At 38.1% G+C, this 72,089-nt stretch overlaps 3 protein-coding genes and 1 pseudogene across 3 annotated transcripts in view; 2 read left to right on the top strand and 2 right to left on the bottom strand.

The window, feature by feature from the left end:
* Window positions 1-27,762: 27,762 nt before the first annotated feature.
* LOC107792575 (lignin-forming anionic peroxidase-like) lies at window positions 27,763-30,327 on the bottom strand. Its single transcript, XM_016614798.2, has 4 exons — window positions 30,054-30,327; window positions 29,342-29,527; window positions 28,862-29,027; window positions 27,763-28,412 (listed from the first exon to the last, which is right to left on the bottom strand). The coding sequence occupies exons 1-4, from the start codon at window positions 30,258-30,260 to the stop codon at window positions 27,997-27,999; spliced, it is 975 nt and encodes a 324-aa protein (XP_016470284.1). The 5' UTR covers window positions 30,261-30,327; the 3' UTR covers window positions 27,763-27,996.
* Window positions 30,328-34,386: 4,059 nt separating this feature from the next.
* LOC107792574 (peroxidase N-like) lies at window positions 34,387-37,714 on the top strand. Its single transcript, XM_016614797.2, has 4 exons — window positions 34,387-34,651; window positions 35,305-35,493; window positions 35,902-36,067; window positions 37,008-37,714. The coding sequence occupies exons 1-4, from the start codon at window positions 34,436-34,438 to the stop codon at window positions 37,433-37,435; spliced, it is 999 nt and encodes a 332-aa protein (XP_016470283.1). The 5' UTR covers window positions 34,387-34,435; the 3' UTR covers window positions 37,436-37,714.
* A 71-nt stretch (window positions 37,715-37,785) lies between these two features.
* On the bottom strand, window positions 37,786-58,145 carry LOC107808803 (uncharacterized; annotated as a pseudogene).
* Window positions 58,146-65,555: 7,410 nt separating this feature from the next.
* Window positions 65,556-72,089, top strand: part of LOC107801203 (uncharacterized) — a 13,850-nt gene continuing 7,316 nt past the window's right edge. Inside the window, exon 1 of the mRNA XM_075221319.1 lies at window positions 65,556-66,064. Coding sequence (XP_075077420.1) covers window positions 65,556-66,064 — 509 coding nt within the window. The remainder of the gene's footprint in view (window positions 66,065-72,089) is intronic.

Genomic DNA, 72,089 nt, shown 5'->3' with positions numbered 1-72,089 from the left:
GAGACGCATGTACTTATCTTTGAGAGGCTACATAACTGTTTGGAAATTTCCACTTCTTTCATTCATGTCGTGCAAAATTTATTGATTTTGGAGTTTTTGCCTTTGTACCTCTATTCTCTCACAGATGGTGAGAACACGTGCTACCGGGTTAGCTGAGAAGACACCTGCACATTCTGCTAGGTCCGCAAGAGGTCGAGGTTGAGGTAGAGGATGAGGAAGGGCATGTGTCGCAGCTAGAGCACCTGTTAGAGCAGCAGTTCAGGAGCCGCCAATATCTATGATTGGGGGACAAGTACCAGAAGCACCTGTTATTACCCCCAGACTTCATGAGACTTTAGAACGGTTCTTGAACATGTTTGGTACATTGACTTAGGCGGGATTGATCTCCGTTTCACCAAATATTTCACAGATTAGGGGAGGAGCTCAGACTCCTACAGCCCGTACTCTAGAGCAGCAAGTTCACATTGGTCAGGTTCCGGGTATAGTACCAGTATAGCCTGTTATTCCGGTTCAGCTTGAGGTTAGGCCAGAGGCATCAGGAGAAGAATAAAAGAGACTTGAGTGATTTAAGAGGTATAGTGCACCTACCTTCAGTGGCACAGCTACCGAGGATACCCAGGGATTTCTAGAAAAGTGTCACAGTATTCTCTGCTCCATGGGTATTGTGGAAGTGAGCGGAGTTGTCTTTACTGCATTTCAGCTGTCAGGAGCAGCGTATCAATGGTGACAAGTTTATGAAGAGGGTAGACCAATCGATGCAGTACCACCAACTTGGGCTCAATTTGCACAGATGTTTTTAAAAGAATTTGTTACCCAGACTCTCCGGGATGCGTGGTGCACAGAGTTTGAACGGTTGCGTCAGGGCACCATGACAGTGTTAGAATATGCCATCAGGTTCAGTGAGTTAGCCCGTCATGCACCTGTTTTGGTTCCTACAGTTAGAGAACGAGTCCACAAATTCATTGAAGGGCTTGATTATGATCTTAAAATATGCATGGCTCGAGAATTGCATATTAACACTCCATTTCAACAAGTAGTAGACATTGTCAGGATGTTATAACGTGTTCTAAGTGAAGAAGGAGGCCTAAAGGTCTCGAAATTCTGGAGGATTCAGTGGATTCTACTATGCATCTAGCACTCATCATGGAAGAGGCTCGGGCAATCGGTCAGCCCAGTCCGCAATTCAGAGTACTCATAGTGCTCCAGTTAATACTTTTAGTGCACCACCGACACATGGTTCTTACAGTGGTTATTCCAGTTATCCAACACGGACTCAGTACGAGCAGTCACGACCTCAGAGGGGTTGTTATAAGTGTGGTAATACTAGGAACATAATGAGAGATTGTCCCAGACTTGGGAGAGGCGAATTTCATCAAAACACTCAGGCTACAAGTTTTATTCTAGTTAATACTCCACGTGCACAACCAGTTAAGGGTGGATGATAAGCGGGTAGAGGGCGCCCTAGAGGGGGAGGCCCAGCCCGTTGATGTAATTGCTATGAATTGGTTGAGGCTGATACACCATATGTTGTCGTTACTGGTACGATCTTGATTTGTTATAAAGGAATATTTTTCTTAATTTGATTTGATTCCGATTATCGAGGTGAAAGATTCTTTCATAATCCCTATATGGTGAGTTTGTGAATTTGTACTCCACTCCCGTGTTTATCCCTGTTGGGAGATTTGATGGTGTTAGCTCGTGCCTATCATTTTGTTTTGTACACTATTGTGGGCTATGAGTCCAAAAGTGACTTTCTGTTACTCACTACAGTGGGTTTTGATGTAATTACGGGATAATTGATTACAATTTTATGAATTTATGCCTTACCGGTATGTGGGTTCATTATGTGTTGTGAAATTATTTCACGAAATTTATTAAAAATAATAGAATTTGTTTTTTTGAAAATTTTAGTTGGCACAATGTGCAAAGTACTTGTGATTCAGAATTGAGGATGGGATCCTCGTGGTTTACTGTGATTTGATATGTTTAACTCGGGCTACGTGCCGCGGTGGAAGTTATATTAGGATGACATCCTTGTGGCTAAATTCATGTGTTTTAAATTCTCCCTTTGTGAAATTTAATTTGTACTATAGTACTAATAGGGAGTCATGCATGTTAGGCTTATTTGATAATTCTTTTATGTGTTTCTTTGCATATTTAGTCATATTCGTGCTATAATTATTGAGTTTTAGCCTACAAGGTGAGTGCCAAGATGGCGTTAATTGTGACTCGTTAATTTGGGTAAATTGCTGTCAGTATTGCGAAAATTTGAAACGAGGTGTTTGTTTAATATGAGGTTAATTGAGGATGCTGGAATTAATTATGAACAACTATTATGACCAGAGATGTGGTTATGGTCATACGTATGACATGTGCGTAGGCACGAGTTGCTACAGCCGGTTGAGACTAATACCGTGTGTTGATGTGAAAATCAGATCTTTTGAAAATGTTTAGAGTGTAAGAAATGGATTTTAAATTTTATAAATATGGATAAAAGAAATACTCTCAACTAAGATGGTGTTGTCGGACCCATGTTAAATTTGCGGTGACGTAGAATCACCCACGAGTATGTATGTAAGAATACACTCAGTAATTTAATGTCCACCGAATAATTTTTGGCACGTTCGAGGACGAACGCATATTTTAAGAGGAGGAGAATGTAACGACCTGACTTGTCATTTTGAAAATTAACATTCCGTTCAGTGACTTAAGGTCCTGAGCAATTTCGTAATATGTATTATGACCCGCGTGTATTGTCGAGTTTGAATTTCGGAAGATTCAGAACTTAATTGAAAGAACAATTCTTATTTTTGAAGCTTAAATAAAAAGAGTTGTTCGGAGTTTGACTTTTGAGCAAACGTCTCCAGAATGGGATTTTGATGGCATCAATAGCTTCGTATGGTGATTTCGGACGTAGGCGTATGTCAAAATTTGGATTTGGAAGTCCATAGGATAATTCGACGCATTTTGACGAAAGTTAGAAAATTTTGAGTTTAGAGAGTTGAGAAGTTTGACCGGGGGTTGACTTTATTGATATCGGGGTCAAAATTTGATTTTGAAATTTGGAATAGGTCCATTATGTCATTTATGACTCGTGTGCAAAATTTAAAGTCATTCCGGATTGATTTGATACGTTGCGGCGCAAATTATAGAATTTGGAAATTTCATAAACTCATAGTTTGATTCGATGTGTGATTCGTAGTTTCTTTGTTGTTTGATGTGATTTGAGGCCTCGACTAAGTTCGTATCGTGTTTTAGGACTTGTTGGTATATTTTGTTGGGATCCCGGCGGTCTCGGGTGTGTTTCGGGTGTTATAGGATCATTTTGGGATACTTTGGATGCTAGTTTTCTGATGTCTGGTGTTGTTCTTCGCGCTCGCGAGGTGCCTCCCTCGTTCGCGAAGAAGGATTTGGCTTCTGGGATTTTGTTCTTCACGTTCACGAAGAAGAAATTCATGTTGTCCGTCACCCGACTTCTGAAGCTTATATCTTGCAATCTATAAGGTATTTGGAAATCGCGAAGAAGAAATGTTTGCTGCACAGGGCTGGCTTTGGAAACATATATCTCAAAATCTATAAGGAATTGTGTCACGACCCGAAATTTCCCACCGACGGGACCGTGATGGCGCCTAACATTTCACTTGCTAGGCAAGCCAACGTTAGAGAATCATTAACCAATTCCTTATTTTCATTCAGTAATTAACAATAATTAACTAAGATGAAATATAATAAGTGCGGAATATCAGAAATCTGTATTAACTACTACCACCCGGATCTGAAGTCACAATTCACGAGCATTCTAGAATTTGCTACAAGTAATAGTCAGAAAGAAATACAACTGTCTGAATGAAAGAAACAGTAGAACAGAAAAGATAGACGGGGCTTTCAAGGTCTATGAACGCCAACAGATCTACCTTGAGTCTCTAGACATCGGACCAATAGCAGAATCTCGATCAACCCGAGTGGGTATCAAAATCTGCATAGAAAATGCAGAGTGCAGTATCAGTACAACCGACCCTATGTATTGGTAAGTGACGAGCCTAACCTCGACGAAGTAGTGACGAGGCTAAGGCAAGGCACCTACAAATCAACCTGTACAATTCAACAGTGTATATACAAATAACAGAAATGAAGAACAAAACAGGAAATGTCGGGAGGGGAACATACTGAGGGGAATACAAGATAAAGAACTACAACAGAATGATCATCGGAGCAGTCAATATACCATGAATCAACAGGAATAGTGAATACAGTAAGAAAAAAATGCACGGCATCACCTTTCGTGCTTTTACTCTCAATCTCACCATAAACAAAATCAATAGAAACCACACGGCATCACCCTTCGTGCATTAACTCTCATATCATGGCACAACATCACCCTTCGTACATTAACACTCATAATATGGCATGCCATCACCCTTCGTGCATTAATACTCACAATATGGAACGGCATCACCCTTCGTGCATTAACACTCACAATATGGCACGACATCACCCTTCTTGCATTAATACTCACAATATGGCACGACATCACCATTCATGCATTAACACTCTCCCTTACCATAATGCAATGCATAAGTATCAACAGGGAGATAGAATGGCAAGTACAAACCTTACCTCAACATTTGGCTCCATAACATCAATCTCAACTTTGAAATAAAAACTCAATTATCACCAGAAAATCCGTAAACATGATGAGAACGATAAACTGAACAACACTAGTATAACACATCGCAATTAGGCATAGGATTGAGACAATATAAGAAAAACTGAGAAACATGTAAAACAGGTAAATTGGCGGCGCATAAGTACTCGTCACTTCACATATACGCCGCTCACATGAATTTCACTTAGCAAGTAATCTAAGGTTCCTAATTCCCTCAAGTCAGGATTAGACACAACATTTACCTCTCTCCGAAGGCCACTTAATTCTCAATCACAGTTTTTCCTTTGGAATTCACCTCCAAACCACTCGTATCTATTCAAAAATGACTCAATAATATCAAATACTGCTAAAGGAATCAATTATATTACATAAATTAAATTTCCCTCCAAAAAGTCAAAAATCAACCCCAGGCACGCTTGGTCTCCCGAAGTTCGGACCAAAATCCATTTACCCATTTACCCCTGAGCCCGAATATATAATTGGTTTTGGAATCCGACCTCAAATTGAGGTCTAAATCCCCAAATTTCCAAAATCCCTACTTTCTACCCAAAACCCCTAATTCTACCATGAAAACATTAGATTTTTGGTTGAAATCTTGTAAAATGTAGTGAAAGATTGAAAGAACCCAGTTTAGAATCACTTACCTATGATTTGGGGAAGAGATGGTCTTTGGAAAATCGCCTCTTGTGTTTTAGGTCTTGAAATTTGGGAAATGAATGAAAATTCCAGTCCAAAAGTCATTTTGTTCAGCTGCAGATTCGCATTTGCGACCTGAGCTTCGCAATTGCGAAGGGGTTATCGCGATTGCAAAGCCTTCACAATCCTGCTGCCCTTCGCAAATGTGAGGAAAGTGTCGCAATTGCGATCGCTGACCTCGCAAATGCGGAAAAAATATCGCATTTGCGATCTATACCCCTCCCAGACTCCCTTCGCAAATACGAAGAAAAGTTCGCATTTGCGAACACAGGCTGGCCCAGCTTCTCTTCGCATTTGCAATGAGAAGTTCACAAATGCGACCTCAACAGTGATCACAAATGCCAACCCTAACCTCGCATTTGCGAGGTCTGAGGCCTGCAACACAGCTGAAGCACACCAGTTATTTTTTTCTAAGTCCAAAGCACTCTGTAGCCTATCCGAAACTCACCCGAGCCCTCAAGGCTCCAAACCAAGCATGTACGCAAGTCTAAAAACAACATACAAACTTTCTCGCATGATCAAATCACCAAAATAATACCTAGAACTACGAATTTAGTACCAAATCAAATGAGATTCTCAAGAAGACTTTAAAAATATCTATTTTCTCAACTGGACGTCTGAATCACGTCAAATCAACTCCGTTTCTCACCAAATTTCACAGACAAGTATTAAATATCATAATGCAATTGTACTGGGCTCCGGAACCAAAATACGGACCCGATAATAACAATGCCAAATATCAATCAATTCTTAAAAATAATTAATTTCCAAACTTTTAATTTTCATCAAAAATTCATAACTCAAGTTAGGGACCTCCGAATTCAATTCTGGGCATACGCCTAGGTCCCATAATTCGATACGGATCTACAAAGACCGTCAAAGTATGAATCCGGGCCCGTTTACCAAATATGTTGACCGAAGTCAACTAAAATTAACTTTTAAGGCAAAAATTCTTATTTTCATCAATTTTCAATATAAAAGCTTTCCGAAAACCTACTCGGACTGCAAATTGAAGAGGGTAAAAATGAGATTTTTAAGGCTTAAGATCACATATTCGAGTTCTAAAACATAAGATGACCTTTTGGGTCATCACATTATCTACCTTTAAACAACCGTTCGTCCTCTAACGGACATGGAAAAGTACCTGGGCTGGTGAAAAGGTGGGGATATCTACTTTGCATATCGGATTGGGACTCCCAAGTAGCTGCCTTAATAGGCTGACCTCTCCACTGCACTTGAACTGAAGGGTAACTCTTTGATCTCAACTGGCAAACTTGCCGGGCTAGAATTGCCACCAGCTCCTCCTCGTAAGTCGAATCCTTGTCCAACTGGACAGAACTGAAATCTAATCCATGGGATATATCGCCGTGATACTTTCGAAGCATGGACACATGGAATACCGGATGAACAACTACTTAACTAGGTGGTAACACAAGCCTGTAAGCCATCTCTCCCACTCTCTCCAGAATCTCAAAAGGTCTGATATACCTAGGGTTCAACTTGCCCTTATTTCCGAACCTCATTACACCCTTCATGGGTGATACCCGAAGTAACACTCTCTCTCCGACCATGAATGCAATATCACGAACCCTACGGTCGGCATAACTCTTCTGCCTGGACTGAGCTGTGCGAAGTCGATCCTGAATAATCTTGACCTTATCCAAGGCATCCTGTACTAAGTCTGTGCCCAACAACCGAGCCTCCCCCGGCTCAAACCACCCAACTGGCGACCTACACCATCTACCATATAATGCCTCATAGGGGGCCATCTGAATGCTCGACTGGTAGCTGTAATTGTAGGCAAACTCCGCTAAAGGCAAAAACTAATCCCAAGAACCTCCAAAGTCTATTACACAAGCGCAGAGCATATCTTCCAATATCTGAATAGTGCGCTCTGACTGTCCGTCTCTCCGTGGATGAAATGATGTACTCAAATCCACCCGTGTGCCTAACTCACGCTGTACAGCCCTCCAGAAATGTGAGGTAAACTGCGTACCTCGATTAGAAATGATAGACACAGGCACACCGTGAAGGCGGACAATCTCACAAATGTAAAATTCAGCTAACCTCTCTAAAGAATAGGTAACTGCCAGTGGAATGAAATGTGCTGACTTGGTCAACCTATCCACAATGACCCAAACTGCGTCAAATTTTCTCTGAGTCTGTGGGAGCCCAACAACAAAATCCATAGTATTACGCTCCCACTTCGACTCAGGAATTTCTAACTTCTGAAGCAAACCGCCAGGTCTCTGATGCTCGTACTTAACTTGTTGACAATTCAGACACCGATTTACATATGCAACTATATCCTTTTTCATTCTCCTCCACCAATAATGTTGCCGCAAATCTTGATACATTTTGGCGGTACCTGGATGAATAGAATACCTGGAACTGTGTGCTTCTTCAAGAATTAATTCATGAAGCCCATCCACATTAGGTACACAAATACGATCCTACATTCGCAGAACCTCATCTTCCCCCACAGCAACCTGTTTGGCATCACCGTGTTGCACCGTGTCCTTAAGGACAAGTAAATGAGGATCATCATACTGCCTCTCTCTGATGCGCTCATAGAAAGAAGACCGAGCGACTATGCAAGTTAGAACCCGACTGGGTTCTAAAATATCTAACCTCACGAACTGATTAGTCAAAGTATGAACATCTGTAGTTAATGGGCTCTCACCAACAAGAATATACGCAAGGCTACCCATACTAGCTGATTTTCTACTCAAAGCATCAGCCACCACATTGGCCTTCCTGGGATGATACAATATGGTGATATCATAGTCTTTCAATAGATCCAACCACCTTCTCTGCCTCAAATTGAGTTCCTTCTACTTGAACAAATACTGCAAGCTCTGATGATCAGTAAATACCTCACAGAAGACACCACATAGGTAATGCCTCCAAATCTTCAGCGCATGAACAATGGCTGCCAATTCTAAGTCATGAACAAGATAATTCTTCTCGTGAACTTTCAACTGTCGTGACACATATGCAATTACCTTGCCATTTTGCATTAATACTGCACCAAGCCCAATGTGAGATGCGTCACAATATACCGTATATGATCCTGAACCTGTGGGTAATACCAACACTGGCGCCGTAGTCAAAGCGGTTTTGAGCTTCTGAAAGCTCAACTCACACTCGTCTGACCATCTGAATAGGACACCTTTCTGGGTCAATCTGGTCAATGGGCTTGCTATAGATGAAAACCCTTCCACGAACCGAAGATAATAACCTGCTAAACCTAGAAAACTCCGGATCTCTGTAACTGAAGTAGGTCTAGGCCAGTTCTGAACTGCCTCAATCTTCTTAGGATCCACCTGAATACACTATGTTGATACAACGTGACCCAAGAAAGCAACTGAACTCAACCAAAACTCGTATTTTGAGAACTTAGCATATAATTGGTTGTCTTTCAGAGTCTGAAGAACGATCTGAAGGTGTCGTTCATGCTCCTCTCGACTGTGGGAGTAGATCAAGATATCATAAATAAATACAACCTCAAAGGAATCAAAGTAGGGTTTGAACACCTGGTTCATCAAATCCATGAATGCTGCTGGGGCATTTGTCAGCCCAAATGACATCATTAGAAATTTATAATGCCCATACCGAGTCCGAAAAGATGTCTTACGAACATCGGATGCCCTAATCCTCAACTGATGGTAGCCAGATCTCAAATCAATCTTTGAAAACACCTTGGCACCCTGAAGCCGATCAAATAAATCATCAATCCTTGGCAATGGATACTTGTTCTTAATGGTGACTTTGTTCAATTGCCGATAATCTATACACATCCTCATCGATCCATCTTTCTTCTTCACAAACAACACAGGTGCACCCCAGGGCGAGACACTAGGTCTAATGAAGCCCTTATCAAGCAAATCTTGCAACTGCTCTTTCAATTCTTTCAACTCTGGCGGGGCCATGCGATATGGCAGAATGGAAATAGGTTGAGTGCCCGGAGCCAAATCAATGCAGAAATCAATATCCCTGTCGGGTGGCATCCCCGTCAGGTTTGTAGGAAACACCTCTGGAAACCCACGAACAACCGACACCGAATCTCTGGAAGGAACCTCCGCACTTGAATCGCGGATATAAGCCAAATAAGCTAGACACCTCTTCTCGACCATATGCCGAGCCTTCACATAAGAGATAACCCTGCTGGGAGAATGGCCAAGATTCCCTATCCACTCTAATCGAGGTAACCCCTGCAAGGCTAATGTCACCGTCTTGGCGTGACAATCTAATATAGCATGATATGGTGACAGCCAATCCATACCCAGTATGACATCAAAATCAACCATGTAGAGAAGTAGGAGATCTACACGAGTCTCAAGACTCCCAATAGTGACCACACACAAATGATAAACACGATCTACAACAATAGCATCTCCCACTGGTGTGGACATATACACATGAGCACTTAAAGAATCACGAGGCACAACCAAATAGGAAGCAAAATAGGATGACACATAGGAGTAAGTAGACCCTGGATCAAATAGAATTGAAGCATCTCTAATACAAACTGAAACAGTACCTGTGATTACAGTGTCAGATGACTCAGCCTCAGGCCTGGCTGAGAAAACACTGGGGCTGGGACCCACCACCCTGAACTGCATCCCTGGGATGACCTCTAACTGGCTAGTCTCCACCTTTAACGGCCTGAACTCCACCTCTAACAATTTGGCCTCTACCTCTGGATGCCTGACCCCTGCCTTTGGCTGGTTGAGCAAGTGGTGCAGCCACTGGTGCCGGAACCATGGCACGAGAAATCTGATGTTGTGAGCTGCCCGTTGCTCGAGGGTAAAATCTAGCAGTGTGCCTCGGATCACCATAAGTATAACATAACCTCGGCTGTTGTGACTGCTGACCCTGAAACTGACCATGTCGACCTGAATAACCACCCTGATAACTCTGGAGTGGAGGTGCACTCGTATGGCGACATTATCAACCGCCTGAAAAGAAATCTCACTCCCAGTCTCCTTAGCCATCTGCAATATGATAGGCTGAGCAAGTCCATCAATAAACCTCCTCACTCTTTCTCTCTCGGTGGGAAGCAGAAGAATGGCATGATAGGCCAAATCCATAAAACGGGTCTCATACTGAGTAACAGTCATACTGCCCTGCTAGAGACACTCAAACTGACAGCGACGCTCCTCTCTCAATGTGATAGGCAGAAACTTCTCTATGAAGAGCTGAGAGAACTGGTCCCAAGTAAGAGCAGGTGACCCAGCTGGTCTGGTCAACAAGTAATCTCTCCACCATTTCTTGGCGGAACCAATCATCTGAAATGCAGCAAAATCGACCCCATTGGTCTCCATTATACCCATGTTCCGTAGAACCTCGTAACGGCTGTCAAAATACTCCTGGGGATCCTCTGAAGGAGAACCACTAAAGTGAACAAGAAAGAGCTTGTTAAACCTGTCCAATCTCCATAAAGCCTCAGAAGACATAGATGGCCCATCTCCGACCTGTGCCGCAACAACCGGCTGAACTAATCTGACTGGCTGAGTTGTTGGAGCCTGATACTGGGGATCTATCTGCTCCGGAACGGGAGTGGTAAGAGTCTGGGCTCCTCCTCCAGCCTGAGAGACTGCTGGTGCCATGGGAAATGCGCCAGTCTGGGCCACACTCTCCATAAGGCCCACCAAACGGACCAAAGTGTCCTGAAGTACTAGGGTGGCAATGAACCCTTCCGGAACCTAAGCTGGTCCGGCAGGAACAGTCTAGGCTGGAACCTCCTCGTTAAGCTCTATTTGAGACTCCACTGCTGGGGCTGCAGCTCGGGCCCTAGGCTGAGCCCTGCCCCTGCCTCGGCCACTGGCATGGCCTCGACCTCGACCTCTGCCCCGCGTAGGAGCTGTCACTGGAGGCTTTGGTTGTTGCTCAGCTGAGGAAGCAGTACGTGTTCTCGCTATCTGCGAGAGAATAAGAGTAGAAGAGTTCAATCAGTATTGAGAAAGAAAAATCGCATGACAGAGAAGAAAAGAAGTGAAACTTGTTCCTAAACTTCATAGCCTCTGGAAGATAAGCACAGACGTCTACCTACCGATCCTCCAGACTCTACTAAGCTTGCTCGTGAAACGTGAGACCTAGGCAACCTAGTGCTCTGATACCAACTGTCACGACCCAAAATTTCCCACCGACGGGACGGTGAGGGCGCCTAACATTTTACTTTCTAGGCAAGCCAACGTTAGAGAATCATTAACCAATTCCTTATTTCCATTCAGTAATTAATAATAATTAACTAAGATGAAATATAATAAGTGCGGAATATCATAAATCTGTATTAACTACCACCACCCGGATCTAGAGTCACAATTCACGAGCATTCTAGAATTTTCTACAAGTAATAGTCAGAAAGAAAAACAAATGTCTGAATGAAAGAAACAGTAGAACAGAAAAGATAGACGGGGACTTCAAGGTCTGTGAACGCCTACAGATCTACCTTGAGTCTCCGGATAGCGGACAAATAGCAGAATCTCGATCAACCTGAGCCAGTATCAAAATCTACACAGAAAGTGCAGAGTGCAGTATCAGTACAACCGACCCCATGTACTGGTAAGTGTCGAGCCTAACCTCGATGAATTAGTGATGAAGCTAAGGTAAGGCACCTACAAATCAACCTGTACAATTCAACAGTGTATATACAAATAACAGAAATGAAGAACTAAGCAGGAAATGTCGGGAGGGGAACATACTGAGGGAAATACAAGATAAAGAACTACAACAGAATGATCACCGGAGCAGTCAATATACCATGAATCAACAGGAATAGTGAATACAGTAAGGAAAAATGCACGGCATCACCCTTCGTGCTTTTACTCTCAATCTCACTACAAAAAAATCAATAGAAACGGCATGGCATCACCCTTCGTGCATTAACTCTCATATCATGGCACGACATCACCCTTCGTGCATTAACACTCACAATATGGCACGACATCACCCTTCATGCATTAACACTCACAATATGGCACGACATCACCCTTCGTGCATTAACACTCATAATATGGCACGGCATCACCCTTCGTGCATTAACACTCTCCCTTACCATAATACAATGCATAAATAGCAACATGGAGATAGAATAGCAAGTACAAACCTTACCTCAACATTTGGTTCCATAAAATCAATCTCAACTTTGAAATAAAAACTCAATTATCACCAGAAAATCCGTAAACATGATGAGAACGATAAATTGAACAACACTAGTATAACACATCACAATTAGGCATAGGATTGAGACAATATAAGAAAAACTGAGAAACATGGAAAACAGGTAAATTGGCGGCGCATAAGTACTCGTCACCTCACATATATGCCGCTCACATGAATTTCACTTAGCAAGTAATCTAAGGTTCCTAATTCCCTCAAGTCATGGTTAGACACAACACTTACCTCGCTCTGAAGGCCACTTAATTCTCAGTCACAACTTTTCCTTTGGAATTCACCTCCAAACCACTCGTATCTATTCAAAAATGACTCAATAATATCAAATATTTCTAAAGGAATCAATTATATTGCATATATTAAATTTCCTAAATTTCCCTCCAAAAAGTCAAAAATCGACCCCGGGCCTGCTTTGTCAAAACTTGAGGTTCGGACCAAAATCCATTTACCCATTCACCCCCGAGCCCGAATATATAATTGGTTTTGGAATCCGACTTCAAATTGAAGTCTAAATCGCCAAATTTCTAAAATCCCTACTTTCTACCCAAAACCCTTAATTCTACCATGAAAACCTTAGAATATTTGTTGAAATTTTGTAAAATGTAGTGAAAGATTGAAAGAAACCAGTTTAGAATCACTTACCTATGATTTGGGGAAGAGATGGTCTTTGGAAAATCTCCTCTTGTCATTTTGGGAAATGCTTTTAGGTCTTGAAAATTTGGGAAATGAATGAAAATTCCCGTTGAAAAGTCATTTTGTTCAGCTGCAGACGTCGCATTTGCGACCTGAGCTTCGCAAATGCGAAGCTCGCAATTGCGAAGGGGCTATCGCAATTGCGAAGCCTTCACAATCCTGCTTCCCTTCGCAAATGCGAGGAAAGTGTCGCAATTGCGATCACTGACCTCGCAAATGCGGACAAAATATCGCATTTGATATCTATACCCCTCCCAAACTCCCTTCGCAAATGCGAAGAAAAGTTCGCAATTGCGAACAATGGCCGGCCCAGCTTCTCTTCGCATTTGCGATGAGAAGTTCATAAATGCGACATCAACAATGATCGTAAATGCCAACCCTGACCTCGCATTTGTGAGGTCTGAGGCCTGCAACACAGCTGAAGCACACTAGTTATTTTTTTTCTAAGTCCAAATCACTCTGTAGCCTATCCAAAACTCACCCGAGCCCTCGGAGCTCCAAACCAAACATGCACGCAAGTCTAAAAATATCATACGAACTTGCTCGCGTGATCAAATCGCCAAAATAACACCTAGAACTACGAATTTAGTACCAAATCAAATGAAATTCTCAAGAACAGTTTAAAATTTCTATTTTCTCAACTGGACGTCCGAATCACAGCAAATCAACTCCGTTTCTCACCAAATTTCATAGACAAGTCTTAATATCATAATGAACTTGTACCGGGCTCCGGAATCAAAATACAGACCCGATACTAACAATGCCAAATATCAATCAATTTTTAAAAATAATTAATTTCCAGACTTTTAATTTTCATCAAAAATTCATAACTCAAGCTAGGGACCTCCGAATTCAATTCTGGGCATATGCCTAGGTCTCATAATTCAATATGGACCTACAGAGACCGTCAAAGCATAGATCCGGGCTTGTTTACAAAAAGTGTTGATCGAAGTCAACTAAAATCTACTTTTAAGACAAACATTCTTATTTTCATCAATTTTCAATATAAAAGCTTTTCGGAAACCTGCCCGGAGTGCACACTCAATTCGAGGAGGGTAAAAATGAGACTTTTTAAGACTTAAGAGCGTAGATTCTAGTTCTAAAATATAAGATAACCTTTTGGGTCATCACAAATTGGGAGATGAGCGAAACATGAAAGTTGTACCCCTTGATGTCTAGTTTTCAAAAATTTAAACCATTTGTCATTTAAAATTTTGTACAAAACGTTATGACCATTATACTAGAAGCTGTCTGGGAAGAGTTTGGAAATGGCTGTTGAAGAATTTGTTCATCACGAACGCGAAAGGAGGGTCACGAACGTGAAGAACAAACCCCATGGGCAGCAGAATAAAGTCAAAAAATGAGACTTCGTCTCATTCTTCCATTTTTGAAAGAAGGAAGCTCAGGTGAGGAGAATGTTCGAGAGTTTTTCAAGGAAAACATTGGGGTAAGAATTCCTAACTCGATTTTGGTTCAAATACGTGAATCTATTGTTGTTTTTATCATGAAATTAGTGAATTGGTTTGAAAATGGTAGAAATTTTCTATACCTTAAATTGAGGATTTGAAGGTCGATTCATTATAGGAATTTGATAAAAATTGGTATGGTTGAACTCCTATCGGAATGGGTGTTCAGATTTGGTAAAAATTATGTTGGATTCCGAGAGGTGTGCCCATTGTTGACTTTTTAAAGTGAATTTTTAAGTCGGCGTTTTATTATACGAAATTATTTCCAATGAATCTTAATGAAGTTATATAATTTATTTGGATAGATTTGAGCCGTCCGAAGGTCAATTCAAGCAAGAAGGTTATTTTGGAATATCGACATAACTTCAAAAAGGTAAGTATGTTGCCTAACCTTGAGTGGGGTAATTACCCATTAAGCATTGAGTCTTATGTGAAAATTGTGTAATTGAAAACCATGTACGCGAGGTGACGAGTACGTACTTGATTTATATGTGCAAATTATATCGGTTGAAATCCGTAGACGCCCTTATGTATTAAATTGAAAAATTATTGGAACTTAGTAAATTCTTGATTTCTCATGCCTCATTCCTTGTTTGTCGAGTTTGTATTTTATATGATAATTTGGTGTTATTGCCACTTGGATTTTTATGTGAATTTCGTGTGTTTATTTATTTGATATTTCTTGGAAATAATAACATTATGGATTTTTCATCTGCAAATAATTAATTAAATAAGTTTTAATTGAGGCGTTTATATATTTATCTAAAATTTGGATTAAAGAAGGCGTTGTCCTATGATGAGTTATTTTCCCATCCTTGTGGTTGTTTTTGAGATTTTATATACATTGTGTTGAGCCGTGGACTATCTGTTATGAAATTAATTAACTTTGTTGTACCTTTGTAATGGTTGTGGCCTACGGGAAATTTGTAAATATGAGTTGATGATGCTGTGCTGTTGTGATAATATTCCGTGTGAATTGTTGTGTGATTTGGGTTACTGTTATGCGGCATATAAGGGTGGCATTCCATTGTTTACATTATGCGGGCACAAGGGTGACATTTTACTGTTGTTATGTGTATTGGGATATTTTTTGGGCGGTGTGATAAGGGAGGCTATTAAATGAAGCGATAAAGGAGGTTATTATAAGAGCGTTAAGGGTGGCTATTGATATTGTTAGGGCATAGGGATAAGGGAGGCTATTATAGGAGAGATAAGAGTGGCTATTGTCAGGGATGATATGTGATGATGTGGGGTTATTGTGTTGGTAATTTTTATGTGATGATGTGGGGTTATTGCGTTGGTAATTTTCATGTGATGTTATAATTTTCCTTGTGTTTATTAATATATCTTGTGCAACTTGTCTTGTTGTTTCAGTAAACTTGATAATAGTATGATCTATGTTGAAATTGTGAGCCTGTAGCTAGTGCTGAGCGGATTATGTTATATGGGATCAGGTTGCACGACGCAATAGGTATGATTAATGTTATATGGGATCGGGTTGTGATGGTAGGCTATAATCCCCAGTTTTAGTCACTTATTGCACTCTAATTCACTGCACTTTACTTATGTTGAGCTTTAATATAGGCGTGTTTTGCACTTATTGTGTGTTTTATGCCCTGTAGGAGTGATTCCGAGATATGTAGCTGTTGTGGCATAAATTCATGCTATTTTGGAGATTTAAAATCTGAGTAAAATCCCAAGGGTTAAGTTAGTATCGTGTTCGGGGATCAACGGATGATAATGCACTTTAAGAACGAAACAAAGAATCGAGCAGGCATGCTGTGCATTATCCAGTAAAATGCACATAATGTTTCGCTCATAAATCCTTTGGGATCCACAATATATCGTTGGAAAGCTATTTAAAAGGGCTACAACTTTTATGCTTTACGTTTTCCCAAATTCCCAATTTACGCACTTGGGGCAGAATAATGTGCAAAATGCGCGACCAGGTCTCCAGGTGCGCGACCGCGCATGTCCTGTCCGAAAAAAGTCCTATTTCGCTTAGAAAAGGGTAGTTTCGTCCGGGATTTATTTTTGGGGCGGATTAAATACCCCAAAATACTATTTTTGATAGACTTTTGGACAAATTTCGACCTAGGGAGGCCAAGGAGGTTAAGGAGGAGTTTGAAGAACACAAGCACAAGGATTTCATCATTCCTTCCTCACTCAAGATCTGGTTTGGAATGTATTTATGTTTTCCTCTACTTTTATTTCATTTGTGAAGAACTTCTCCATGTCTAAGGAGTAGAACCTTTTGGGTCTTGATGGATTTGGTATATTGATGGTTGTTTGTGGATTATAACTCTATTTTATGTATTTGAATCATTTTTGAAAGATTTAATTATTGCATCTATGTTCACTTATTCTTGTAATCGAAAGAGGCATAACTTGTGATATATTTGCACTATGTTGTTGGTTGAGTTCAAAGATTTTTCTATGTGATCGAAAGAGGCTAGTTGAATCCTTGATTAAACCTAGTTAGGAGGATAATCGAAAGAGGTTCTCATAAAGACCAATCCATTACGAATTCTTGCATATCTTCACCGAGTTTAAATTGGTTCATATTGTGAGGTTGAGACTTAATCGAGAGAGGAGTTTCTACTAAATGAAGTCGAGAGACTCACTTGAACATTAGAAATGAATTATCTAGAATTAGATCCCGAATAATTATCTTGCACCTATCCTATCAACCCATATCATATCCCATTGATAACTTCTTTTCTTACCTTTGTTGTGATTGTCATTAGTCAATAGCTGTAGATTTTAGATTATTAATTATATAAACTTCAACTGTTGATCCTCCTAAATAGAAATCTAGATATAAACTACAATAATACTGTTTAAATTCAATCCCTGTGGACACAATATTATACTATACTATCTTGGACTAGCGAGCACAATTTAAGCAATACTATCATTTTCTTAGTGAAATAGGACTTTTACTAGATAGGACATGCACGGTCGCGCACCTGGAGAGCTGCTCACGCACTTGGTCGCTCATTTTGCACATTGTTCTTCCCCAAGTGTGCGCCAAGGTGCGCGATCGTGCACTTGGTTGCGCACCTGGGTGGTAAGTTGGGAATTTGGAAAAACGAAAAACATGAAAGTTGTAGCCCTTTTAAATAGATTTCCAACGATATATTGTGGATCCCTAATGGATTTATGAGCGAAAAGTTATGTATATTTTACTGGACAACGCGCAGTATGCCTGCTCGATTCTTCGTTCCATTCTTAAAGTGCATTATCATCCGTTGATCTCCGAACACGATCCCAACTTAACCCTTGGTGTTTTACTCAGACTTCAAAACTCCAATATAGCATGAATTCATGCCACAATAGCTACATAGCTCGGAATCACTCATGCAGGGCATAAAACACACAATAAGTGCAAAACACGCCTAATTAAAGCGCAACATAAGTAAAGCGCATTGAATTAGAGTGGAATAAGCGACTAAAATATGAGATTATAGCCTACCATCAGGTTGTTAGCCACAACAGGTATGATTAATGTTATATGGGATCGGGATGCACGCCGCGACATATATGAAATATGAGCACGAGATACCGGGGAAAATATGATGATTTGTATTATTGGTATGTGAGTTGTCCATAAGTTTTGATAGAAATATGGGCACGAGGTACCGTGGAAATATGAAAGTGGGATGAGACCCGCATTTTATGATTATGAAATGAGGTGTCAGAGAGTGACTTTTATTTGAAAGAATTTATATTCGAAAGATATTTATTTGAAAGAAGTATATTCGAAAGATATTTATTTGAAAGAATTTTATATTCGAAAGATATTTATTTGAAAGCAGTATATTCGGAAGGTATTAATTCGAAAGAATTATATGTGAAAGATTTATATTTGAAGGACTTGATTAATTGGTTGTACTTGTGTTCCTTTTTCCTTTTGAGCAATAATTATGGTGTTCTTGTTGCCTTACTGTTTATGTCACATGTGGATTTTTGTTGCTATCACTGCTAGTTATTTTTTAGTACTTGTATACTGCTATATTGTACAGGTTATTTGACTAGTGAGTATCTTGACTGTACCTCGTCACTACTCCACCGAGGTTAGTCTTGATACTTACTGGGTACCGACTGTAATGTACTCATACTACACTTCTACACATTTTTATGCAGAGTCAGGTATTGGAGATATCAGACTCGGGCAGAGTTAGTGTGTTGATCGCAAGGATTTAAGGTAGAGCATATTGGTCGTCGCAGTCCCTTGGAGTCTTTTCATTTTATTGTACTGTCAACTCTTATTCGAACAATATTGTATATTCGATCCTTGAGATCATTGCATGTATTCAGTTAGAGTTCGTGACTCAGTATTACTAATCTTGGGAGGTTGTTATATTTGTTTCCGCTTTTGGTTTCGACACTTGTATTAAATTATATTGGTAAAAAAAGGGCTTCAAATGAAATTATAAACGACTTACCTAGTCTTAGAGACTAAGTACCATCACGATACCTGAGGTGAAATTTTGGGTCGTGACATCGATACACCTTTTTCTCTTCCTCCAAATCTCTATTTAAGAAGGTTGTCTTTACATCTATCTGATGGATTTTAAGGCCATACACAGTGACTAACGCTATTAACACCTGAATAGATGTAATTCTCGTTACCAACGAGTAACTGTCAAAGTAATCAATACTTTCTTGCTGTCTAAATCCTTTAACAACTAACTTTGCCATATATTTGTCAATAGCACCATCAACTTTCATTTTCCTTTTTAAAATCCACTTAAAATTTATAGGTTTATTTCCTGGAGGAAGATCAACCAATTCCCAAGTATGATTACTTATATGGATTCTATCTCACTATTGACTGTTTCTTTTTACAGTTGTGCTTCCGAGGAAGATATAGCTTATTTAAATGTTTGAGAATCATTTTCTAACAAGAATATCAGAAACTCTAGTCTAAATGTAATAGATGTCATTTGATGTTTACTACGCCTTAGATTCTCCTTATTAGGAGTGCTTCCTTTTGTTTCTTCCCGAGGTCACTTATATTTTTCACGAGACTCACATTCCTTTTTATATGGATAAAATATTCTCAAAAACTACAACATTATCTAATTCTATCACCGTATTAATGTGAATATGGGGATTTTCTATTTTATGCACCAAAAAATGATATGCATTACTATTTGTTGCATATCTTGTGAAAACGCAATTAACGATTTTTGGTTCGATCTTTACCCTTTTGGGTTTAAGAACTTGCACTTTAGCTAAGCACCCATACACTTTAAAATAATTTAAGTTGGGCTTCCTTCCTTTCTATTTTCATATGGAATGGGTTGCGTTTAGATATAGGCAACTCGATTGAGTATTCGGTTAGCTGTAAGAATAGCTTCCCCTCACAAGTTCTGGAGTAAATAAGAACTATTCAACAAGACATTCATCGTCTTCTTTAAAGTTCTGTTCTTTCTTTCCGCAATTCTATTAGATTGCGGTGAGTAAGGGGCAGTCGTATGGTGAATAATGTCATATCCCAAGCATATTTGTTCAAAAGGAGATTCATATTCGCCGCCCCTATTACTTTCTAGAGCCAACCACAAGAACTGTTGTTTGTGTCACGATAGAGCCAGAATTAATAAACGGTAAAGTTTTTAATTTTCGAATCGAATTATATCTGACACAACCAGATTTAATAAATGGTGAAGTTTCTTCAAACTGAATAATATTTGACACAACCATAATTAATAAAATGACGAAATTTTTACTCTTCAAATCAAGTAAAAGGCCAGAGTATAAAATCACTAAAATTTTAATCTCCGAAGTGAGTAGAAAGTCATTCAAACTTTAATCTCCGGAAATAAATAGAACGTGACAACGATTTTAATCTCAAAGATTGAATAGAAAATCACTCAGATTTTAATCTCGAAGCAGGAGTAGAAAATCACCAAATTTTAGTCTCCATAACGGGAGTAGAAAAGCACGAGAAATTTAATTTTCTCCTAAACAGGGGTATAAATTCACAAGTATTATAATTTTCTTTTCAAAGGCTTTCCAACTAAACCATTGTAACCCCTAAATAATTCAATAGTTTGATATATTATTCTTATCAAACTAACATATTTATATTTTTATTGATAAATATAAAATTTCATGAAGTGTTAGTTCCAGTATATGTCAATAGTCCTTCTGACGAATGCCACGTGATCAAAGAACTTTTAAAGGCTAGATTTATTTGGTACTAACTATTTTTATTTATTTTATTAACTGAGTATATCGTTTTAACCAAAAAACGTAGGGTAATTCTATTTCTATACCTGTTCCACACTTCTCCACCGCCACACCAAGTGACCCAACACTTATCTTTCTTTTTCTTCAAAGATGGAACAAACACGCACTGCTCTTCAAAATCCCAAAATAGAAAGAAAAGAAAAGAGCTTCACTCTCACTCTAAGAGAGATGTGAAAAATAAAAATGCAAGAGTACTGGGCAATACACATTTCTTTGTTTTGTTACAATTAGGTTAAAAAATTATCACTTAATTAATGAAAAAACAAATCTAGCCTTTAAAAATTCTTTTGTCCACGTGGCATTCATCAAGGGAACTATTGACAAATACTGGAGCTAGCGTTACTGGAGCAGAGCAATCAGGATTTGATACTACTCCTTTCTTATTCGTTGTATTGGAATCGATTTTGTCTTCAGTCACAATTTGTCAATTCCTTTTCAAGGAAAATTGATGAATTCTCTATTTCCTCCATTCGATAGTACTGTTCGCTTATCAAAGCAGCAAACAAACAACCACAATTTCTCATGAAGCCGTTAGAAAAAATAACAAATTAAATTCCGATTGTTAATAATCCGTGTTCAAAATCAGAAAATTAGTTGTGTGTCCGTAAGGAATTTAATTTCCTTACTGGTGCCCAAGGTTATGGATTAATTCCTCGCAAGATAGAACAGAATAACTATTTTGTGATAGCGGCACTACAAATCACAGAACTTTAGCGAATTCAACAAACGGAGCAAATCACACTTGACACTTATATTTATTTGGAAAATAATGCAATAATGTAAAAAAGAGGGGAGAAGTTTTCAGATTTTCCATGTCTCAAAAATGAGGCCAAGCCTCTAAATTTATAGACAATGAAAGGGTGAGATGAAGAGGTACAATCTAAGAGGTGTCGATCTTCCATTTTCCATTCACACCTTTTAAAAAAAAAATCAACAGTAGTACTATTCATCCTTAATCAGAGACTGGGGGTTCAAGTTCTGGATATGGCGTACGCAGAACCTTTTGTAAGCGGTATCGTATTTACATAAATAAATAAAAATAAATATTATTTGTTATCATTTTTCTACAAGTTGAAAGTCGTGGTCCAATGGTTTAGTTAGAATATTATTACAAAGAGAGGTGTAGTCAATTCTCCTTAGCCTCAAATTTGTAACAAAAATGTTTGCTCAAAGATCTTCAAAAAATAGAATATCTAGGTCCAAATTCGAACATACGACCTTTACAAGCCCAAATACAAGCTTGACCAGCGGACCAAGAAGTAGTATCAACTAAGAAGCGGTGTCGTTGCTATATCTTGCTTCATTTTTGCAGAATATTAGTATAAGTATTTAATATTTTTTCCGGCAAAGGATTCCACCTGTGTACATCCGCTCATGTTTCTTGGCGCGAATCCAAATTTAATTAGGCGAATGTGAGTATCAAATACCAATCGGAAACCAAAAGTAAAAAAAGGCTTCTTTGATAATGATGCTCGCGATAGGTATAGTCTCTACCTTCTGTATTCTATAAATAGCAACCTAAAGAGACCATCACATATTATGCACACATCGTTGATTCAATTAATCCAAATTCGTGCTGCGTTTACTAATAAAATTTTTCCGCTCTCGAACTCAAACTTGAGAACCTTTTAATTAAGAATGAGTGATCTCATTCATGTCACTACATTCCTAGATAGTCAGTTGATCTTCATATTATCAATTAAATGACAAGAAAAAGTATATGTACAAGAATTCTTGGGCGAGGCCTCACATACTACAAGGAAATTTCGAAAATCACAAATTAAGATGTAACTACGGAAAATATTGAAAATAGCGTCACAAAGCCATATATTCCACTATCAGTAATAATAACGTTGAGTTAAACTAGCCTAAAGATATTTAATTTGAAAATTATAACGACCCGTCCGATCATTTTGAGTATTATAACCCCGTTCTTCAATTTACTGCTCAATTTATACTTTATAGTTGTTTTATGACTTACCGGATTAGTTGTTTCGGGTCCGAAAGGATTCCGGAGTGAAACGAGATACTTAGTCTCATAATTGAAAACCTAAGTTGAAAAGGTTGACAGGATATTGACTTATGTGTAAACGACCTAGGATTTGAATTAGGATAATTCTAATAGCTCCGTATGGTGATTTTGAAATTAGGAACGTGTCCGAAAAATTATTTAGAGGTCCGTAGTGAAATTAGGCTTGAAATGGTCAAAGTTGAAATTTTGAGAAGTTTGACCGGGGGTTGACCTTTTGATATCGAGGTCGAAATCCGATTCTGAAAATTTGAATAGGTTTGTTATGTTATTTATGACTTGTGCGCAAAATTTGAGGTCAATCGGACGTGAATTAATAGGTTCTGGCGTCGTTTGTAAAAATTGGAAGTTTCAAAGTTCATTAGGCTTGGATTGGGGTATGATTCGTGATTTCAGCGTTGTTTGATGTAATTTGATGCCTCGACTAAGTTCATATGATGTTTTAGGACTTGTTGGGATTTTTGGTTAAGGTCCCGGGAGCCTCGGGTGAGTTTCGAATGGTTAACAGTTTCTGCCATCTGATGCAATCGCACCTACGGAAATTGGCTCGCAGATGCGAGCTCACAGAAGAGAGCCTGAAAAGCGCAGATGCGGACAAGGGGCTGTGAGGCAGTGGTTGCAGGTGCGAGGGAATTTTCGCACCTGCGTGATCGCAGATGCGGACGGATGGGCGCAGAAGCGAGTTCTCCGCAGAAGCGGAGCAAGCCTCGCAAATGCGAGCCCGCAGAAGCGGCTCCTAACTCGTAGAAACGGCTCCAATAAAAGATTTAGCAAACCGCAGAAGCGATTAATTTCTCGCACCTGCGAGACCGCAGAAGCGACTAAGTGAGTCACATGTGCGGAACCCCTGGACAATATACATTTCGAAGGAGTTCGAAGGTTTGCCATTTTTGGACCTTCAAGCACGGTTTTTGGGAAAATATTCAGAGAGAATTCAAGAAAAACTTGAGGTAAGTCACTTGCGATCATTTCTACTTCATAATATTGAATTATCATCGAATAATCCGACTAGATTACGTATTTTTTAGGAGGAAATCGGGGATTTGAACCTAGGGATTTAAAAATAAGATTCGAGGATGTGGAAGTCGAATTGATGTCAGAATTTAGTAAAATTAGTATGGTTGAATTCGTGGTTGAATGGGCTTTCGGATTTTGTAACTTTTATCGGGTTCCGAGATGTGGGCCCCACGGACGATTTTTGAGTTAAATTTTGGATTTTATTGAAAAATTAGTATTTTCTTATGGGATTAATTCCAATAATTTGTATTGACTGAATCGAATTAATTGTGGCTAGATACGAGGCTTTGGAAGACCAATTTACGAGGCAAGGGCATAGCGGAGTAAGAAATTACGCGGTTTGAGGTAAGTAACACTTTTAAAATTGGTTTTGAGGGTATGAATCCCCGAATTGATGTTATATAAATTATTTGAAGGTGACGCACACGATAGTGATGAGCGTGTGGACGTGCACCATTGAAATTGTAACTTGAATTAATTTTATGAAGTCGTAAAAATTAAAGAATCATGTGTATTATCTGAATGTACGTGTTAGAGAAATTGAGTCGAGGCTCTTAATAAAGATCGTGTTTAGGCTACGTGCCGATATGTTGGGACCAATATGGTCGTGTTGCTGTTAAATTAAATGTTTTAAAAATATACATTTTATACTCAGTCATATTCATCAATTGTGAGGATATTTATGGATCGAGTTGCGCGCCGCAGCAAGCCATATTGGCTTTATATATATTATTATTATTATATGAATCGAGCTGCGTGCCGCAGCAGGCCTTATATGCTTTATTGTTACTATTGGATCGGACTGCACGCCGCAGTAGGCCATATCGGCTTTATATAGCGCTTGAGCTGAAGGAGCACCTCCGGAGTTCGTACACACCCCCTGTGAGTGTAGATGATTATATATTCGGGATGGACTTCCCAGGGCATGGACTTGCCTTATTTATATTGTGATGCATTTTTCCTGGACATGGATCTTGTCCGTAACATTTATATTTGGGGATAAATTACCTCAAGGCTGGATTGGCCTCATACGGTACTGAATGACTGACTGTCAGTCGATGTGTATATATATACGGGATGGAATATTTTCGGGCTGAATTGGCCATAAACAGTACCGAGTGACTGAATGATTTGTGACCAATATTTACATGAGGTTGTTCTACTGAGATGGCATATTCCTCATATCATGCAGTATTGATCTATTTCACTTGTACTGAGTTTAACTCTTGAACTTGAAAGCATGCCTACATTTTTGTACCACTATTTATACTAGATTGTACCTGCGGAGCTCGTCACTACTTTCAGCCCAGAGGTTAGTTTTGTTATTTATTGAGTTGGTTGTACTCATACTACACTATGCACCGTGTGTGCAGATCCAGGTGCTCCCGAATACGGTGACTGCTCGATTTCAGAGTTATTTCTGTTGGAGACTATCAAGGTAGCTGCTTGACGTCCGCAGATTTGATTCCCTTCCTGTTTAGTTATTGTACTGTTCTATATTTTCAAACAGTAATTTTATCAGTTAGACTTTGTATTTATTTAGATGCTCATGTACTGAGTGACACCGAATTTTGGGAGTGATTATAACTGTATTGTGAGATTTCTTCCGTTGAATTTAAATATTATATTTTCAAACTTAAAAGATATGGTGGTTTATTGAGATTGTTGGCTTGCCTAGTATTGAGATAGGCGCCATCACAACATGTGAGATTTTGGATCGTAACAAAAATAAAAGGATACTAAATTTGAAAATCAGCCTATGCATGTCCATAAAATTGAGATATAATCAAGGAAAGAAATATTGAAAAGTGGCTTCACAAAGTTAGATATTCCATTATCTAATCAGGATTATATATAATAGTGCTTGTGGAAAACTTGCCTTTGAAGAAAAGTAGCAGTACATCATTTGAAGAATCTCCAACACATTTTGGGCAAAGAGACAATTAACTAAGGGTCGTTTGGTAGGAGGTATTAGAAAAAATAATACAAGTATTAGCTTTGTGCATTACTAATATCTTGTTTGGTATATTTTTTTAACCTATGTATAACTAATACTTGCATTAGTTATACATCATACTTGGTATTAGCCTATGTATAAATAATGCATAAAAAACCATGACATTAGTAATACCAAGGCTATTAATGCAATGCATTAGTATGGTTAAAGATAAAATTGTTCTTAAAGTCCCTTAAAGTTAGAGAATATGGAGGGCATTTTTGTAAATAATTATTTTTCTTAAAAATTATGCAATGCATTATAATTTTTAATACACCACACCAAACAGTTTATAAGAAATAATATCTGCATAACTAATGCTTGTATTACTAACCCATGCATTACTAATTCCTGCATTACTAATACACTGTATTTTGCACTATTCTTATACACCCTACCAAACGACCCCCAAGTTAGAAAAGGGAGGACAAATTGCTTGAAATATAAAAAATCTAGAGATGTGATCCAGGAGAAAAGGACTAGTAAGACTCCGAACTCAGAAAAAACGTTTGTGGAAATCAGCATTTTCATGAGAGAAAGTTCATACAAAAAAACAAAAAAAAGGCGGCCCGGTGCACAAAGCTCCCACTATGCGCGAGTTTGGGGAAGAGCCGGACCACAAGGGTCTATTGTACGCAATCTTACCCTGCATTTCTGCAAGAAGCTATTTCCACAGCTTAGAACCCGTGACTTCCTGATCATATGACAATAATTTTACCAGTTACGCTAAGGCTCCCCTTAAAAAAAAGAAAAGAGGAGGTATCAAATTAAAGAAGTGTATGAGTAATAGTTTATATTGCACGCATTAACTAATAATAAAAAAAGTTAAGTTATATACCTCGGCAGTGTAATTAATAAACTTTTTTTACTTATAGAATCAGTTTTATTTTCAAGATTACATATCTTACATTTTAAGGAAGCTTATCTCTAGGTATCGAAGTAACAATAACAAATGTAAAACATTTATTACACATATAATTCAAACTCTATTCAAATCCTTGTATAATGAGGAGTCTCGACAAGAACTCTTGGACGTGTAGTCTTGTCATTTGATTGATGATCCACCTATTAGGAAGATTCTATTTTATATATAATTATTTGGTGTTCGAGAATTTGACTAATTTGAATTTATATCGTAAAAAGTAAATCAACTATCATATGCGCTTTTAGGGCTTATACCAAAGAGGACTCCATTTAGTACCTTGATCCTAATATCAATACTTCTGAACCTATTTTATTCTAACTTTGGTAATTCTAGTAGTAATTCAGATTTAACTTATTATATATACCGACAATATAAAAGTTGAGTTTTTACCCTCTCAACGTGCTTTTACCGTTATTTAACAATGTTAGTGTATTTTTATCCGGTGAATCAGGTTATTTACCATCTTTTGTAAGTTACAAATGCAAGTTTGTTAATAGAAAGTAACTTGTAATTGATTTTCAAATAATTTGATAGCTTTAACTTTTCTTTTTTACTGCGAGTGTAAAATTTCTAAAAATGACCCATGTTGAACACGTTCTCATCACATGATCAGTGATGTAACTGTGGATATTTTAGTGATGATTTGGATTTAGCTTATTATAATATTTTTTTACATTATTAATATATTTTAATCCGTTGTAAAAAACTACTCATTTACTATCTTCTGTAAGTTACTGATACTGTAAAATAAAACTTGTAATTGATTTTTAAAACAATCGGATAGTGTAACAGAAGTAAACAAGAATAACTGAAACATATACTCCAAAAAGAAAGAGATGGATAAAATTTTTAATTATTGGAATTGCTATTTCAGCATAACATCCTTATTGGAATTGCCATTTCAGCACATATTACATTTACATAGAACTAAATAAGCGACAAAAAGAACAAAAATTACAACTCAAGACATCAAACTTCTGACAATCTTTCTTTAGGACATGATTAAACAACACAAGAACATGCAGTAATTAAAGCACTCTTGATAATTAATCTGCTTGATTAATTAATTAATTAATTAACCCTCTTGCAATCTGTCCTAATTTCTCCATTAGTACCAGTTAATGGACTTATATTACCCAATTTAATCATAGAGCTAACAAAATCATCAAAAAACTGAGTTTGGCTACCAGCATAACGATTAACTATAGCAATTGTAGCAGATCCAGATGTTGAAAACAACTCTTGATCAGTTTGAAGAAGCCCTTGATTATTTTGAAGGTTTGTGAAATAGTCATTATCAAAGTCATTAGGAGTTGATATATCAAGATTTGTAAAAGTATTGCCATTATTTCCACCTTGAGGACAAATTCCTTGTAATGTTTGTAAAAATGTAGCGTCTACGGTAGGATCAGGGTTACCACTGCCACTAAAGTTAAAGAGACGTTGTTCAAAAGTACCACATCTTGCTCTTCCAAATGTATGTGCACCTACACATTCAGAACGCGTTTAAGTTTTATGCATTAACATAATGAAAAATAGTTATACAATCAGATTACTTAAGAGATAGCTGCATGTAATTTTTGTATAGTAATAATACTTATCAACCTAGTACTAATGGTAAGTACTAACTTGCTAGAACATGTTAAATCTTTACCCTTAGAGAAAATGTTGTTAACGTGAAATCAATCAAATACGTTTCAATCTCAAATTAACTCCTATATAATGACAGGTAAGTTTTTTTTTTTACATAACTAAGTCGTTAAGATATAATTACACGCACTGTCTATAAAAAGTGAGACTAGTAACCTGTAAAATAAGACGTATTACCTATTATAACAAATATTTTTTTCTTTTTTGATCAAGTTTAAGGCTAACACACCTATGTTGAGTGTTTTTCAACGGATTAAAATATACTGATAGTGTGAAAATTCTTTACCTGATAGAGCAACAAGATCAGTTAAATCCATTCCCTTGTTGGTGAATTGTGGTGTCATTACAGCAAGGGTTTCAAAGGGGCTGGGGATATCACTATTAGCTCCAGATCGGTTTGCTGTTAAGCTGTCTCTTCTGCCAAAAAGTACTTGCCATGACGGACCTCCCGCCTGAAGATTTACTATCACAGATTAAACTATACTGATATTATAAATAATTTTTATACTGTCAGTGTATATATTACATAAATCAGTAATAATTCCATTCCCTTTGAAAATTTTAAGTGGTAGTTCTTGCAAATGTGCCAAGATGACTTTGACTTTGTTTTCAAAATTTTCAGGCTAATCTTGAAACTAAATCATTTAACTAATATAGTTAAAAAGGACTTTCAAAAATAGAAAAAAATGAAGAAAATCAATGAGCAAGACTTTTTTAAAAAAATATTTTTTGGAAATTGGAATGTCTCATTTAATTTGTATCTTACCAAGGCAACTCCAATTTCAGATGCAAGGGCTAAAATATCTGCACAAGATACAACACCAGGGCATACATTCTCTAATGCAGTTTTAATATCATCAACAATATCAAATCCTCCTGCACCTACATTAGGAGCTGCATCTTTTTCAGTTTGAGTCCCATCTGTGTCTAATAAAATTGATCCATCACAACCCTGTGCAAATATATATATACGGTTAATTTCACGTTTGGTCACTGAACTTTTTCTCACAGTATAACAGTAAAGTCACAACCCTGTGCACATATAAGATTACTGAATTTTATCCGCTATAGCAGTAATGTCAAAGAATTATTCTGACGCGTTAAAATAACTTAATTTTACTCATTTTAACGATAAAATCACAGAGCTATTTTTATCACATCAAAGTACGTGAACTTGACTTACTATCATAGTAAATTATACTCGCCACTAGAATAGTAAAAATGGTAACTGACCTACAATCATGCACATGTTAAACTGCACTGACATGGTAAAAGATCTTTACATCTGTCACTATATATAAGTATAAATAGTAAGTATAATCTACAATCATGCACATGTTAAATTGTACTGATATGATAAAAGATCTTTATACTGTCAGTATATATAACTTATGTCCGTAACGTGATATAATGCTTTAAGACTCGGATAGATTTTCATGAAAACACAGGTTAAAAAGGTTCAAGGGTCGGGTTATTACATTGACAAAGCAATCGTGGAAATGAAGACGAATAATTTTAGCACCAGCTCGAGCATCAGTACGTTGCCTTTGATCCATAACACCACGTACAATACTTGTAACATTAGGACAAGTGCTATCGTAAAATGTTGCGCTTAATTGAGCATTTGATGCTGCAAAAATTGCAACCAAGAAAAGAATTGTACCAACAAATCTTAAAAAAGACATGATTGTCAACTTTTTTAGTTTCTTGTTTTCAAGAATACTCAAGAAAGTTGCTACTATATATTTTTAGAGAGTCATTTTAGGTCGCTATTTATAGAATATAAGAAGTGGAGTAGAGATTCAGTTGATTAGAGACTATTGAGAGTAATATCATTATCAAAGTAATTACTATGGAACAAATAGGGAGATAGGCAAATATTAGCCGCCAGTCATTATTTAATTTTAAGAAAACGAGTGAAGAAAATTATTTGTATCTTTCTTTTCAAGATAGTTAGAGAATTTTCAATTTGTGCATTTAATAATATCTATAAGACTGGGCAATGGACGTCTAGTCCAAATCTATAATTGATCAACTCGTAGGATTTTAATTGGCTCCAACTTGTTAAGTGGGGAGACGATTTCTATACAAACAGAGAGTAGAATAAATTTTTGATTAAGAGATGTGTTTTCAAGAGAAAAAGAAAATTATCCACGTGTTGTCTATGTTATATATTGTCAGTAGAAAATAATTATGTAATGTCTAAATATTTTAAATTTTGATAGATAAATATCTAAATGAGAAATATGAAATAAGATATAAGAAAATGGTTATTCAGGAGGAACTATGATTGATTATGAAAATCACTACTAAAATAGTTTCAAAATGTTTTAGATTATTTACTATGGAGATTGTATATTGGATATACAAGAATAATATATTGGAGAAAGAATAGTGAACATTTGAGGGACATATACTCGATATTGTAGATTACGATAGCATAGTTATGTTATCTAAATTGTGAGGTAGATTCAACATTTGAAGTTTATAAGATTCTATAATGACCTCAATTTAATATACAATAACAATTTGACTCGCGGTAAGTTATTTACATATATTTAGTTCGTTTCTTATACATATGTCGAATCTGGATAAAAATTCTAAATTCATGTAAACCCATATATTACACGATGGATCCGTCCATGTACATATGTATTAAAATTCGAAAGATTAGGAGATGAATATATGTAAATTCTGATTTAGCTTCATATGATTTTAAGTGAACAAGTCAAATTTAGCTTTGACTAAACAACATGATTAAGACAAGATAAATTCGATTGGATTTTACAACAATGTCAATTAAGTTCAGACTTAAGTTTACTCCAAGTTTACTTGCCTCACCTAATCATGAATTGGATGAATAATGTACACATCATTATAAGGAATTACAATCACAACAACAGTAAGAAGTATTTAAGAAAATTGGCCAACAACTTATTTTCGTGAAAGCTCTGTCTTTGAAAAAAAAATCAAATGCACGTGTAGGCCTACAACTATGAACGATTTTTTCTTTTTGCTAGGCCCAAGAATTGAAGTGACTGTCGAATAATGTCTATCGAAAACAAATAAAAAGAGACTAAAAAACTTGTCACTTTGCAGCTAAATTATTTTCGTGTCATTTTTTCTTCTTTCGAGAGCTTAATTTATCCTCAATTAGTGTAGTGAAAAGATCGTTGGACGGTCGGAAAAGCTTTATTATACAAAATATTCTTTCTTTATATTTCTTTTCTTCAACTATAATATCATCACCAGTCATATCTTCACTTCCTCTAGTAGATATGAGAGTAACGTAATAAACATGGTATATGACAATCTTGATTGAAAAAAATACATCTCTTTGGGTATAGTACGATGTGCTATAAGAATTTTACTAATGATAGCAAAAATCCCATTCGAGAAATTTAAGAAGAGTGACATTGTCAAATGAGGAAGCTGAGACTAGGAAGGAGTCATAAGTTTTTTTTTATTATTGTGTGAATTATGAAGAAGTCATGATATTCCTTTTTATCTGCATGGCTGACTTTAAGGTATTTCAAAAATTAAGATACTGCACAGAAGTTTCTTACTAAAGTCACTTCACAGCAGCATTAACAGACTTCTTTATACTTTGAAATTCATATATAAAATATATATAAAATCGTTGTTATAAAATTTAAAATCCATAATATTCAAATCATCCGCACACATTATTGGACTTTGTATCCAATTAAAGAGCAGAATATTACATTGTGGAATAACATGTGCGACTAGATATGAAGAATTTGAAGATGTTTAAATTTCCTTTTTCCCCTCTTCTTTTTTATTTTCTTTTGACGGCTTCATATTTAATGAGTAGATTGTCTTAGTTTGCTAATTGAGGGTCCATTTTTGTATTTATTTTCAGGGTTAAATCATTCAATCCGACTTGAATCATTTACGTATGTAAAAAATATATTTACAAAAATTTGACACTGGACCTTAAACTATTGTATGCAAGTTCCAATATTACTTTTACAAAATAAACAAAAGAATGTTCTAAATAATTAACAAAACATTTTCATTTCACTCTTCAAATATAACATTTGGAAACCTACTTAGACGAAGGGATTATAAATATTTGGATAATGAGCTTCACAATGGAGTATTAGTTAAAAAGTTCCTTCCTCTCTTTAGTCAATACGCAAAGTATTACTACTCTTTTACCAGTAAGATATCAAACATTTCCTTCCTATTTTAGTTTAAACTATTAAACTAATCAAATTCTTTCCTATTTTAGTTTAAAATATTATCTTTAGTTTCTAAGAAAAACATAAACTCGTTACACCTATAAACATACCACATCCTTCACCATAGGCAGAGGCGGATCCAGGATTTATAGTTAATGAGTTTTTACAACGATCTCAAATTAATATACAATAGTTTATGAGTTCACAATATAATAATTGTAGATATTGAATGAATTTCTTAGTATATATACATGGTATGAACAAAAAATATTGGATTTCGGTGAACCCTGTCTTCGTGTTCTGGATCTGCTCCTGACCATAGGGTATAGTCGAACTGGACTCCTTGATTCTAAGGTGGGTGATAAGCAATATACAAATTCGGGCTGCTAATTTAACAGGCTCAGCAGGTCTGGGCTTGATATTGAAAGTATTGTGGGCTGTATTAGATATAATGGGCCCTCCATATACATTCATGTTAATATGGAAACATGGGCCCTTTTAAGTTTGAATCCCATTCTCTCAATATTTTCGAAAAATTACGTGGCGTATCTCCAATGGGATTGGTCTTAGCTAAATATCTCCGTAATTAGCGGTATTTAATAAATGGACTCCGTCTCTTTGCCCATCCAACCCCTTCTCTATCTCTTCTTGTTCACTAAAAATACCATAATTTTTTAATTTTAGAGTAAATATAGCGTAAACTCTACCGATTTGATAGAGAAATACCTAAAGGGTTGTGTGGTCCGAAGGTTATTTATCAAAATATATTTAAAATGAGGATAATATTTAAAGACCATCCCTTATATGGCCATTCCTGTCAATATCTAATGTTGTTCCTACTCAACCGCTTAAACTAAAAATAGTAGGTGCATGTATAATATATGTACAATTAAGATATGTATATATAATCAGTATATAATTTATGTATACCAACTAAAAATGTAAACAATGAATTCAACTAGCTATATTTGTTGTAAAGATCTTATGGTAACAAACAAGAGAGCCTATGTATTAGCAGTAATCTTTGTAATCAATGAGAGACTCAAGTGGTTCACAAGTCACAACTATTACCTCCATTGAGAGCAACTTATTTTATGGAAAAAAAACAAAAAAAGGTAGGAAAAAAGTCAACGTTTTTGTGTAATGGTTTTAGATGATGCAAGGTTTCCAGCTAGTTGATAAAAGAAGCACATTCAACTATTGTAGTATAACATAGGAGGTTAAAGATAATAATCATGCTCTCAACGTAATTAAGCACTAATACCATAGAGAACTAAAAATTAAGGATGTTGGAACAGTTATTTTATTATGCACTAAGTGAGAATCAAATTTAATAATCCCTCTAAGGCTATCAAAACAGCTCTAGATTCATGAACATATAATCTGATAAGTTCTAAACCTCCATTACCATAACCATGCAATATTAAAACTTTCATCTCCTAACTTTCCACAGTGATTAGCATTATAGGAAATGGTTGTAGATTTTAAGTTTGATACAAAAACCCTAAAATGGAGCCGCCGTACATCACACCACTTAGTTCATAATTGAATTTTATATTTGTTAATCATCTCTTAATCATGATTATAAATTAGGGTTCGAGTTCGTTAACATATATTCACATCATCTTAAGATAAAAATCCAGTATCGCTAAACCATGAAGAAATCTTGCAACTTTCTTTTCTATTCTCAAGTTTTAATTCTCTTGATCTTGTTTGTAGCTGTGAATTCTCAGCTAACAACTGATTTCTACTCTAAAACATGTCCAAATGTCCTTAAGGTTGTACGTAAAGAAGTTCAGAATGCAATCAAGAATGAAATGAGAATGGCTGCTTCTTTGCTTCGTCTTCATTTCCACGATTGCTTCGTCAGTGTAAGTTTTTATTACCTTTTTTTATGAATTTTTCATCCAGTTAAACTTCCAAAGTTGTACTTATTATGTTTTAAGTTTAAAAAAAAAAGACCTAAAAGTGTGCCAAAAAGGATAATATTGTGTTTGCATGCACACTAATGTCTTTACAACCGGTTTTATTTCATTTTTCTATTATTGGCTTAAAAACTATTTTGTTATCTCAATCGCCGGTCCTTTTTATCTGTCGTTTAATATATTCGCATGCTCATTAAGAAAATTATTTGATAGCAATAATCATAATGAGTATTTTATGAAGTTATTCTTATTTTTTCCTTAAATGAGTAATTAATGATTATATGCTTTTTGGATTAGTAAGAGTTGAATTGTTAAGAAAACTACTGCTTTCTTGACTTTCTAAAGCGACAAATAATGTTTTAGAACTTTCTTTTGGCTAAATTGACACACACACACACACACTAGTTCCTCTAGCTAGTTTCTCATGCACGAGTTCCTCTAGCTAGTTGTAAGTTCTCTTATTTGTTTTTAATTGGGGTCCCTAATCTTCTTTGTCTAATATTGTAATTTAGAGTTCATAATTTGTAGGTTAACCTTAGCTTTACAAAGAAAGGTTAGAACTGATTAAGATATATCATTTAAATTTTTTTGATTTATAGGGTTGTGATGCATCAGTATTATTGGATGGAAATAGTACGACAAGTGAGAAGTTCACACCAGCCAACTTGAACTCAGCAAGAGGTTTTGAAGTCATAGACAATATTAAAACTGCTGTCGAAAATGCATGCGGTGGAGTTGTTTCTTGTGCAGATATATTAGCTATTGCTGCAAGAGATTCAGTTCTACTGGTAAAGATCCTAAATCCTAATCTATGTTGCTCGGACTCTTAAAAATATCATCGCAGTGACGTTGTGTGTCAGTTTTTCCAAAAGTAGTATATTTTTGGATCCTATGCGTTAGGAGTTTTAGATGAATCCGAGCAATATAGATCCATACATTCTTTAATACGATAAAAAACTGGATTTTTATATATCAATGTATTTTAACTTGCTACCACATATAATCTGTCTTTATTTTTTAGATTAATAATATCACCTTTTATAGATGGTTACATATAATTATTTTTGGGTTATCTTTAGATTGATTCATATCCATATGTTGATTTTCAAAATGAAGAAATATAGGGGACATGTTGCCATACTTCATTAATTATTTTAAGAAATTAATACAAATTTATTTATTTATTTTTTGCTCAGAGTGGAGGGCCATTTTGGAAGGTGTTATTAGGGAGAAGAGATGGATTAGCTGCTAATATTTCTGGATCAAATACTGCACTTCCAGCACCATTTGACCCTCTCAATACAATCATTTCCAAGTTCGAAGCTGTTGGATTAAATGTAACAGATGTTGTGAGCCTATCAGGTAAATACACATATGGTAACTATTAGTTAAGCTATATCTATATGGATTTAATTTATATACTAACATCTTAAATAATTAATTTTTACACTAATAATGAACCTAACCTTTTATAACATGTAACCATTCTTATTTTCTAGCTCGCTAATCCCATTTTCTGTAGACCAAATCTTTTTAAGTGACCTGATAATGTATACATCTATAAACTAATAGTATAAAAGAACTTTAGGCAATCAGGTCATCTAACAAATACACGTATACTACTTATAATAAGTGGAACTAGATATATATTTGAAAAATAAAACAAACAACATATTTTTTTATTTTATCCTTCCACCCAGGCTTTCATCTCCTGTGGTGGTGGTGGTGGTGGTGGTGGGGAAACACCATGAAATGATAAGTTAAAACTTTTACAGACTGTACATAAATTAAATCCTTTTATAAAACATAACTACTCATAATAATAATAGATATTGTAAAAAAACTTTAGGCAATCAGGTCATTTATCAGATACATGTAACTACTCATAATAAGTGAAACTAGATTTATACTTGGAAAATAAAACAAACAACATATTAACGACAAGTTAATTTGAGACGGAGGAAGTATCTTAGCTTGCTAATTCAATTTTTTGTAGACGGGCTTGTAGTTATCTTTTTAAGTTACATGATGATGTATACATCTATAAATTAATAGTGTAAAATATTTTTTGGGCAATCAGGTCATCTAAAAGATACATGTAACTATTCATAATAAGCGGAACTAGATTTATACTTAGAAAATAAAACAAACAACATGTTAACGACAAGTTAAAACTTTTATACACGACTGTCAGTGTACATAAATTAAATCCTTTTATAAAAGATAATGGTAGATGGTCATTAATTAAACTTTATGCAAGGTTTTCACTAACCCTTTTGAGTGTTTGAATATATATATGTAGGTGCTCATACAATTGGATTAGCAAAGTGTGCAACCTTTGACAACAGATTAAGAAATTTCAGTGGCACAGGTGCACCAGACACAACTCTAGACACAACTTTAGTGAGTGAACTGCAAAATTTGTGTCCATTGACAAGTGATGGAAACAACACAGCCCCTCTTGATAGGAATTCCACAGACTTATTTGACAATCATTATTTCAAGAATTTAATCAATGGAAGAGGTCTTCTTGAATCAGATCAAGTCTTGTTCTCTAGTGATGATGCTATACAAACAACTAAAACATTAGTTGAAACTTATAGTAATAGCTCTCAGTTTTTCTTTAGTGACTTTGTTAATTCTATGATTAAGATGGGAAATATTAGCCCTCTAGTTGGATCAGATGGTGAAATAAGAAAGAATTGTAGGGTCGTTAATTCGAATAATTAGTGACTTTCGGAAACAGCTTCTCTACTCCCTCGGAGTAGGAATAAGATTTGCGGACACACTACCTTCCCCAAACCCCACTAGTAGGATTTTATTGGGTCGTCGTTGTTGTAGTAGTAGTAAATCTCCCATCAGCCTGAGTGTTGGTTTGATTAAGAAAAAATAGTTAGTACGTAGTATAAGTTGTTGTACTATGATTTCTTGCCTGTGGGGAAAATATAATTATCTACTTTGTGAAAAAATTGTATCTAACTTTTTTCTCTCTTTATATATATACTGTTGCGAAAGATCGTGAGTTAACTAATATACAATTATACATAAAGTAAATAGGGAAGAAAAAATAACACAAGCATTTAAACCCAATCCTCGAGCATAAACAGAGAGTTTTCCACGATGAATTTTATGAATGATACCCCATACTTCAAATTAACTATAATTGCACCAAAGTTCATCAAAAAAGGCATGCATGCTCACAGAACAAAAGGATGCATTGGTTTAGTTCTCAAATCAGTGATTTTGTCACGACCCGAAATTCTCACCTTCGGACCGTGATGACGCCTAATATTTTACTTGTTAGGCAAGCCAACATTAGAGTAATATTAACCAATTTTTAAATAATTTTTAAATTATTAATAATCAAAGAAACAAATGCGGAAGCAAAGTTTGAAATATAGTAAAATAACCCATAAAAATAACGGTGTCTAAATACCATCCCAGAACTGGTGTCACAAGTGCACGAGCTTCTAGAATAATTACAAATAAAGATCTAAATAAAATAAAACTGTCTGAAAATAAACACACAGCTAAAGTCAAATAAATGGGGACTTCAGAACTGCGGACGCCATGCAGTTACACCTCAAGTCTCCTCTGGTAGCTGAAATCCGAGCAAGTCTATGGTACGCTGCTAGGACCAACTCCAAAATCTGCACAAGAAGTGCAGAGTGTAGTATCAGTACAACCGATCCCATATACTGGTAAGTACTGAGCCTAACCTCGACGAAGTAGTGATGAGGCTAAGGCGGGTCACTTACATTACATGTACATAATATTAGTAACAACAACAATAATAGAAATAAATCAGGTAACTCATTTATAATGATTGAAGACAACTCACTAGTTATAACAAATTATCATTTCCATCAATTCTGTTGTAGCGTGCAACCCGCTCTCACAATATATTCACATTCAATTCTGTTGCAGCGTGCAACCCGCTCTCACAATATATTCACATTCGGTTCCGTTGCGGCGTGCGCTCCTCCAATATATTCATTTTAATCAAGTCTGTTACGGCGTGCAACCTGATCCACCAATATATATATGTATGTCGACTTTTAAATAAGTCTGTTGCGGCGTGCAACCCGATCCTCCAATATGGACTTTTAATAAGTTTGTTGCGGTGTGCAACCCGATCCTCCAATATGGACTTTTTAATAAGTCTGTTGCGGCGTGTAACCCGATCCTCCAATATATTCATTTCAATCAATTCTGTTGCGGCGTGCAACCCGCTCCTCCAGTATATTCATTTACCAATTCTTATAGAAGGAATTTCCCAAATAAATGCAACAATTATTATGAAATTATAAAACAACAAGCATACAATAATTATGATTTAATCATGAAATAGACAATGTCAAATAACAAATTATTATAGAAATCAGGGTGAAAATAGGCAGTTTAATATTTAATATGCTAAATGTCAAATAACAATTAAGACACATAATTCAAGTAGCATGTAACAATTAAATGCAGGAATTCAAGAATTTATATTTGGCAAAGAATAGGAGAGAAATAATTATTATAATAACTAATTCATGATTTAAAATAATTTATGATTTTTTTCAAGTAATTATGCAAACAATTAATTTGACGACGTATAGACACTCGTCACCTCGCCTATACATCGTTCACATGCATTTCACATAACAAATAATTTAAGGGTTCTATTCCCTCAAGTCAAGGTTAACCACGATACTTACCTTGCTTTGCAAATTCCAATCAATTACTCAACCACGGCTTTTCCTTTTAAATTTGTCTCCAAAAGCTTCAAATCTATTCACAAACAATTCAATATACTCAATACGAATCATAGGAATTAATTCCATATGAATTTACTAATTTTTCGGATAAAATACAAAATTTATTAAAATATTCAGCAATGGAACCCACGTCTCAAATCTCGAAAAAATTTACGAAATCCGAACACCCATTCCGAGACGAGTCCAACCATACAATAATTATCCAATTCCGATGTCAAATGGGCCTTCAAATCTTAAATTTTTGTTTTTAGAAGATTTTATAAAAATCTGATTTTTCTTCCATAAATTCACGGATTCATGATATAAATGAGTATGAAATCATGAAATATAATCAATATAAGATAATAAACACTTACCCCAATGTTTTTTCGTAAAAATTGCCCAAAAATCGCCTTACCCGAGCTCAAAAATGAAAAAGAGTTGAAAATGGGTCGAAGCCCCATTTCCACAACTTAAGTTCTGTTTTTGGGATTTTTACCCTTCGCGAACGCGGCCAATGCCTCGAGTTCGCGAAGCACAAATTTGTGCTGTCCAATTTTACTCTTAGCGAACGCGAGGGCTATCTCGCGAACGCGATGCTTGCCTGGCTTGGCCTTCGCGAACGCGAGATGCCCTTCGCGAACGCGAAGGCTAAGTTTTCCTGGCCAACCTCTTTCCCTTCGCGAACGCGAAGCTTTGAACCTCAAGCCTTCGCGAACGCGGTTACTATGTCGCGAACGCGAAGCAAAAAACATGCCAGCCCCAATATTCTCTTCGCGTTCGCGAGAGTACCTTCGCGAACGTGAAGAAAAACACACCAGAAGCCTGAAGTCTGCAGAAAATCAGATTTCCTAAGTCCGAAATCGTCCCGTAGCCTATCAGAAACTCACCCGAGTCCTCGGGGCTCCAAACCAAACTTGCACACAAGTCCTAAAACATCATACGAACTTGCTCGCATGATCAAATTGCCAAACTAACACCTAGAACTATGAATCAGACACCAAATCAAAGGAAATTTTCAAGAAAACTTTAAAACCTTTATTTTGACAACCGGACGTCCGAATCACGTCAAATCAACTCTGATTCTCACCAAATTCGGCAGACAAGTCATAAATATTATAGTTGATCTACCTTGGAATCCGGAACCAAAATACGGACCCGAGGTCAATAAATCCAACATCAGTAATTTCTTAAAAATCATTAAGCTTTCAAGCTTTTAATTTTTTATCAAAATTCCATATCTCGAGTTAGGGACCTCGGAATTCGATTCCGGGCATACGCCCAGATCCCAAATCACGATACGGACCTATCGGAATTGTCAAAATATTAATCCGGGCCCGTTTGCTCAAAATATTGACCAAAGTCAACTTAGTTGAGTTTTAAAGCTCTATTTCACATTTTAATCTATTTTTTACATGAAAACTTTCCGGAAAATTGAACGGACAATGCACGCAAGTCGAGGAATAATAAATGATGCTTTTTGAGGTCTTAGAATACAGAATTACTTATTAAATTTAAAGATGATATTTTGGGTCATCACATTCTCCTCCTCTAAAACAAACGTTCGTCCTCGAACGGAGTTAGAAAAAGTACCTGAGCTGGAGAAAAGGTGTGGATATTTACTCCGCATGTACGACTCGGACTCCCAGGTAGATACCTCTACCGGCTGACCTCTCCATTGCACCCGAACTGAAGGATAACTCTTAGACCTCAACTGTCGGACCTGCCGGGCTGGAATAGCCACCGGCTCCTCCCCGTAAGTCAAATCTTTGTCCAATTGGACTGAGCTGAAATCTAACACATGGGACGGATCACCATGATATTTCCGGAGCATAGACACATGGAACACCGGATGAACCGCTGATAAACTAGGTGGTAATGCAAGTCTGTAGGCTACTTCACCCACCCTTTCAAGAATTTTAAAGGGTCCGATATACCTATGGCTCAACTTTCCCTTCTTTCCGAACTCATTACACCTTTCATAGGTGAAACCCGGAGCAATGTTCTTTCTCCAACCATGAATGCAATATCACGAAATTTACGGTCGGCATAATTCTTTTGCCTTGAATGAGTTGTGCAAAGTCGATCCTGTATAATCTTGACCTTATCCAAGGCATCCTGTACCAAATCGGTACCCAACAACCGAGCCTCTCCCAGTTCAAACCAACCAACTGGCGATCGGCATCGCCTTCCGTATAATGCCTCATACGGAGTCATCTGAATGCTCGACTAGTAGCTAATATTATAAGCAAACTCCGCAAATGGCAAGAAATGATCCCAAGAACCTCCAAAGTCTATAACACAAGCACAGAGCATATCTTCCAATATCTGAATAGTGCGCTCTGATTGTCCGTCTGTCTATGGATGAAATATTGTACTCAACTCCACCCGCGTGCCTAACTCACGCTGTACAACCCTCCAGAAATGTAAGGTAAACTGCGTACCTCGATCTGAAATAATAGACACAGGCACACCATGAAGGTGGACAATCTCACAAATGTAAATTTCAGCTAACCTCTCTGTAGAATAGGTAACTGCCACTGGAATGAAATGTGGTGACTTGGTCAACCTGTCCACAATGACCCAAACAGCCTCAAATTTTCTCTGAGTCCGTGGGAGCCCAACAACAAAATCCATAGTGATACGCTCCCACTTCCACTCAGGAATTTTTAACTTCTGAAGCAAACCACCAGGTCTTTGATGCTCGTACTTAACTTGCTGACAATTCAGACACCGAGCTACATGTGCAGCTATATCTCTTTTCATTCTCCTCCACCAATAATGTTGCCGCAAATCTTGATTCATTTTGGCGGTACCTGGATGAATAGAATACCTCAAACTGTGTGCTTCTTCAAAAATTAATTCACGAAGCCCATCCACATTAGGCACACAAATACAACCCTGCATTCGTAGAACCCCATCTTCCCCCACAGCAACTTGTTTGGCATCACCGTGCCGCATCGTGTCCTTAAGGACAAGTAAATGAGGATCATTATACTGCCTCTCCCTGATGTGCTCATATAAAGAAGACTGAGTGACTGTGCAAGCTAGAACCCGACTGGGTTCTGAAACATCTAACCTCACGAACTGATTAGCCAAAGTCTGAAAATCTGTAGCTAATGGCCTCTCACCAACCGGAATATACGCAAGACTGCCCATACTCACAGCCTTTCTACTCAAAGCATCGGCTACCATATTGGCCTTTCCGGGGTGATATAAAATGGTGATATCATAGTCTTTCAACAACTCCAACTATCTTCTCTGCCTCAAATTAAGAATCTTTTTGTTTGAACAAATATTGAAGGCTACGATAATCAGTAAATACCTCACACGAGACACCGTAGAGGTAATGCCTCCAAATCTTTAGCGCATGAATAATGGCTGCCAATTCTAAGTCATGAACAGGATAATTATTCTCGTGAACTTTCAACAGCCGCGACGCATATGCAATTACCTTGCCATCTTGCATTAATACTGCACTAAGCCCAATGTGAGATGCGTCACAATATACCGTATACGATCCTGAACCTGTGGGTAATACCAACACTGGCGCCGTAGTCAAAGCGGTCTTGAGCTTCTGAAAGCTCAACTCACACTCGTCTGACCATCTGAATGGGATACCTTTCTGGGTCAATCTGGTCAATAGGCTTGCTATAGATGAAAACCCTTCCACGAACCGACGATAATAACCTGCTAAACCCAGGAAACTCCGGATCTCTGTAACTGAAGTAGGTCTTGGCCAATTCTGAACAGCCTCAATCTTCTTAGGATCCACCTTTATGCCTTCTGCCGATACAACATGCCCCAAAAAGGCAACTGAGTCTAACCAAAACTCACATTTTAAAAACTTGGCATATAACTGATTATTCTTCAAGGTGTGAAGCACACTTTGAAGATGCTGCTCATGTTCCTCTCAACTACTGGAGTAAATCAAGATATCATTAATGAATACAACCACAAAAGAATCCAAATAAGGCTTGAACACCCGATTCATCAAATTCATAAATGTTGCTGGGGCATTTGTCAACCCAAATGACATCACTAGGAATTCGTAATGCACATACCGGGTTCGAAAAGCTATTTTAGGGACATCAGATGCCCTAATCTTCAACTGATGGTACCTAGACCTCAAATCGATCTTTGAAAATACCTTGGCACCCTGAAGCTGATCAAATAAGTCATCAATTCTTGGCAGCGGATATTTATTTTTGATAGTGGCTTTGTTCAACTGCCAATAATTTATACACATCCGCATAGAGCAATCTTTCTTCTTTACAAATAATACTGGTGCACCCCAGGGCGAGATACTGGGTCTAATGAATCCCTGATCAAGCAAGTCTTGTAACTGCTCTTTCAATTCTTTCAACTCTGGCGGGGCCATACGGTATGGTGGAATAGAAATGGACTGAGTGACCGGAGCCAAATCAATACAGAAGTCAATATCTCTGTCGGGTGGCATCCCCGGCAAATCTGCAGGAAATACCTCGAAATTCACGAACAACTGGTACTGAGTCCATAGAAGGGACATCCGCACTAGGATCGCGAATATAAGCCAAATAGGCTAGACACCCTTTCTCTACCATACGTCGAGCTTTCATATAAGAAATAACCCTGCTGGCAGAATGACCAGGAGTTCCTTTCCACTCTAACCGAGGTAACCCCGGCATGGCTAGGGTCACTGTCTTGGCATGACAATCCAATATAGCAAGATAAGGTGACAACCAATCCATACCCAAGATGACATCAAAATCTACAATATCAAGAAGTAGAAGATCTGCACTAGTCTCAAGATTACAAATAGTAAACACACACAAACGATAGACATGATCTACTACAATAGAGTCTCCTACCGATGTAGATACACACATAGAAGCACTTAGAGAATCACAAGGCACAACCAAATATGAAGCAAAATAGGAGGACACATAGGAATAAGTAGATCCTGGATCAAATAGACTAAAGCATCTCTATGGAAAATTGGAATAATACCTGTGATCACAGCATCAGATGACTCGGCCTCGGGCCTAGCTGGAAAAGCATAAAATCGGGGTTGGGCCCCACCACTCTGAACTGCGTCCCCGGGACGGCCTCTAACTGGCTGGCCTCCACCTCTAACGGTCTGATCTCCACCTATAATGGCATGACCTCCACCTCTAATAGTCTGACCTCCACCTCTAACTGCCTGAACCCTACCTCTAGCTGGCTGAGCAGGCGGTAAAGCAACCAGTGCCGGTATGATGGCACGAGAATCTTGCCGAGATCTGTTACTCGCCAATCTAGGGCAATACCTCTTGATGTGACCAATGTTCCCACACTCATAACACCCATCCTGATGCCGTGGCTGCTGAAGCTGACCCAAATGGGCCAGATAACCTTTGTAGTAACTCTGGAGTGGTGATGCACTGATAGGAGCTGAATGTGCACTGAATGCTGGCTGCCCAGAGTAGGGCATAATAGGACCGTGACTCCCTGAAGCACCGGGAGATACATGAAGTGCTGAATGAAATGGTCTGGGAGGATGACCCCTACCAAAATTACCTCTACCTCCAGTCGAGGCACCACTGAAACCACCAAACTGACGAGGCCTCTTATTGGACCTCTGCCCTCTCTCCTGTGCAAGAACCATCTCGATCCTCCTTGTGACATTAGCAGCCGTCTGAAAAGAAATCTCACTTTCGGTCTCCTTGGCCATCTGAAGTCTGATAGGGTGAGTGAGTCCCTCAATAAACCTTCTCACTCTCTCTCCCTCCGTAGGTAGTAAGAGGAGAGCATGACGAGCCAAATCCACAAAACGGGACTCATACTGAGTAACAGTCATATTGCCTTGCTGTAGACGCTCAAATTGCTTGCGGAATTCCTCTCTCAGTATGATAGGGAGGAACTTTTCCAGAAATAGCTAAGAGAACTGCTCCCATGTAAGTGTAGGTGATCTGACTGGTTGGGTCAATGTGTAATCTCTCCACCACCTCTTAGCGGGACCCGTCATCTGAAATACAGCAAAATCAACCCCATTAGTCTCAACTATACCCAAGTTCCACGGCACCTCGTGACAACGTTCAAGATAAGCATGTGGGTCCTTAGAAGGTGTACCACTGAAGTGAATTAGAAAGAGCTTGGTAAACTTATCCAGTCTCAATAAGGCCTCAAAAGACATGGCGGGCCTATCACCGATCTATGCCGCAATAACTGGCTGAACTACCCCAACTGGCGGGGCTGCTGGAGCCTTATTCTGGGGAGCCATCTGCTCCGGAGCGGGAGTAGTGGGAATTTGTGCTCCTCCCCTAGCCTGTGAGACAGCTGGTGCCACTGGAAATGTACCATTCTGGGCCACGCCCTCCGTAAGACTTATTAAACAGACTAGAGCGTCCTGAAGTACTGGAGTGGCTATGAATCCTTCCGGGACCTGAACTTGTCCAACTGGTACATTCTGAACTGGAACCTCCTCCTGAAGGTCCACCTGAGGTTCTTCAACAGGTGCAGGTGCTCGAGCTCTGGACTGAGATCTACCTCGGCCTCTGCCTCGGCCTCTAGCACGATCTCGGCCTCGACCTCTACCCCTGTCCATAGTTGCCATCGGGGGTTCTGGTCTATGTCCATCGGTAGAGGTAGTACGTGTTCTCACCATCTGCGAGAGAATAAGAGTAGAATGGTTTAATCATCGATGATAGAATAAAATCGCATGACAGAATAAGAAAGAAGTGATATTGTTCCTAAACTTCATAGCCTCTGAGAGATAAGTACAGACGTCTCCGTACCGATCTTTCAGACTCTACTAAGCTTGCTCGTGACTCGTGAGACCTATGTAACCTAGTGCTCTGATACCAACTGTCACGACCCGAAATTCCCACCTTCGGACCGTGATGGCGCCTAACATTTCACTTCCTAGGCAAGCCAACGTTAGAATAATATTAACCAATTTTTAAAAAACATTTAAATTATTAATAATCAAAGAAACAAATGTGAAAGCAAAGTTTGAAATATAGTGAAATAACCCATAAAAATAACGGTGTCTAAATACCATCTAAGAATTGGTGTCACAAGTGCACCAGCTTCTAGAATAATTACAAAAAAAGGTTTGAATAAAATAAAGCAGTCTGGAAATAAACACACAGGTAAAGTAAAATAGACGGGGACTTCAAAACTGCGGACGCCATGCAGTTATACCTCAAGTCTCCTCTGGTAGCTGAAATCCGAGCAAGTCTATGATATGCCGCTAGGACCAACTCCAAAATCTGCACAAGAAGTGCAGAGTGTAATATCAGTACAACCGACCACATGTACTGGTAAGTGCTGAGCCTAACCTCGACGAAGTAGTGACGAGACTAAGGCGGGTCACTTACATTACCTGTACGCAATATTAGAAACAACAACAATAATAGAAATAAATCAGGTAACTCATTTATAATGATTGAAGCCAACTCAGCAGTTATAACCAATTATTATTTCCATCAATTCTGTTGCAGCGTGCAACCCGCTCTCACAATATATTCACATTCAATTCTGTTACAGGGTGCAACCCGCTCTCACAATATATTCACATTCGGTTCTATTGCGGCGTGCAACCCACTCCTCTAATATATTCATTTTAATCAAGTCTGTTGCGGCGTGCAACCCGATCCTCCAATATGGACTTTTAATAAGTCTGTTGCGGCGTACAACCGGATCTTTCAATATGGACTTTTTAATAAGTCTGTTGCGGCGTGCAACCCGATCCTCCAATATATTCATTTCAATCAATTCTGTTGCGGCGTGTAACCCGCTCCTCCAGTATATTCATTTACCAATTCTTATAGAAGAAATTTTCCAAATAAATGCAACAATTAATATGAAATTATAAGACAACAAGCATACAATAATTATGATTTAATCATGAAACAGACAATGTCAAATAACAAATTATTATAGAAATCAGGGCGAAAATAGGCAGTTTAATATTTAATATGCTAAATGTCAAATAACAATTAAGACACATAATTCAAGTAGCATGTAACAATTAAATGCAGAAATTCAAGAATTTATATTTGGCAAAAAATAGGAGAAACAATTATTATAATAATTAATTCATGATTTAAAATAGTTTATGATTCTTTTCAAGTAATTATGAAAATAATTAATTTGACGACGTATAGACACTCGTCACCTCGCCTATACGTCATTCACATACATTTCACATAATAAATAATTTAAGGGTTCTATTCCCTCAAGTTAAGGTTAACCACGACACCTACCTCGCTTTGCAAATTCCAATCAATTACACAATCACAACTTTTCCTTTTAAATTTGTCTCCGAAAGCTTCAAATCTATTCACAAACAATTCAATATACTCAATACGAATCATAGGAATTAATTCCATATGAATTTATTAATTTTTCGGATAAAATCTGAAATTCATTAAAATATTCAGCAGTGGGACCCACGTCTCAAATCTCAGCAAACTTATTAAATCCGAACACCCATTCTGAGACGAGTCCAACCATACAACAATTATCCAATTCCGATGTCAAATGGATCTTCAAATCTTAAATTTTCGTTTTTGGAAGATTTTATAAAAATATGATTTTTCTTTCATAAATTCACGGATTCATGATATAAATGAGTATGAAATCATGAAATATAATCAATATAGGATAAGGAATACTTACCCCAATATTTTCCCATGAAAATCGCCCAAAAATCGCCTTACCCGAGCTCAAAAATGGAAAAGAGTTGAAAATGGGTCGAAACCCCATTTTCAGAACTTAAGTTCTGTTTCTGGGATTTTTACCCTTCGCGAATGCGGTCAGTGCCTCGCGTTCGCGAAGCACCAATTTGTGTTGTCCAATTTTACTCTTCGCGAATGTGATGCTTGCCTGGCTTGGCCTTCGCGAACGCGAGATGCCCTTCGCGAACACGAAGGCTAATTTTTCCTGGCCAACCTCTTTCCCTTCGCGAACGCGAGGCTTCGATCGCGAACGCGAAGCTTTGAACCTCAAGCCTTCGCAAACACGGTTACTATGTTGCGCACGCGAAGCAAAAATTATGCCAGCCCTAATTTGCTCTTCGCGAATGCGAAGAAGAATACACGAGAAGCCTGAAGTCTGCAGAAAACCAGATTTCCTAAGTCCGAAATCGTCTCGTAGCCCATTCGAAACTCACCCGAGCCCTCGGGGCTCCAAACCAAACTTGCACATAAGTCCTAAAACATCATACGAACTTGCTCGCGTGATCAAATCGCCAAACTAACACCTAGAACTACGAATCGGACACCAAATCAAAGAAAATTTTCAAGAAAACTTTAAAACCTTTATTTTTACAACCGGACGTCCGAATCACGTCAAATCAACTTCGATTCTCATCAAATTCGGCAGACAAGTCATAAATATTATAGTGGACCTACCCCAGGCTCCGGAACCAAAATATAGACCCGAGGTCAATAAATCCAACATCAGTAATTTCTTAAAAATCATTAAGCTTTCAAGCTTTTAATTTTTCATCAAAATTTCATATCTCGAGCTAGGGACCTCGGAATTCGATTCCGGGCATATGCCCAGATCCCAAATCACGATACGGACATACCGAAATTGTCAAAACACTTATCTGGGTCCGTTTGCTCAAAATATTGACCAAAGTCAATTTAATTGAGTTTTAAAGCTCTATTTCACATTTTAATCCATTTTTTACATGAAAACTTTCGAAAAATTGTACGGACTACGCACGCAAGTCGAGGAATGATAAATGGTGCTTTTCGAGGTCTTAGAACACAGAATTACTTATTAAATTTAAAGATGATATTTTGGGTCATCACAGATTTATTCCGAGATTGAAAAAGAGCAATATACTTTATACTTCTTGGAGAAAAGAAATATTAAACAAACATCTTATATTAAATAGATGCGCATAAATTGTCACGACCCAATTTCACCTATAGGTCGTGATAGCGCCCCACACTATAGCTAGGTAAGCCAATTAGTAATTTAAACCCATATTAAATTCTTTTAAAATTAACCGAATAATTAAACTCTTCTTAATTGCAGGAATTTAGTAAATTAAAACAACCAAGAACAAAATTTAAATCCAAATATTCTACCAGTGTGTGTGCCAAGACCTGGTGTCACAAGTGTATGAGCATCTAGTAGATTATACAAACTCCAAATATTGTCTGAAATAAAATAGACAGAATACAAATACAAGAAGAGACACGGATAGCTGCAGAACGGCTCAGAAAGGCAGTTCACCACTATGCCTCTGGATAACGTGGGTGTGCGATGATAGATCCTCCATTAGTGTCTGCCTCAGATCCTGCACAAAAAGTGCAGCAAGTGTTGAATGAATACGTAAAGAACGTGTACCCAGTAAGTATCAAGCCTAATCTCGAAGAGGTAGAGACGAGATGACCGACTTTGACACTCACTATGGGTCAATAATAATAATTGAAATAAAACTAGAATATCTAAATCAACATGATTCACAGAGTTAACAATAATTTATTTAAACAGCAGAAATAATTAAATTCCTTCAAATGCAACAATTTTCAAACTATTAATTAAATTCACAAACTGCAATTGAAATGCCAAGGTATCGTATAATTATCATTATTAGGCACGATTTCTGCCGAGGTCGTACGGCCCGATCCAGCCGAGGGATGTGTGACACGATCCATAGATGCATCTATCCTACCGAGGCATTTGGCCCGCTCCACAAGAAAGGAGGGCATTTTTTTATGTACCTCCGGAAGGAGAGTATATTTATTATAAGATCAATTCGAGAGGATGAACAATTTCTTTAACAATTAATTAATTTAAACAAAAAATTAAGCATATGAGATTTTTACCTTTTAATAATTTCTCTAACAATTCACAATATATACCAAATAATTTAATTAAATAACAGATATAATTTACACAAGTAATTCATGCTTTGATTCCTAAACTACCCGGACTTTAGCATTAATAGTTGCTACGCACAGACTCTCGTTACCTCGTGCGTACGCAGCCCCCACAATTAGTAATAATTATTAATTTAATTACCTATGGGGTAATTTTCCCCTCACAAGATTAGACAAGAGACTTACCTTGTCTCAAAGTCTACTTTCCAATTACCACGTCGCGTTAAATTCTCAATTTGATGCCGAAAAATCTGAAACTATTAAAATGTTATACAAAATAATTAATATATGTTCAATAATTCGAATTTAGGCTATTAAATTAATTACCCAACCCAAAATGGTAAAATTTTTAAAATTCACCCCAGGCCCACGTACTCGGATTCCCAAAATTCTAGGATGAAAACGTTACCCATAATCTCAAGAACTCAAATATATAATTTCTATCCAATTCCATAAATATTTTCGTGGTTAAAATCTTATTTTTATAAAAATCTAGGTTTTTCATCTAAACCTTTGATTTCTAAGATTTACTAGTTATAATCTATCCATAATCTATGTATTTAACTAAAAATGTGTAGAATTAACTTACCTTCAAGTTGCTAGTTGAACTCCCCTCTCAAAAAGCTCCAAAATCGCCCAACAATGGAAGAAATGGGGTTAAAAATGGTGAAACCCGTTTTTTAGACATTCTGCCCGGTACAGTGGACCCCTTCTTCGCGAACGCGGTCAAGGCTTCGCGTTCGCGAAGGCCATTTTCCTCATCCTCAAAATTACCCTTCGCGAACGTGATGGCCTACGCTGACTGAGTATCGCGAACGCGAAGAGCAAAGTTCACTGGCCCTCCCTGACCCCATTTCCCTTACGCGAACGCGAGTGAGATTTGCGAACGCGAAGGCTTAGGCTCTCATGGCTCCGCGAACACGTGAGCCTGTCCGCGAACGCGAAGGGCAAATTGCCCACTGCCCCACATCCTTCTTCGTGAATGCGATTTCCCTCTCGCGAACACGAAGATGGAAACCAGAACTCGAAAATCTAGTTTCTCAGATTTAGCTCTGGGCGGTCCGAAACACACCTGAGCCCCTCGGGACCCTGTCCAAAGGCACCAACAAGTCTGTAAACATATTACAGACTTGCTCGAACTCTCAAAACACAAAATTCAACAACAAATCCAAGAATCACACCCCAAAACCAAATTGGATCAAACTTTGAACTTCAAGTTTCTAACTTCCTCCGAACGCGCCGAATCATATTTATACTACTCGGAATGACACCAAATTTTGCGTGCAAGTCTTAAATAATATAACGGATTCGGAACTAGATTCCGACCCCGATATCAAAAAGTCAACTCCCCGGTCAAACTTTCAAACTTAAATTCTTGTTTTAGCCATTTCAAGCCTAATTTAACTACAGACTTCCAAATAAAATTCTGAATAGGCTCCTAAGTCCAAAATCACCATACGTAGCTATTGGAACCGTCAAATTCCGATTCCGGCGATGTTTTCTCAAAATATTGACCGAAGTCAAACTTAACATTCTAAGGCCAACTTAAGGAACCAAGTGTTCCTATTTCAACCCGAACTACCATCCCGGCAAGTCATAAATTAATAAAAGCACATACATGAAGTTTTATTTAGGGGAACGGAGTTCTAAAGTTAAAATGACCGGTTGGGTCATTACATAAATAATCTTTTCAATTAGGAACTCAAAACAAACATTTATTGAATTTAATTTTTGATATATATTTAAAGAAAATAAAATATGAGTTATCTCCAAAAGAATTGTATTTGGGCAACTAAAACTGCCATAAAGCTAAGGGGAATGTGGCAAAGAGAGTTTGCTTTTGAAAGGACAAAATATTTTTGTAGCGCCCCGAGTCGCCACTAAAAGCCTTACTGTCGCCCCAAAAAGTTGGCCCGACTTGTCGCGCCTTTTAGCGGCGACCTACTATGCCGATTTTAAGTAGCATGGTTAAAGCTATTACTGGCGACTTTGTTCGTCACAAAAACATTTTATAATTTCATTGATTCCGCCTACTTAAAATTGAAATTAAGATACATAAAATTGAAACAAGAAAACAGAGAGAGTAATTAAAATACCTGACTTATAATAATCACAATAAATGAAATTACTTTATATATGCATTCATCTTGTCATTGACTCCGCCTACGTACCAAACTTTACATATTAAACCAAATACTATAAAAAAAAATGAAATCATAGGCGGATCCAGGATTCGAAGGTTGCGAGTGCCACCATATTATGCATACAGTATACATGTCAGTAGCTACAAAGACAGATTAGGAATAATGGGTCGATTCGGTTAGTTTTTGGTTAATTTGAATAGGTCTTTCATTCACAAAGCAAATAAATTCGATTTTAGTTCAAATTTTTAACGCTTAATTTAAACATATTCTAAATAAAAATGCAAAAAAAAACATTTCATGAAAAAGAGCCTCCAATATAAATATTTGCTTAAAGGGTACCTTAACTACACTATGTTTGACTAGATTAATTTACTTGTATTGTTCTTTGTTTATTTTTCCATTTTAATTGTTGAGTTATATGACAATTATTTTCAAAGAAAAACCTTCAACATTCAACCTATGATATTCAACTCAAAACGACTATCAATCAATCCATTTAATTTTTTTTTAAAACCCAATAGAAGATAATGCTCAAATTATATTCTAATATATAAATTAATTTTGTTTCATTAAAAATAAAGAAATTATATTCTAATTAAAATCAATTAAAATTACTATAGAAAATAATTGTTTATAAAGTAAGGTATAATGATAGAAACAAAATGAGGACTGAAAGTTAAAAAAATAAAGAAGAGAGACTTAACAAGTAATAAAAGGAGGAAAATAACCGAAAAAGAAGGAAAAGATATGCGGCCCTAGGGTTCAACTAAAAATCAAAGGAGCTGCTCCAATAGGGAATTGAACTTGCATTCTTAAGGCCAATAAAAGCCTTCAAAGGAAGGCTAAACCAATGACACCCACTTTCACTTTGTGACTTTTGGGTGCCATTCTATCCATTTATACGTTTTTTCACAGAGATATTATGTACATGGTAGAAATTTTAGCGAAGCGAGCGGGTATCGTGGTACCCCTAACTTGCAACGTAGATCCGTCCCTGACTAGAACCCCTACTTCATATATTTTGAGGCTAAATGTGATCCATAATTTAAAGTTTACGGGTTCCTATAAAGACCTACGGTATAATTAAACAAGGACCAGCAGGTTCAATTCCATACTGTTGGCCATGAGCATTCTTATAATATGCTGTAACCAGAGGCGGCTCGACATAATATGGGGTCTAAGGTGAAAATAAAAAGTTGGCTTTAAATTTTTTTAATACTTTTTACTCTTATAAAACTGATTATAACTTCTTTAGATTTCGATAAAACTATTATAAAGGGTAAGTTCCAATTCTAATATACAGCTAACATCAGCAACTCCTAAAGGGTAATGCTCAACATATACCGGAACTTATATTAGAATTGGTAATGGTCACATTGAGAAGATTGAATATGAATGCCATCGGTATTTGGAGAATATCCTGGAGACTGAATAAATACATGATCGACCTTGAAATCATTGCAACCCCTAACAAGTATATGAGTTTGTGAACTATTGACAAAGTTGATGTTGCTTATGGAACTTTTATTGCATGAAATTAACTTCATGGCCTGTGGAATATAATTTACATATTAGTGAAATTAATCAATTCTCTTAGGGGTCGTTTGGTTGGGATCGGAAACAAGTTATCTCAGGAGTAATTATTTCGGGATTAATTATCTGGGACTGTTATCCCACCCTCTCATAGGGATAAAAATAACACTACAATCTCGGGATAACTAATTCTAGGATTAGTTATATTGCGATTTTATCCAACCAAACGTGGGATAAACTCGTATCAAATTAATTCCGGAATTAATTATCCATTATCCCTCGTACCAAACGAGCCTTTAGAGTTAATTAAGAATTTAAAATTAGAGGGTGTCAAGAGAAAACTTACAGTAGGAGCTAATTTTGTGCATCCTTGCTGAAAAACAAAAGGAGTGTAAAATTGTGAATACATAACTAATAACATTAGTCATGAGGGAAGATTAGTATTATGTCTTACTTGAATTAATTTTCATACATATATACTTTTGATTTTCTAAACACGACAAATTATTTGAAATATAATTTACTTTTCACTAAAGTAAAAGATAAAAAAAGAGTCGAGAAAATACCATACCAAATTAGGAGGAGTAATAGGAATTAAGAAAATATTAATGACTTAATACTACTCCATTCGTTTCACTTTATATGACATAATTCGAAATGTGAGAGTTAAATAGACTAATTTTCAGTATGAATTCGAGCATAAAGTTTTAAAGTTTTTCTTTTAAATAAAATTTACATATTTAGAAATTATATAAAAAATATAATAAGACACAATAGTTAGTAATTCAATATATTTAAAAAGCATTTAAGAAAAATGACGTTGTCAAGGGGGTAGCTACCGAATATAACCCTTCTACAAAATGACGGTTGTAACCTGCCAATCCCAGAAAGTTGTGAATCTCTGTGGGGGTCGTCGGCTTATGCCAACTCTTAACTGCTTCTATTTTCTGCGGGTCTACTCTAATGTCTTCACTCGAGAACACCTACCCCAAGAATATAACAGTATCGAGCCAAAATTCACATTTGGAGAATTTGGCATAAAGTTGGCCCTCCTTAAGTATTTGAGGAACTGTTCTCAAATGATTCTCATGCTCTTTCTGGCTATGGGAATATACCAGTATATCATCGATAAATAGTATGACAAAGGTATGTAAGAAAGGCATGAAGACTCTGTTCATTAAGTCCATAAAAGCTGCTGGTGCATTGGTCAACCTAAAGGATATCAATAAAAATTCATAGTGACCATACCGAGTCGTCAAAGCTATTTTCGGGATGTCTGCTTCTATGATATTTAACTGATGGTATCCCGATCTTAGGTCTATATTTTGAGAAATACCTAGCACCATGTAACTGATCAAATAGGTCATTTATCCTGTGTAGTGGATATTCTTAATCTTGCCACTGAGGACACCCTCCTTGAGCTTAAGCAAGCTATCGTCATCGAATTGTTTGACTTTAACTTCTCTACTAAAGTAGACTTAGCACCCATACTTGCTATCAACCTTCCATCATATTTCTCATCGAGACGAACCTCGTGGCTAGCTATTTAATGGGCTTCCTTAACTATTGGATGTTCGACCATAGGCAACCCGGTCAAACTCCCCATGGATCTTCTACTCAGAGCATCAACAACCATATTCGCTTTGCCAGGATGGTAAAAGATATTACAATAATAATCTTTAAGCAACTCCAACCACCTGCGTTGTCTCAGATTCAACTCTTCATGCTTGAATATATACTGCAAACTTTTGTGATCTATATAAATGTCACATTGCTCTCCATAAAGGTAGTGACGCCATTTGTTTAGAGCAAAAATAACGGTTGCTAGCTCTAGATTCTGGGTAGTATAATTTCTCTCATGATTCTTTAATTTCCTAGAATCATAAGCAATTACCTTGTCATTCTGCATAAGAACACATCCTAACCCTACTCTAGAAATATCACAATAGATCACCAATTTACCTATAGGGGAGTCAGGATTGGATTTGTAGTCAACCTGTTCTTGAGTTCTTGAAAACTTTTGTCACAAGCTTCAGACCATTGAAACTTCACATTTTTCTGAGTTAACGTTGTCAAGGGGGTAGCTACCGAATAGAACCCTTCTACAAAATGACGGTAGTAACCTGCCAATCCCAGAAAGTTGTGAATCTCTGTGGGAGTCGTCGACCTATGCCAACTCTTAACTGCTTCTATTTTCTGCGGGTTTACTCTAATGCCTTCTCTCGAGACCACGTGCCCCAAGAATATAACTGTATCGAGCCAAAATTTATATTTGGAGAATTACGCATAAAGCTGGCGCTCCTTAAGTATTTGAAGAATTGTTCTCAAATGATTCTCATGCTCTGTCCGGCTATGTGAATATACCAGTATATCATCGATAAAATACTATGACAAAGGTATCTAATAAAGTCTTAAAGACTCTGTTCATTAAGTCCATAAAAGCCGCTGGTGCATTGGTCAACCCATAGGACACTTCAAAAATATCATAATGACCATACCAAGTCTTGAAAGCTATTTTCGGGATGTCTGCTTCTATGATATAACTGATGTTTTCCCGATCTTAGGTCAATTTTTGAAAAATACCTAGCACCCTGTAACTGATCAAATAGGTCATCTATCGTGGGTATTGGATATTTATTTTTGATAGTAACGTTATTCAGCTAGTGGTAATCTATGCACATCCGTAGGGAATTATCCTTTTTATTCACGAACAACACTGGAGCACCCCAGTGGGAAACACTAGGTTGAATAATACCTTTATATAAAAGGTCATATAATTGCTTCTTGAGTTCATTTTGCTCAGCTGGAACCATTTTGTAAGGAGGAATCAAGATTGGCTGAGTTCCTGATAATATGCCTATGCCAAACTCAATCTCCCTATCTGGTGGTATCCCTAGGAGATCATCTGCAAACACTTCTGGAAACTCTTTCACAATATGTATTGATTCAAGCATTGGGGAGTCGGCCTTCATATCCCGCACATGTGCTAGATACGCCAAACACCCATTATTCACTAGCTCTCTAGCCTTAAGGTAAGAAATAAACTTACCCACAGGCGTACCCACTTCACCTCTAATTATAACTGGATTTTCCCCAATAAATGAGAATTTAACGGTCTTCGCGTGGCAATTAACTATAGCATGACAAGAAGATAACCAGTCCATGCCAGCTATGATGTCAAAGTCAACAATATCTAACAAGTTCAAATTGGCTAATGTTTCTCGGCCCTGAACGATGATGATGCAATTTCTAAATATATACTCAACTTTAACATATTCTCCTATAGGTGTGGAAACCTTAAACGGGACCCCTAATGGTTCTGGTGCTTTTCCAATCTCGACACAAAAATAAGGAGACAGATAAGAGAAAGTTGAACCAGGATCAACTAATACATAAGCAAGCGACCACAAACTGAGATAATACATGTAATAACTTTGTTAGACGCCTCCGCATTCTGCCTGTCTGGAACTGCATAGAATCTGGCTGGTCTGCCTCTTCCCTGAGCTCCACCTCTATTGGCACCACGCCTAGTCTGAGCATTAGGTGCCCGAACTGGAGGAGCTTCTACTAATAAATTACCTGTGGATGCTGCCTGAGTTGCTGAAGCCTTCCCTGGAGCATGCCTGAGTCGTGGACAATCTTTCATAAGGTGACCTAGGTCATAGCAGTGATAACATCCTCTCTAACCCAAAAGGCATTGCCCAAGATATTTTTTATTGCACGTGGAACAAATAGGATCGGAGAACCGAGTCTGACTTTGATTTATTGAACTGTTCCCCAAATAAGCCTCACCTTTACTCTGCTGGCTTTGTCTGAATGGAGCTGGATAAGGAGACGAGTGAACTACTGACCGACTCTAAACTGAATGATTCGTGTTCTTTCCCCCAACTAAAAGTCCACTATAACTACCTGTGGTTCTAGCCTTCTTGCCATTTTCTCTAGCTTCCCTAGCAATTTTATCAAAAGCCTCCTTACGCGTAGCGATATTGACAACCTGAAGATAAGTCTTGTCATCCTGATGTGAAGTCATATCTTTTGCCATATATGGATTCAAGCCTTCAATGAACCTTCTCACTTTTTCTCTCTCTGTCGGTCTCAAATTAGGTGCATACTCTGCTAAATTTGTAAATTCCATCTCATATTCGGTCACTGACATGATACCCTATTTAAGATGTTTGAACTGACGTCAGAGTTCATCCATCCGACTGCTAGGCAAAAACTTGGCCTAAAAGCTTCTTTGAACTGTGGCCAAGTAAGTGGCGGTAATGTAGAATCTTTGGCCTTCTTGTAACCTCTCCACCATTGCCCTGCTGCACCCTTCAATCGAAACCCAATTAATTTTGTGGCTTGTATTTCGAGGCCAGTTAAAGAAATAAACAATTCCTTTATCTTTTCCAAAAATAACATTGACTCATTCGGCTTGTCTGTACCAGTATAAATAAGAGGTTTTAATCTCAGAAAGGCATGTGGATCAATTTTTCCTGTTAGTAACTGTACTGGCTGGGCAATATTTGTAAGGACAACTGGTGGTGGTACCCCGGGTGGGGCCTGAAAATCATCTTCTATTTCCTTTTCATATGAATCATGAGGAACTTGATGAAGAGCATGAACAAGTGCATGACCACCAGCCGGAGGGGCTAGGGATTCTACAAAATCCAAAATTCTATTAATTCGATCATCCTGATGTTGTGGTTGATTCTCCCTGAGTAGGCTAGGAGGGGGTGTGACTTCCACCTGATCGTTATCAACCTACTGAGGTAGAGCATGTGCCTGTCCAACGGCCCTACCACTAGCCGGATTACCTCTGGCATTTTCACCTCTACCCCTAGCATTCTGACCTCGACCTCGAAATAGGGTCTGTACTATGGCAGGATACTATTCTACCACTAATCTATTGGTATATTTTGGTTTATGACTTTCTTTTAATTTATTTGTACTCTTTAATTACATTTTCGCGCGAAAATAACTGACCGATTTCGGTCGGTTTTATTAAAAATATAAAATTACCGACCGATTTAAGGTTTAGGGTTTAGGGTCGGTTTTTAAAAATGACTGACTGAAATAACTGACCGATTTCGGTCGGTTTTTTGAATATAAATTTTAATTTATTTTATATGAAAAATTGACCTATTTCGGTCGGTTTCTTAAAAAATAAATTTCGCGGGATGCTAAAATAGTTTTTCGCATTTTTGCGTCGGTTTCGTAAAAGGAAATTAAAAAATAAACTATTTAAAAAAACCGACCAACTTCGGTCGGTTTTTCGGTCGGTTGGCCGCGGTCGGTTTTGGACGAATTTCTAGTAGTGTTATATATAGAAAATTTAAATAGGCTGATTGATTTTCTTATTCCATCGCCTCTTTCAACGATAATCTACGTCAATATATATATATATATATATATATATATATATATATATATATATATATATATATATATATATATATAGTGGACGGCGTATTACGTACCAAAGTATACCAACTGCATGCATCTTGTCAAATTATATATTCCCTTATGTTTCAAATACCAAAAGAAGTTAAGTATAATAAACAGTGTTTTATTTACATAAAGTCAATAAAAAGGTTGCTTAATTAGATTCTAAACCGTACTCATTTTGTGTTTCTATTTATGACTTAGGTGTTTCTGGAGGTGGCTTCATTGCCAAGGTATAAGCTTTGAAAATACAGCAGGACCTGAAAATGGCCAAGCAGTTTCTCTTCCCTCTGAATCAGATTTATCAGTATATTATCGTTGCAGTTTCAAAGGGTACCAAGACACCTTATATGTACACAAACAACGACAATTTTATCGCGATTGTGACATATATGGAACAGTAGATTTCATATTTGGAGACGCAACTGCGGTGTTCCAAAATTGCAACATTTACATAAGAAAACCAAAGACTAGTCAGTCAAACACTATCACAACACAAGGAAAAACATGTCCTTGTGAAAATACTGAAATTATAACACATAATTCGCGTATAACAGCAGCATCAGACCTAAGACATGTGCAAGATTTGTTTAAGAGTTATCTTGGTAGGCCGTGAAAGAATTACTCAACAACAGTATTTATGAAAAGTAATATTGATGGCCTAATTGATACGACTGGTTGGTTACCGTGGAGTGGAAATACTTTTCTACAAGCTTTGTACTATGGTGAGTACAATAACACTGAGCTGTTGTGGTAGGGTAAATTCGCCTGGTACCACGTGATAACGAACGTTACTGAAGCTGAAAAATTCTCTGTAGGGAACTTCTTGGCCGGAGACTCATGGCTTCCGGCCACTGGAGTTCCCTACACATCTAGCATCTGAATATATATATATATATATATATATATATATATATATATATGAAGTAGGAGTTCTACTTAAAATTAGAAATAGCCAGTGCAATTACCAACAGGAAAAATTGATCCACATGCCTTTCTGAGATTAAAACCTCTTATTTATACTGGTACAGACAAGCCGAATGAGCCAATGTTATTTTTGGAAAAGATAAAGGAATTATTTATTTCTTTAACTGGCCTCGAAAGACAAGCCACAGAATTAATTGGGTTTCGGTTGAAGGGTGCAGCAGGGCAATGGTGGAGAGGTTACAAGAAGGCCAAAGATTCTACATTACCGCCACTTACTTGGCTACAGTTCAAAAAAGCTTTTAGGGCCAAGTTTTTGCCTAGCAGTCGGATGGATGAACTCCGACGTCAGTTCGAATATCTTAAATAGGGTATCATATCAGTGACCGAATATGAGATGGAATTTACAAATTTGGCAGAGTATGCACCTAATTTGAGACCGACAGAGAGAGAAAAAGTGAGAAGGTTCATTGAAGGCTTGAATCCATATATGGCAAAAGATATAACTTCACATCAGGATGACTAGACTTATCTTCAGGTTGTCAATATCGCTACGCATAAGGAGGCTTTTGATAAAATTGCCAGGGAAGCTAGAGAAAATGGAAAGAAGGCTAGAACCACAGGTAGTTATAGTGGACTTTCAGTTGGGAAAAAGAACACGAATCATTCAGTTTTCGGTCAGTAGCTCACTCGTCTCCTTATCCAGCTCCATTCAGACAAAGCCAATAGAGTAAAGATGAGGCTTATCTGGGGCACAGTTCAACAAATCAAAGTCAGACTCGGTTCTCCGATCATATTTGTTCCACGTGAAATAAAAAATATCTTGGGCAATGCCTTTTGGGTTAGAGAGGATGTTACCTAGGTCACCTTATGAAAGATTGTCCATGACTCAGGCATGCTCCAGGGAAGGCTTCAGCAACTCAGGCAGCATCCACAGGTAATTCATTAGTAGAACCTCCTCCAGTTCCGGCACCTAATGCTCAAACTGGGCATGGTGCCAATAGAGGTGGAGCTCAGGGAAGAGGCAGACCAGCCATATTCTATGCAGTTCCAGACAGGCAGAATGCGGAGGCGTCTAACAAAGTTATTACAGGTATTTTCTCAGTTTGTGGTCGCTTGCTTATGTATTAGTTGATCCTGGTTCAACTTTCTCTTATCTGTCTCCTTATTTTTGTGTCGAGATTGGAAAAGCACCAGAACCATTAGGGGTCCCGTTTAAGGTTTCCACACCTATAGGAGAATATGTTAAAGTTGAGTATATATTTAGAAATTGCATCATCATCGTTCAGGGCCGAGAAACATTAGCTGATTTGAACTTGTTAGATATGGTTGACTTTGACATCATAGCTGGCATGGACTGGTTATCTTTTTGTCATGCTATAGTTAATTGCCACACGAAAAAAGTTAAATTCTCATTTATTGGGAAAAATCCAGTTATAATTAGAGGTGAAGTGGGTACGCTTGTGGGTAAGTTTATTTCTTACCTTAAGGCTAGAAAGCTAGTGAATAATGGGTGTTTGGCGTATCTAGCACATGTGCGGGATATAAAAGTCGACTCCCCAATGCTTGAATCAATACATATTGTGAAAGAGTTTCTAGAAGTGTTTCCAGATGATCTCCTAGGGATACCACCAGATAGGGAGATTGAGTTTGGCATAGGCACATTACAAGGAACTCAGCCAATCTCGATTCCTCCTTACAAAATGGTTCCAACTGAGCTAAATGAACTCAAGAAGCAATTACATGACCTTTTATATAAGGGTTTTATTCAACCTAGTATTTCCCACTGGGGTGCTCCAGTGCTGTTCGTGAAGAAAAAGGATAATTCCCTACGGATGTGCATTGATTACCGCTAGCTGAATAAAGTTACTATCAAAAATAAATATCCAATACCCAGGATAGATGACCTATTTGATCAGTTATAGGGTGCTAGGTATTTCACAAAAATTGACCTAAGATCGGGATAACATTAGTTATATCATAGAAGCAGACATCCCGAAAATAGCTTTCAGGACTCGGTATGGTCATTATGAATTTTTAGTGATGTCCTATGGGTTGACCAATGCACCAGTGGCTTTTATGGACTTAATAAACAGAGTCTTTAAGCCTTTCTTAGATACCTTTGTCATAGTATTTATCGATGATATACTGGTATATTCACATAGCCGGATAGAACATGAGAATTATTTGAGAACAGTTCTTCAAATACTTAAGGAGCACCAACTTTATGCCAAATTCTCCAAATGTGAATTTTGGCTCGATACAGTTATATTTTGGGGCACGTGGTCTCGAGAGAAGGCATTAGAGTAGACCCGCAGAAAATAGAAGCAGTTAAGAGTTGGCCTAGGTCGACGACCCCCACATAGATTCACAACTTTCTGGGATTGGCAGGTTACTACCGTCGTTTTGTAGAAGGGTTCTCTTCGGTAGCTACCCCCTTGACAACGTTAACTCAGAAAAATGTGAAGTTTCAATGGTCTGAAGCTTGTGAGAAAAGTTTTCAAGAACTCAAGAAGAGGTTGACTACAGCTCCAATCCTGACTCCCCTATAGGTAAATTGGTGATCTATTGTGATGTTTCTAGAGTAGGGTTAGGATGTGTTCTTATGCAGAATGACAAGGTAATTGTTTATGCTTCTAGGCAATTAAAGAATCATGAGAGGAATTATCCTACCCAGAATCTACAGCTAGCAACAGCTATTTTTACTCTAAAAAAATGGCGTCACTACCTTTATGGAGAGCAATGTGACATTTATACAGATCACAAAAGTTTGTAGTATATATTCAATCAGAAAGAGTTGAATCTGAGACAACGCAGGTGGTTGAAGTTGCTTAAAGATTATTATTGTAATATCCTTTACCATCATGGCAAAGCTAATGTGGTTGTTGATGCTCTGAGTAGAAGATCCATGGGGAGTTTGACCAGGTTGCCTATTGTCGAACGCCCAATAGTTAAGGAAGCCCATTAAATAGCTAGCCAAGGGGTTCGTCTCGATGAGAAATATGATGGAAGGTTGATAGCAAGTATGGGTGCTAAGTCTACTTTAGTAGAGAAGTTAAAGTCAAACAATTCGATGACGATAGCTTGCTTAAGCTCAAGGAGGGTGTCCTCAGTGGCAAGATTAAGAATATCCACTACACAGGATAAATGACCTATTTGATCAGTTACATGGTGCTAGGTATTTCTCAAAAATAGACCTAAGATCGGGATACCATCAGTTAAATATCATAGAAGCAGACATCCCGAAAATAACTTTCAGGACTCGGTATGGTCACTATGAATTTTTATTAATGTCCTTTAGGTTGACCAATGCACCAGCGGCTTTTATGGACTTAATGAACAGAGTCTTCAAGCCTTTCTTAGATACTTTTGTCATATTATTTATCGATGATATACTGGTATATTCCCAGAGCCGGAAATAGCATGAGAATCATTTGAGAACAGTTATTCAAATACTTAAGGAGCGCCATCTTTATGCCAAATTCTCCAAATATGAATTTTGGCTCGATACTGTTATATTTTTGGGGCACGTGGTCTCGAGAGAAGGCATTAGAGTAGACCCGCAGAAAATAGAAGCAGTTAAGAGTTGGCCTAGGCAGACGACCCCCGCAGAGATTCACAATTTTCTGGGATTGGTAGGTTACTACCGTCGTTTTGTAGAAGGGTTCTACTCGGTAGCTGCCTCCTTGAAAACGTTAACTCGGAAAAATGTGAAGTTTCAATGTTCTGAAGCTTGTGAGAAAAGTTTTCAAGAACTCAAGAACAGGTTGACTACAACCCTAATCCTGACTCCCCTATAGGTAAATTGGTGATCTATTGTGATGTTTCTAGAGTAGGGTTAGGATGTATTCTTATGCAGAATGACAAGGTAATTGCTTATGCTGCTAGAAAATTAAAGAATTATGGGAGAAATTATCCTACCCACGATCTAGAGCTAGCAACAGTTATTTTTTGGGCTAAAAATATGGCGTCACTACCTTTATGGAGAGCAATATGACATTTATACAGATCACAAAAGTTTGCAGTATATTTTCAAGCAAAAAGAGTTGAATCTGAGACAACGCAGGTGGTTGGAGTTGCTTAAAGATTATGATTGTAATATCCTTTACCATCCCGGCAAAGCGAATATGGTTGTTGATGCTTTGAGTAGAAGATCCATGGGGAGTTTGACTAGGTTGCCTATGGTCGAACGTCCAATAGTTAAGGAAGCCCAACAAATAGCTAGCCAAGGGTTTCGTCTCGATGAGAAGTATAATGGAAGGTTGATAGCAAGTATGGGGTGCTAAGTCTACTTTAGTAGAGAAGTTAAAGTCAAACAATTCGATGACGCTAGCTTGTTTAAGCTCAAGGAGGGTGTCCTCAGTAGCAAGATTAAGAATTTTGCACTTGATGAGAATGGTGTAATGAAACTTGATGGCCGCCTATGCGTGCCTAATGTAGATGATCCTTGAAGGAAAATTATGGTAGAAGCTCACAGCTCCAGATATTCAATACATCCAGGTTCTACTAAAATGTATCATGATTTGAAGGATATTTATTGCTAGAATAATATGAAGCGAGATAATGCAGATTACGTATCACGATTCCTTAACTGTCAGCAAGTAAAAATTGAACACCAGAGGCCAGGCGGCTTAGCTCAAATCATTGAAATACCAGAATGGAAATGGGAACGAATAAATATGGATTTTGTAGTTGGCTTGCCGCGAACTTTTAAGAAACATGACTCCATTTGTGTCATAGTAGACCGACTCACTAAGTCAACTCACTTTTTCCAATCAAAAGCACCTACACGGCACCCCAGTATGCAGCACTATAAATAAAAGATATTGTTAGGTTGCATGGTTCTCCCATGTCCATTATTTCTGACAGAGGTGCTCAATTTACTGCTCAGTTCTGGCAGAGTTTTCAGGAAGGTTTTGGTACCCGAGTTAATATAAGTACGGCCTTTCACCCCCAAATAGACAGGCAATCTTAGAGGACAATCCAGACCCTAGAAGATATGTTACGAGCATGTGTCCTAGATTTTAAAGGAAATTAGGATGATCCTCTTCCTTTGATTGAGTTCGCATATAATAATAGTTATCAGGAAAGTATCCAGATGGCCCCATTCGAGGCCCTATATGGGAGGAGGTGTCGTTCGCCTATAGGGTGGTTTGAGATAGGTGAAACGAAGCTTATTGGGCCAAATATAGTATAATATGCCTTGGAAAAGATGAAACTGATTCAAGAACAGCTTAAAATAGCTCAAAGCCGACAAAAGTCATACACAGATATTAGACGCCGCGATCTTGAGTTTAGAGAAGGTGATTATGTATTTTTAAAGGTGTCTCCAATGAAGGGCATTATGAGGTTTGGTAGAAAAGGGAAGCTTAGCCCGAGATATATAGGGCCTTATTCAATTCTTGAAAGGATTGGGCTTGTGGCGTATCGTCTAGGTTTACCTCCAGAGTTATCTTCACTACATCCAGTGTTTCATGTGTCCATGAAAAAATATTTTCACTATCCGAGTCATGTAATTGATAGGCATGACAGAGAGTTTAATGATACTCTGTCATATGAGGAGGTCCCTGTAGATGTAATAGACATGCAAGTTCGTAGACTTCGAACTAAAGATGTTGCTTCGGTGAAAGTAATGTGGAGCAACCATTCAGTTGAGAAAGCTACATGGGAGCAAGAGGAAGCCATGAAGGAAAAGTATCCCTATTTGTTCGAGTTTTGGAGGTCTGTAGCTCATTTAGGCTTGAAATGGCGAAAGTCGAATTTTTGGAGATTTTGACCAGTAGTGAAAATTTTAATATCGGGATCGGTTTCCGATTCCGGAAGTTAGAGTAGGTCCGTAATGTTGAATATAACTTGTGTACAAAATTTGGGATCAATCGGACGTGGTTTGGTTGGTTTCAGCATCGGTAGTCGGATTTGGAAGTTTCAAGTTCTTTAAGTTTGAATTGGAGGATAATTTGTGATTTTAGCGTTGTTTGATGTGGTTTGAGGGCTCGACTAAAATCGTATGGTGTTTTATGATGGCATGTTTGGTCGAGGTCCCGGGAGGCCTCGGGTGAGTTTCGGGTGCTTAACGGATTGTGTTTGGGATTTATGCAATTGCTGGAGCTGCTGAACCTGGTGTAATCTCTCCTGCGCACTTTGGGCCGCAGGTGCAGCGCCGCAGAAGCGTCCATGGAGCCGCAGAAGCGTCCATGGAGCCGCAGAAGCGGTTTTGGCCATGTCCAGCCGATACCGCATAGACGCGCAGAAGTGGAGGAGGAGCGCAGATGCGGGCTCGCATAAGCGGCCCTTGTTCGCAGAAGCGAGATTTATGGGCAGAAAAGAGGAAAAATTGAGGGTTTGATTCATTTCTTCATTTTTGAACTTGGGAGCTCGGGAATTGGTAATTATTTGAGGGATTTTCAGAGAAAGCTTTGGGGCAACGATTCCTAACTTATTTTTGGTTGTATTTCATTAACCTATAGTTGTTTCCTCCATTTAATTTCGGATTTTGGGGTTGAAATTGGGAAAAAATTGGAATAACTTCTTGAACAAAGATTTCGAGTTTTGAAAGGGGCTTGGTGGTTGGATTTGAGTAATTTTTATATGGTTAGACTCGTGAGTGAATGGGTGTTTGTATTTTGTGACTTTTACCCGATTCCGAGACATGGGCCCGGGTTGACGTTTTAGGACGGATTTCATATGTTTTATTAAAATCTTGATTTCATTAATTAGATTAGTCTATTATAGTTGTATTTATGATATGTAATTATTTTTGGCTAGATTTGGGCCATTCGGAGTCGGATATTCGTGAAAAATGCATTCTTACGGGTTGATTAAGCTTGACTCGAGGTAAGTGGCTTTCCTAACTTTGTGTGGGGGAAATACCCTTACGATTTGGAACTATTTTGATATATGAGTGCCGCGGACGTGAGGTGACGAGTACGTACACGGGCTAATTGTGCAAAAACCCGATTTTTCTACCAAATAATAACATGATTTCTTTCTTATTTGAGTTTCATCAGCATGAGTAGTATCCTGCTAGATTTAGAATAGCATGCCTACTTGCCCTATCTATTTACTTGAACTACTTGCGGCATGTTTAGTGAATTTACATGTCTTTCCTTAACTGGTACTTAGGTTGAACTGTAAAATTTCGTGTCGTAACTATTGAATTCTATTGTTTAGCTACATATTTACTTTGGGACTACGGAACGGTATTCTAGGAGATCCCCATGTACTGCATATTTTCTTTGGGCTACAGAACGGTATTCCGGGAGATCCCCTTGTACTGCATATTTACTTTGGGATTACGGAATGGTATTCCGGGAGATCCTCCTGTCTTGCATATTTACTTTGTGACTACGGAACGGTATTCCAGACCCTGTTGTATTTCTGTGTATTGACCTGTCACCTTTCTATGAATTCTTTCTTGTTAACTTTCAGTCTTTATTTTACTGTGATATTTCATTCTTGCCTTGATTTATTATCATATTCCAGTAGGGCCCGGACCTAACCTCGTCACTACTCTACCGAGGTTAGGCTTGGCGCTTACTAGGTACCGATTCTGGTGTACTCATGCTACTCTTCTGCACATATTTTTCGTGTGTAGATCCAAGTGCTCCTTATCAACCGCACTATCAAGGTATATCTGCCACGTCCGCAGACCTCGGAGTCCCCTTCTACTCTTTCTCATGTCCATTATCTTCTGTATTTTTCCTTTGTTAGACTCTGATGTATAGAGATACTAGATTTTTCTTCCGTAGTTTGTGATTCACGATGTTTCGAGTTTTGAGATTTGATGTGTATTTTTGAACAGTTAGTTGTTAAATTTATGTTTTCATTTCATTATTACGCAAATGTTAGGCTTACCTAGTCGTAGAGACTAGGTGTTGTCACGACGTCATACGGAGGGGAAATTTGGGTTGTGACAAGTTGGTATCAGAGCTCTATATTTGTAGGTGTCATGAGTCACAAGCCAGTTTATTAGAGTCTCGCGGATCGGTACGGAGACGTCTATACTTATCTTCGGGAGGCTATGGAACTGTTAGGAAAATTTCACTACTTTGATTCCATGTCGTGCAAAAATTGTTGACTTCACAAATTCTAAACTTCTATATTCTACACGTACAAGCGGATCTGATGACCCCCCTGCTAGAGCCGCGAGAGGCCTGGGCCGGGGTAGAGGCCGAGAAAGTCTACGTGGTATAGCCAGAGCACCCGTACAAGCTACTACAGAGGAGCCCCTAGTAGCTCCAGCTGGAGGGAAGACACCTGAGGTACTTGTTTCTGCACCAGCCCTCCAGGAGACTCTAGCCCAGTTTCTGAGCATGTTCAACACCTTAACTCAAGCTAGATTGATTCTACTTACTCCTGCCACATCTCAGGCCGGGGAAGGAGCACAGACTCCCATCACTGGTACTCCAGAGCAGCGGGTTCAGGTCGACCAGGTTCCAGATATTGTACCAATGCAGCTGGTAACTCTAGTTCAGCCCGAAATTAGGGAAGCAGCTTCTGAGGTAGAGCAGCTCAGACTTGAGAGGTACAAGAAGCACCACCCATCTACCTTCAGCGTATTGGCTACAGATGATGCTCATGGTTTTCTAGAGGAGTATCATCGTATTCTCCGTACTATGGGCATAGCGGAGATGAGTGGGGTTTCTTTTACTACATTCCAGCTTATAGGAGCAGCCTATCAGCGGTGGCGTGCTTATGAGTTGAGTATTCCGGCTGAGGCAGCTTCACTTACATGAACTCAATTCTCGGACATGTTTTTGAGAGAGTATGTCCCTCAAAGCCTCAAGGACTCATGGCGCGCGAATTTTGAGCAGTTGCCCAAGGGATCTATGATTGTGTCAGAGTATGCAGTTCGCTTCAGTGATTTGGCCCGACATGCACCGGCCTTGGTTGCCACAGGTCGAGAGAGGGTTCGATGGTTTATTGAGGGACTCCACCCCAGCATCTGTATTAGTATATCCAGGGAGTTTGAGATGGATATTTCTTATCAGTAGGTTGTGAGTATTACCAGGAGATTGAAGGGCATGCTTGCCTGGGATAGAGAGGAGAGGGAGTCCAAGAGGTATCGAGAGACTGGTTATTATTCTGGAGCTTGTATCCCAGCAGCTCGCCATGGTAGGGGTTATGTGAGTAGCCCCGTTCATTCAGCTCTTCCAGCTGCTAGTGGTGTTCCAGCCCCTTCTAGGCCCTAGGAGCCTTATAATGCACCGCCAGTATCTAGTGTGCCTCCTGCACGGGGTGTTCCTAGCGGCCAGTCCAGCAAACTTGGCCCAAGCCAGTCACAGTAGCCACGCCCTCCCAGAGCTTGTTTTGAGTATGGCAACACTCGCCATATGGTGAGGGATTTCCCCATATTTATGAGGGGTGCACTTCCACTGACTTCTCAGCCACAACGTGCTCCACCGGGTCCTCAGGCTATGATTACAGCACCAACTGCCACCTCACCTGCTCAGCCAGCCTGAGGTGGAGGTCGGGGAGGTAGAGGCCACCCTAGAGGGGGAGGCCAGGCTAGATATTATGCCCTTCCTGCTCGTAGAGAGGCAGTCGCTTCTGATTCTGTCATTACAAGTATTTTCCCGATCTTTCATAGAGATGTGTCGGTATTATTTGACCCAGGCTTTACATATTCTTATGTGTCCTCTTATTTTGCCCCGTATTTGGGCATATCTCTGGATTTTTTGAGTTCCCCTGTTTATGTGTCTACTCCTGTGGGAGATTCTCTTGTTGTGGACCATGTGTATCGGTCGTGTTTGATTGCTCTTAGTGGTTTTGAGACCAGAGCCGATTTATTATTGCTCAGCATGGTGGACTTTGATATTATTTTGGGCATGGACTGGTTGTCGCCCCATTATGCTATTCTTGATTGTCACGCTAAAACTGTGATGCTGGCTATGCCAGGTTTGCCGTGATTAGAGTGGAGATGTACCTTAGAGTATACTCCCATCAGAGTTATTTCATTTCTTAAATCTTAACGAATGGTTGAGAAGGGGTGTGACACGCATCTAGATTATGTGAGAGATGTTAGTATTGATACCCCTAGAGTTGAGTCAGTTCCAGTAGTGAGGGACTTTCCAGATGTGTTCCCAACTGATCTTCCGGGCATGCCGCCTAACAGAGATATTGATTTTGGCATTGATTTGTTGCTGGGAACTCAGCCATCTCTATTCCTCCATATCGTATGGCTCATCCTGAGTTAAGGAATTGAAGGAGCAGTTCCAGGAATTACTTGATAAGGGATTCATTCGGCCCAGTGTGTCACCTTGGGGTGCTCCTGTCTTATTTGTGAAGAAGAAGGATGGTTCTATGCGGATGTGTATTGATTACCGCCAGTTGAAAAAAGTCACAGTGAATAACAGGTATACATTACCTCGCATTGATGACTTATATGATCAATTACAGGGTGCCAGATTATTTTCCAAGATTGATTTACGTTCAGGGTATCATCAGTTGAAGATTCTGGAGCCAGATATCCCGAAGACTTCTTTTAGGACCAGATATGGTCATTATGAGTTTCTTGTTATCTCTTTTGGGCTGACCAATGCCCCATCAACTTTTATGCACTTGATGCACAGTGTGTTCCGGCCTTATATTGACTCATTCATCATTATGTTTATTGACGACATTCTGGTGTACTCCCGGACTCGGGAAGATCATGAGCAGCACTTGAGGACTGTATTTCAGACCTTGAAAGAAAAGAAGTTATATGCAAAATTTTCAAAGTGTGAGTTTTGGCTAGACTCAGTGGCATTCTTGGGTCATATAGTATCGAGTGATGGGATCCAGGTGGATCCGAAGAAGATTGAAGCAGTGCAGAGTTGGCCCAGACCATTCTCAGCTACAGAAATCTGGAGTTTTCTTGGTTTGGTAGGGTATTACCGTCGCTTTGTAGAGGGATTCTCATCTATTGCAGCACCTATGACCAGGCTGACCCAGAAGGGTGTTCCGTTCAGATGGACAGGGGAATATGAGAAGAGCTTTCATAAGCTCAAGACAGTTTTGACTACAGCCTCAGTATTGGTATTGCCTACAAGTTCGGGATCTTATACTGTATATTGTGATGCATCGCGGATTGGTCTCGGTGCGGTGTTGATGCAAGACGGTAGGGTGATTATCTACGCGTCCAGACAGCTGAAGGTGCATGAAAAGAACTATCATGTCCATGACCTTGAGTTGGCAGCTATTGTTCATGCCTTGAATATTTGGCGGCATTATTTGTACGGTGTTCCTTGTGAGATTTACACTGATCATCGGAGTTTGCAGCATATGTTTAAGAAAAAAGATCTTAACTTGCTTCAACGGAGGTAGTTGGAGCTACTTAAGGATTATAATATCACCATTTTGTACCACCCTAGGAAGGCCAATGTGGTGGTCGATGCCTTGAGTCGTCGGGCAGAGAGTTTGTGGAGCTTAGCATATCTACCAGCAGCAGAGAGGCCCATGACGTTGGATGTTCAGGCCATAGCCAGCCAGTTTGTGAGATTGGATATTTCTGAGCCGAGTCGAGTATTGGCTTGTATGGTCTCTCGGTCTTCTCTTTATGATCGTATCAGGGAGCGTCAGTATGATAACCCACATTTGCTTGTCCTTAAGGACACGGTCCAAGCACGGTGATGCTAAGGAGGTCACTATTGGATATGATGGTGCATTGAGGATGCAGGGCAGGCTATGTGTGCCCAATGTAGATGGTTTACGTGAGTTGATTCTCCATGAGGCTCACAGTTCGCGATACTCTATTCATCCGGGTGCC

This window comes from Nicotiana tabacum, chromosome 9 (genome assembly GCF_000715075.1).
Source record: "Nicotiana tabacum cultivar K326 chromosome 9, ASM71507v2, whole genome shotgun sequence".
NCBI classification, from domain to species: Eukaryota; Viridiplantae; Streptophyta; class Magnoliopsida; order Solanales; family Solanaceae; genus Nicotiana; species Nicotiana tabacum.
The sequence above is the reverse complement of the archived record's forward strand: the minus strand, read 5'-3'. Positions and strand labels throughout refer to the sequence as shown.

Coding starts and splice junctions, on each gene's coding strand:
- LOC107792575 (XM_016614798.2), bottom strand. CDS start 30,260: ATGTCTTTTTTAAGATTTGTTGGTACAATTCTTTTCTTGGTTGCAATT. Junction 29,028..29,341: donor CTGAAATTGGAGTTGCCTTG/GTAAGATACAAA, acceptor GTAAATCTTCAG/GCGGGAGGTCCGTCATGGCA. Junction 28,413..28,861: donor TGATCTTGTTGCTCTATCAG/GTAAAGAATTTT, acceptor CTGAATGTGTAG/GTGCACATACATTTGGAAGA.
- LOC107792574 (XM_016614797.2), top strand. CDS start 34,436: ATGAAGAAATCTTGCAACTTTCTTTTCTATTCTCAAGTTTTAATTCTC. Junction 35,494..35,901: donor CAAGAGATTCAGTTCTACTG/GTAAAGATCCTA, acceptor TTTTTTGCTCAG/AGTGGAGGGCCATTTTGGAA. Junction 36,068..37,007: donor AGATGTTGTGAGCCTATCAG/GTAAATACACAT, acceptor ATATATATGTAG/GTGCTCATACAATTGGATTA.